At 35.4% G+C, this 72,089-nt stretch overlaps 1 protein-coding gene and 1 pseudogene across 2 annotated transcripts; both read right to left on the reverse strand.

The window, feature by feature from the left end:
- Positions 1-2,147: 2,147 nt before the first annotated feature.
- LOC149571104 (protein ALTERED PHOSPHATE STARVATION RESPONSE 1-like) lies at positions 2,148-48,719 on the reverse strand. Of its 2 annotated transcripts, none has more exons than XM_089812662.1 (5): positions 48,578-48,719; positions 46,881-48,467; positions 46,177-46,394; positions 38,466-38,689; positions 2,148-3,593 (listed from the first exon to the last, which is right to left on the reverse strand). In XM_089812662.1, exons 2-5 carry the CDS (start codon positions 48,043-48,045, stop codon positions 2,831-2,833), a joined length of 2,370 nt encoding a protein of 789 aa, XP_089668788.1. In that variant the 5' UTR covers positions 48,046-48,467; positions 48,578-48,719; the 3' UTR covers positions 2,148-2,830. The 2 variants fall into 2 exon arrangements, with proteins under 2 accessions (XP_089668788.1, XP_089668789.1); XM_089812663.1 differs by having other exon boundaries at positions 46,881-48,455; positions 48,578-48,702.
- A 13,499-nt stretch (positions 48,720-62,218) lies between these two features.
- On the reverse strand, positions 62,219-71,967 carry LOC149571105 (DNA replication licensing factor MCM7-like; annotated as a pseudogene).
- Positions 71,968-72,089: the final 122 nt, after the last annotated feature.

The following is a 72,089-nucleotide window of genomic DNA, read 5'->3' on the forward strand; positions in this document are numbered from 1 at the left end:
GCTCTCTTATTGTAGCCTTCCCTAGGCCCAACCAAATTATGTTTTTGATTTCACTAATAAATGTCAATTACCGAGCCAAAAAAATGTAAAGATTAGCAATTAAATTGTTGTAGGTTGTTATGATTGTATGAAGTCATTCCATGTAAAAATGAAATATTGACGATAAATCATTAATTTAAGAATGAGTTGTCGAAGATAAATCATTGATTTGCAAGTTTCAATGTTTGGTTCTCCTTTGTTCATTTCCAATAGGCATTGACCTTCCACCTTATTGCATTATATTGCCTACATGGAACCTTTTATTCATATTGGCATAATCTCTAGAGCCATTTTAGTTGTGTGGAATTAAGTTGCAAGGCCTCGCCCCTTATCATGGTAGTGTGCCTTCTACTTCGAGCCCCTCACCCATAGTATCAATTATGCATCACTTTGAATTGAATGCCTTACCTATATTAGGGGCACATACCTATCCTAGTACTTTGTGTGCTAACATAGTTTACTTAGCCTTTTATTACCCTATCACGCCGCCATTTTATTAGGCATGCTAGAGGCCACATTTTTATTCGCTAATATCATCTCATACAATGTATTATTTGGTCATTATTCTTAGCTTACAATACTATATGATTTCATACTATTACAATCATGTGATTAGATCTTTTATTAGTTATAAGTGATCTTTTATTAGTCATTGTTATAAGCTTACACTACTATATGAATGCATATTTATACGATGATGTGATTAGAATTTGTGTACCCATAACACTTCCTAATATAAAGCAAATGGTTTTATATATAGAAATATTCATAACTAGGAAATATTTTCCATGACAAGTCAAATAATGATATCACTATCTAGATTCAATGGTATAGTTCTTGAGTCAAACTCATTGACCCATGTTTCATTAGTACTCATTTGCAAGAACTCTTAATGCAATGAGTGCTAAGTGTTTCATTCATCCTCATGAGAGTAAGTATGTTAAGTGTTTCATTCATTCTCATGAAGATGAGTTCTTGTGAGACACGACTCATGCAACATGGGTCAATTAGTTTGACTCAAACATTATAAATTAAAACCTAATAGCAATATCACAATATAAGCATGTTAACAAATGTCATAATCTTATAGAATAAGGCCCTTCCCTTCCCTATATTATCCGCCTACCATTTACAAATGTTCCTATAAATTTATCATTTATCCTCTTTTCTTTGTTCACACCTAATATACATTCACCCTATCAACTCATTTGTTTTTTCACTTACGCTTATTTGTGCCCATGGTATTCATTTTGATCTAACCCCTTCTCCATCCCAAGATCAGTTTACAATCACAAGGTTGTCCTCTCAATTACAAGCTTATGCCATCAGAAGTTCTTAACTCAAATTCCACTGAATTGCCATATTTACACAGGAGATCCTTAAATTTACACATTTCAATTGTGCTATACAAGAGTGCTAAACCCATAAATCTGCAGAGTTGTTTATACATTCAGTTTCGAGGGGTCAATATAAGCACAGTATCCTTATAGCTCAATCATAGAACCACCTAACTTACTAGTACTACTAGCCCTTGCATACAACATCAAGAATTGCATTGAAGAAATCAAGATACATCTAGGGAATTGAACAACAATGGTGAAAATTACACAGGACAGGTTCGCATGTGTGGGAAAAGTAACATACGCCGATCCGTCTCGAACCGTTGGGATCCTCCACGCAGAATCAACAAAGAATTCAGATTTCAAAACAATTACCAATTGAAAATCAGCTGTTGTGGATCTAAAACATGCCAGATCCAAATGTTGTTAATTCTTAGCGCTATTTTTTATCATCAAACTGAACATATTATTTTATTGATATTTCCCGCATTCCACTATTTTGAATCGATCAACTCATCTATTTTTACCTAGTCCAATTTGTGCTTATTGGATTGGCCAGGGTTGCACATCAAAGAAAGTTTATTATTCTTCAAACATACAGAGGAAAGAGAGACAGCGTATTATTATAAAGAGAGAAAAGGTAGCCTACACACCATATACCAACACAGAAAAAATCAGGAAACCAAAGAGTCGGTTCATATCTGAAATTTCTTTGCAGCCAGACATTAAAATCACATATCTAGGAAAAACTGTAGAAAAACTAGAATCTGATAGCAAAAAGGGGGACCTTTATTTGTATACAATAAAATTTTTAAATTGGTAATACTTCATTGCCTAGCATTTTCCATTGGATTTCATGATATTCTCAGAGTAACAAAGATATTGAATGCACATGTTTTAATGCTATAAAAAGTTAACCCTGCCAATTTTGGTCACTAGTCAATCAGAGTAGACATGCTTGAACAGTGATACCTGTAAGAATCAATCTTACATTGTACAAATTCCACCCTGCAGTCTCTTTTTCAAGCTTGTTTCAGATGTTGGTTTAAAGTATATACACTTGGATAATAACTAGAGATGCACCAAGTAAAGTGACACGTACATTGTCTTAAAAACTGAACCTTAGGTTGCACCTTGTAGACCGAGTTGCGACCCGCTTTGATTGCTTAGACCATCGAAGATATCACTATAAACTTACCAGAACCTTAAGTAATTTATATTCGTCGTTATGCCATACAAAGGAATAAGACCAAGCATACATTCCTGCATCTTCCTTCCTGACTACTGTACAATTTAGTGCATTAGTGTTCTTTTCTTTACACTTCAACAGGAACACCTATGCACTGAGGAACAAAAATCTTACGTTACACAATCAAATTCTTATCCTAAAATATCCTAAATGAAAAACCAGGGCTTTCCTCCTTTAACACAACTCTTCACCTTCAAACATCCTAGACATCTGATATTGTACTATTCTGAATCTTTTGATGGAGCTGTTCGTACTCTTCAACAGAAGCTGAAGCAAACTGTGTCAAAGCCTTTAATGTAAATCCCAATCCAGTTTGCAATGTTGTCAAGGTTGCATCTTGAGTTTGGTGAATAATATTTTGATGCCTTTCCTTTTCCTCCTCAACACGCTTTCTAAATGATTCTATTGATAATTTTTGCTCTGACATGGCAGTATCAATAGGTCCTGCCCCATCATGCCTTCTGCTCTCCACTCTCTGTAGATGGGTAACCTTTCTATCAAGGTCTTTTGAAAGATATTCAGTCCTCCTCTTTTGACGATGCTCTTCATCCTGTTGTACCCAAAGTGCGTGGACATCTACTGAAAATTTTTGGATGCTGTCAATAACTGGCTCTGCTGGCATTTGGCCAAATGCATAATACCAATCACGGCAGATAATGAAAATAAGAGGACTTGTTGTATGTGAGGAAGATTGCGACTTTGACTTGGAGGAGCTATTGGAATCTAGAATAATGCACTTAGAGAGCCATCCATAGAGGGCTTGGAGATAAGACTTTTGGGAGTAGATCCACTTACTGAAGCTTCTACGCCAATCATGAAGTGCGTTTTCTAGTTGACCAGTTGCCTCTTGGTGTGATTCAGTCAACATCCCACCATCAGCAGAACAACTCAGAGACTTTGCCACTGTTATGAATTGATATTGAATCTGATGGCATTCCAGCATTCCTTTCCACATTTGCAACAACCTGTAAATGAAGAGCGTGGGTAGCAATTCAATATTAGAGAATACCAGCAAAAGTGAACTCCAAAAAAAAATTATGTATCCTAACAGGAAAAGACCAATCACTTTTTACTACAGAAAACCACAAATTAGATAAGGCAACTACATAAATGAAAAAGATCACAATTTTTTTTTTTTTTAAATAGCCAACACAAAAAAAAATGTGAAGCAACAATTCAAGGGAATATTGATCAAGCACACGGTTTTGTGCCCAAATGTAACAATATGCATAGATGATTAAAAGAGCGCAAAGCGATTACACCTGTCTTCCAATGGTGTTAACAGTGTAAAAGTTATACATTTTACAAACACCAAAACCCACTAGACATGGCATTATTTCTAAGACTGTAATGAATATTATACACAACTGATACCTCCTCTTAGAATCATAAAGATGTGGAATTGAACATAAGGAAAGCGAAGACAACAATGCTTATCATCTTATGTTGAGACTGGCATTATCAGTCAACAAAATTCGGACATCAGTAGGTGATCTGAAAAGTTAAAATTAAAATGATTGATAAAATAATTGTTTTCACCTTTCAATGTGCTAGAAGACTGATGCAATTATATCAACAAAGCTTTAGTAGATCACTTCCAATATCATTCAACCTTTCCATTTTTGGAAACAATGAAGTTTATATCAAAACATGAAATATATAAAGGTGGTAGAACAAGCGTTCACACCTGGACCTCTATTACTTCTTATGCATCTTGAGAGTTTCTAGCTATGGTGAAGCTCTTTGAACCAACTCCAGGAAACTGTTTTCGCAGTTTTGACCTTTAGTTGGCATTCTCGGTTTATATAAAGTTGTTACAAATATATTTATCTATCATTGGGGTAATCCAATGCCTCTGGTTTTCAGGCCCAGTTGAATGTCTTGCAATGTTTGAGGACTTGAACCAACTTCTTCTTTGGCCAAAAGAAAATTGAGAGTTTGACTTTTGGTAGTTGGCAATCCATCTTCACTCCACAGAGCTAATATCATCTTTGATTCTGGAACTCCTATGATTCTTGTTTTCAATCCTAATCAAGCCTTTCTAAGCTGTGGCTGAGAACTTGAACTTGAGAGTTGAGAACTTGAACATTTTTTGTGATGCAGGACCTTTGGTTGGCATTCCCTCTTACCTCCTTATCATCTTTGATTCTGGAACTCTAGTTGCTCTTTATTTTTAAAGTTGGAAACTCAGTGGCCTTTTCAAATTCTTGTTCTAAGGTCAACTTTTTAGACAGTGCTACACTTTTCTTAGTTTTCTAGAATCCACAGTACTTTACATTTCATTTTTTGGCATTTTCCCACTGCATTTCAGCATCACTAAACGGTGTTTGATTGCCTTCTTTGATCTTCTTTGCATTTGCAACCTGCACCACACTTCTCCTGGCATAAGGTGCGTACCCTGCATCATTAAATTTTCGCTAGCTGCATTATGAGTGCTAGATCTAATTTCAGAGGCTTTTTGCATCAATATGGTAGCATGGAGTGCAATTCTATTTAAGCTAGGTTGATCATTTGACAGGGAATTTGGCATCATCCTTTTTGTTTTGTTTTAAATCAGTTTCTCATATAATTTAGCTTGTAAAAATGGTATCATCCAAATTGTTGGGTTTAATGCTTTCACATATATTATCATTTCATCATGCACAGTCCTGTAGACAAATTTGACTGCTCCAGACCATTATGCAAAGTCTCACATACATGTAGCTATCAGCAAATTCTTGCATATTTTACTGTAAATTTGTCGTGTCTATGTAATTACTAGTAATTATCACTGGTTTGTCAAACATATCAAGAAAAAGCTAAGAAAAATCATAACCAGTTTAAGACTGTCATGAATATCCAGATAATGTGTAAAATCTCCTATCTTAATAACAGTTTGATAAATAAATAATTATTAATTAAATATATTGATCAAATTAATCAATGTTATTATGAAATAGATAATTAACTAATATATATTATTAATGAACTAGGTAGCATAGGTACACATACCCACTTACCCAAGTATAGGGTATTCAACGGAGAGCATCATAGCTAAAGAACTTGATTAAGATTTCTGATTTTTGTTTCAGTTTTTTTTTTTGCATATCAGATTCTTGTTTATCAAGCTTAATTCAACACATAATCAATTTGAAGCTTTGATACAAGACTGATTAACAGTAATTTTATCACTGTTCAATCAGAAGTTTATCATTTGCAGTATGTCATTGTTATATGACACATGATCTTATTCATGTTTAAGGTCTACCTTGTATATTATGCATCTAAACATTTAGCATGTATTATTATCACAAACATAGGCAAATCTGAAACTGAAAACAATACATCACATCTGCAAGCTTTATCACTGTACTTTGTCTTGAAAAACCATTGTTATGACTCGTATTTTCAGATTCTCTTAAATATTAAATTATATGACAGAAAGATTGACGTACCCCCATCCCCTATTTCGAAATAAAGTTGCACACGTACCATAAGTACCTGTACAACCTTGTTAATGAATATATCAACTTTTCATATACATATGGATATACACTAAGTCATAAGATTCGCCAAATTTCATCCATGAAGTTCGAATTTCAGCAAATTTTTACCCTTTCCAAACTTCATCCGAATTTTATGATATTCAACATAATTTCGTTATTTATAATAAGATTATATTAGCTATTTAGTTTAATTATTTAGCAATGTTAAAACTATTTTGACAATTTTGTGGATATATTTATTATATTTTAAAGTATATATATAAGTTCAATTTAATGTTGATTTTTTTCCGAATTTTTACCCATTGTCGAATATCATCCGAATTATATGATTGACGAACTCGAATTTGAATTCGAATCTTGTAACTTAGCGCACACACCCACACACACACAGACATCTAATATTAGTTAAATAAAAAATTAATGAATAAAGTTATAAACAATATTCTTAAATGAGTAATTACATAAATATGTTAATTATTAAATTTTAAACCAACAATATTCATAAATGAGTTATTACATAAATATATTAACTATTAAAGTTTAAACCAACAAAAATCATAAATAAATAACTAATAAGTATAATGATGTTATAAGGGACAAAATATTAACACCCAATATAAGTCCATAACAATGAATAATATGGGAATACATTTAATAAACTATACAGGTGATGGTGATATTATGCAGGCAATTATTAATAACTAATCATACGACTTGACCTAGAAGATGATGTGAATAAACAGACAAGTTCTGAGTCAACCGCCATGTAAGGAGATGTGTAAGGAGTTGTCTGCCAATACACCAGCAGACACCATTCAATGCCAACGGTCCATTACAATACGAGCTAAAACATTATTAATTGATGAGGAGAGGCATCTAAGAAAATCGGAGAAGTCATCGCACCTCATCACTCCCCCAAACGTGAGATATAAAAGTAACATTCATGAACACTCCAAAGGGACCAAGAAGAAGGTGTTAAAAAATCATCAATAATAAGAAAACGGAAATCATCGAGACTCAGAGCAGCCAAGGCACTCACACTGTATGAGACATCGAGAGTCAGCAGTTGATCAGTCTATATATATTTAACAAGTATCAATCAGATATAAGTACCATTCATAGGCAAATTATCTCTATAACAATCATACTTCTGTTCCAGGCATGTACACAGACTCGAAACTTTTAATTAATAGTTAACTCTCTTAACAAATACAATAGAATATGAATGCGAAGACTTGTTATAATTTTTATTTAGGGAGGAATGTCAAAGATGCCTTCAAGGAGAGGCCATTGTTAATTCCAGCCAATTGGTTATTCCCAAAATAGGGTGGGGATCAGCGACCCGAGCGCCTTGCAGGTATCGTCCCAAGAAAGGCTTAAGGGATTAAGGGTTTAAAGTTCATAAAAGTTGGTGGACAAATTCACCCACCCACACTAGTCAACCCCCCCCCCCATCCTCCCAAGTTGTCTTGAATATTCAACATCTAGAAGATGGACCTATCACATTGAAAAAAGAGGCTTCATCACACTTAAGGAAGATGTTACAGGGAGTTATACTTCTTGACCAATTCATAAAGGCTTAAAGCATTATATGAAAATAAAGGACGAGAATGGAGCACCCAAGTTGATGAGTTGATTATGATGAGCTTACGACAGTTACAAAGTATATGTTATCTATGGACTCATCTTGAGATTTCATGGTTAGGTTTTGATTAAGGCTTTAAGCCTCAAGTTTTGGGTAGGCTTAACTTGTGATTTCATAATTAGCATTTGATGGTTTCATGTAATGCTTCTCCTATTCATTGGGTGCTTGACATGGAGATTTTATAGTGAATTTTGTATGCTATTATGCTGCGAAAATTCCTCTGATCTCTTGTTGGTGTAAAGTTTCTGCAAATTCTGCTATAAATCAGACTCAGATAATACCTTCTTCTTGCTTGCTGAAGATGATCTTCTTTAGTTCAGACTTGAAGTGTCTATCAATAGTATAAATCCTATTCTGGAAACGTTCTTACTCTGCAATAATTCGAATAAGGCAGTAATGTAGAGAAGTGGACTTTATTTCATATTGTGTGCTCTCTATCCTCATACTTACCCTATATTTATATTGAACACAAGAGGCATGTCCTCACAAAGGACATGACTCTTCTAGGTCGGCCCTTATAATAAACACATAATTATCCTCCAAGATCGGCGTCTATTAGAAGATCAAATTAGATAGCAAACAAAGTTTAACAACTATGCAAACTAAACATTATTTAATGCTCCTAAATGAGACAACAATAAGGTAATTCATAAAGGGTTATAAATAGGCAAATCCTACATGAGGATGTCCATGCTTTATCTGATCATGTACAATCTGCTGTTCAGGTCAGTATGTTATCAAAGTTACATAGAATTAATAGTTGGTAACACTACTATAAAGGTTTAGACTCTGCAAGTGTATTGTAACCATTTGATAATTGAATGATACATATGTTGCTTTCAAATGTGGGATTTCTTTGCTTTGGATGGTTTCACTCACAAAAAATTGTGTTTTTACATTTATTTGCTTGCTTTTAAGATTGAATTAGGATTTTGCATGTCGATCTTCTCATAGATTAGTCTAAGATGCATATCCAGTCCTTTTCTTTCTTTCATATGTTATTAGAGCTTGGACACATCAAATCTTAGGTGTTTGGGACAAGGTTTGAGTAGAAAGCCGTTCCAAAGGACATTTTGTTTAAAGAAACTGGAAAGAACACCAAGGATAGAGACGGAGTTCACTAACACTTTCAGTTGTGAAAGCTTAAAATGGATGATGCACTTGTGAACAAAGATTTAAGGGCTATATATCTAGATCTTGTACAATCTAAAAAAGTGTACACTTGATTTGCAAGATCTTGCAGCCCTCCTTTAAGTGATCTCCTAGAACATGGATGCATTTATGCTTGAATTGCTGTCATTTTTTTAGTGTTTGCCCATTTTCAACAATTTTTTCTCCACCCCCGAGATCTTAGAAGGAATCCCAATGTGGAGAACCTCTAGGTAAGGGTCGACATCATCCCTTACCCAAGGTATTTTTCTTCGGATCTCGGGTTTACTTCACGGTTTTCAATCTTTTCCCGCCCAAGCTCAGTCCGCTCCTTTTGGATTTGATTTCAAAATTGGTATAAAAGGGTGCTTACTCACTTCATTTGATCATCCACTACACACGTAAGCTATCTATTCTATGTGCAAGCCAATCAACCACACACATTCAAGATCCATTCTACTATCTATTTCAAGAGCTACAAGTTATCATTTTCAAGCAAGCTTTCAAGGTGCATTCAAGGAGCTCAAGTCTAGCAAACAAGGATTAATTGGAGGCCCAAGTTTCATGTCTACAATCATACATTTCCTTCTCAACATCTAGATTCTTTCTTCATAGGAGATGGAGTTGGCCATCAAGGGAGGAGATCTACATTCATGAACATTGCACAAGCATTCAAGCACTCATACTTGAAGCATTCAAGAGTATGCTTACATCCATGGATCTATGATTTGGCACTTGTAAATCTATTGCATTTGTGAGACATCCTACATTATCTTTCTACATACAAGCATCTATACATCTTTGTGGATAGCATATCCAAATTCATCCATAGAGCTTTGGCAAGTGAGGTGAATATTCACATCGTTCTTACTTTAACATGCTTTTTCATTTCACGGTTAATTCTTAAACAAGGGCTTGGCAACAAATTTCCATTCTTCTTGTGTGCACGAGCAAGTTTACAAGTTTTTGGAGTAACAAATTCAGATTTTGGATCTAGGGTTTTTGGCTTTTGTAGAATTCCAAATTTGCATATCCTTAATACAGACAAGGTCAAGGACAATCTTGGCACTTACTAGTGTTAGCATGAATGTTGATGGTATGATTGATTGTGAAGATTGTAAGGATTGTTGGAGAGATGATTGAGTGCTTATGTGTTGCATTCATGACTTGGTTTGTCATTGATGTCAACATATCAACTTCTTGAACAATTCGAGCAGAGTAGCAGAGACAATTTTTGAGTATTGCAAAGGACCGGTTGCATGATACTGTATAGGAAATTATATGTTGTTGTTCATGTTGTCTCTTTTTGGCAAGGTTGAAGCTTTTTCAACGGGCTTGAATTTAGGTTCAAGACATGTTCAAGATAGCAGAATCTAGTTTCCATTCTACGAAGATTGGCAAAGGATATTCAGCTTGAGGCCAACTTTTGTTAATATCTTTATGGGAAGAGTCAAGTGTAATGTAACATGTATTGTAATGTTGTAATGTGGTCCTATATTATTCATTGTACATTGGGAAAGCCTCAAAGCTAACTCAATTAATTACTTTAGGACTTGGTATAAAGGAATGAAGTTTTCTTGGTTGGAAATCATCATATACAGCCATAGGTATGTTATATAATGTTATGCGAGCTTGGATGCAAATTTTGCTAAGGTCAGAGCAATGGATGGTTTGTTGATGTGCTGGAACTTCAAAGGAGTTGTATTTGCAAAGAAGTTATTGTATTAGTTAGTACACACCTTGGTTATGTTAACCTGAGATTTGTTTGATGAAAACAGATTTGAAGCAATTTGAACAATGGGTTCAGTTGACTTCCTATCAACTCCTAACAAGGTTGGAATCTCCTAATAGGGATTCAAGGTCTCCTAACTGGGACTTAATGTACTGATTATATTGAATTGGCTCCTAACAAAGTCCATCCTTTCACAAGGAACTTTTATATTAGTACATTATCTTATGGGCATCATTCCCACCAGGGTTTTTCCTCTGATCAAGGGTTTCCCTAGTTGACATATCTGGTATTATTGTGTATGTTGTTCATTCTATGGTTGTTGCATCTTTTGGTTACATGTTCCAGTTTTGATAGTGTTTATTTAAAGTTATTTAAGCGCACAATTGATTCAACCCCACCCCCCCACCCCACCCCCCCCCCCCACAACTCAATTGTGACGGTGGACTTTACTTTCTAACAATTGGTATCAAAGCATCAGGTCCTTGAAGGGAAAGCTTAACAACATAAGGAGATCTATGGCTTCTTTCAGGAAGGAAAGTTCGAAGTTTGATGGAGTGAACTATGAGAATTGAAAGGAAAGAATGAAGACTCATTTGATATGTGTGGGATGTGACTATTGGTTGATTACAAGCGAAAGCAAGGTAGTAGTAGAAAGGAAAGATTTGGCTTCATGCACAAAAGAACAGAAAGACCTATTCATGAGCAACATGTTTGCCAGAGAAGCATTGCTATCAACTCTTCCAAAGTCGGAATATGGTTAGTTAAAATCTTTACAACTTGCACATGATATTTGGGTTAAATTGCAAAATATATTTGAAGGAGATCAATATGCAAAGAAATCTAGATTGCAGAATTGGATATGTATGTTTGAGGGCACTAGAATGCAAGAAGATGAAACTGTAAGAGAATACTTTAGTAGGATATCTAAGATTATAACAGGAATCAGAAGTTGTGATGGAACAAAGACAAAAGATGAGATTGTGTGGAAGATTTTGAAATCTTTGACACCTACTTATGATCACAAAGCACAAATCATTGAAGAAATAATTCCTATTACACCTAACTTTATCAGAGAGACTCTTCTGGGAAAGTTGCAGGCATTTGAACAGTGGATGACACAGAAAGAAGGATTACCTAGAACAGAGACAGCTTTTAGTGTGCAGAAGGACAGACCTACATTAACAAGGAGTGCGAGCACAAGTGGAGACTACGCTAGCGATTGAGCTGCTAAGAGAGAAGATAAAAGGATTGATTAAGGTATGGCATTGGTTATGAGAAGAGAACCTGAAGGTAAGAAAGCTTTTGTTTGTTTGACTTGCAAAAAACTTGGTCATTTTTTATTTTAGTGGCCTAAGAGAGAAAAGAAGATAAAGCCTAGAAAGCCTTATAAATCTAAGATTACAAAGGATTGTTTCTTTGTTGATGAGGATGATGAATTTGGTTTTAAAAATATTAATTTCTTAGAAAGTGATGATTAGGATGAAGAGATAGGATTTGTTGCTATTAAAGAATAAAGTCCTGAGAAGAAAAAAAATGAAGTTAAAGAAGAAAAAGTCTTAGTTTCACATTTAGAGAAGAAAAAGTCTTAGTTTCACATTAAAAGTTTGATTGGATTATAGATAGTGATTACTCTCATCATATGACTGGAGATATGAATAAATTTGTTGAACTTAACAATTATGATGGAGGGATGGTAAGAGTTGGAAATAATGCACCATGTTAGATTAAAGGAAAAGGATCTATTACTCTTGATGGGAAAACTAACACTGAAAAGTCTATTTTGTTGATAGATTGGAACATAGTCTTTGGAGTGTTGGACAGCATCTACACAAGGGATATTAGTTGCAATTCATAGAGAAGACTTGTGTAACAAGGATAGAGAAGGTAAACTGATTGAAATAGGTACAAGGAAAAGAGGTTATGTTTTTCAATTGAACCCTATTGAGATGACTTGTTTGGTTGCTAAGATGGATGATAGTTGGTTATGGTATAATAAATTTTGTGAAATTAACTTTGAGACATTGTGAAGATTAGAACAACACATGCAGTAAGAGACCTACTTATGATTGTGAAACCTTCTAACATGGTTTGCAAGTAGTGTATAATGGCAAAATAGAGAAAGAATTCATTTCCAAGTAAGGCATTTACTACATCAATAAAGTTGGAGTCTGTACATATAGATTTGTGTGGTCCTACAAGAACAAGGGCATTCTATGGTGAAAGGTACTTTATGATTTTCATTGATTATTTTACTAGGATGATGTGGGTAGCATTTCTTAAAGAGAAATATGATTCTAGTGAGAAACTTTCAGAAGAAACGAAGAATGAATTTGAGATGAGCATGATTGGTAGATGAAACGCTTCTTGGGATTACAAATAGCACAAAACAAGGATGGCATTTTCATATCACAAACTAAATATCTTAAGGACTTGTTGACAAGATTTGGTTTGGATTATTATAAACCAATTGGAACACCTATGGTTATTGGATGTAAATTGTCAAGAAAGGATGACTCTCCTAGTGCATTACAACCAAGATATAGATCTCTGATAGGATTGCAGTAGTTAACACATACAAGACTTGATATAAATAATGTAGTTGGAATTGTGGCAAGATTTCAAGCAGATCCTAAAGAGACTCATGTTGCAACAATGACAAGGATATTCAAATGCTTGAAAAGAACCTCAAATTATGGTTTATGTTAAGACAGATCAAATGACTTTACCTTATGTGCATATAATGATGCAAATTGGGCAGGAAATGTAGATGACAGAAAGAGCACAAGTGATGAAGCATTCTTCTTAGGCGAAAGATTGGATTCTTGACTAAGCAAGAAACAAGATTGTATCTCACAGTATGGCAGAAGCAAAATATGTTGCAGCAGCAAATAATTGTAAACAAATCATTTGGATGAAGCAAATATTGTAGGATATTGAGATTGAATTTACTGAGCCTATTATCATACATTGTAATAGCACAAGTACAATTAGTATGTCAAAGAATTCAATATTACATTCGAAGACAAAGCAGATTGCAATAAAGTATCATTTCTTGAGAGAAAAGGTAGGAGAGAAGGAAATAAGATTGGAATATGTTAACAAAAATGAACAAATAGTAGGTATATTTACAAAACCTTTGGCTTAGGACACCATTGAGTACTTGAGAGGTTGGGGTTTTGCCCCAACCTTTTTCAGAGTAGTTGATGCAGGATTGCATCAATCCAATATATTCAAAGCTTATTCTTACATTTGAACTGTACGTTAGAGATACTTCCCATGGGGGAGTAGTCACTCTTTTGAGCGTAGTTATTAAGAACTCTTGAGCATTGTTTAAATAGTGTCTTTTGACACTGGGCGAGTCTTTTTTTTCAGATCAATTTTAGAGATGATTGATTGGCATAATGACACCTTTGTCATTGATGTCAATGGGGGAGAGATATACATAAAAAACATTGTTGATCAATGGGGGATATTAGAACATGAAAAACTCTTTACAACCTGTCTATATCTATGGGGGAGATGCTTATGAGGACAGATCTACATTCATGGGGGGGCAGAATGAATGGGGGAGTAATGGCAAATGGGAAAGAAATTTGGCATTCTTGACAACACCTTGATGTTTTTCCTCAATGTTGTCATCAATGCCAAAGAGGGAGATTGTTAGCATTAATGTTGATGAATGTTGATGGTATCATTGATTGGGGAGATTGTAACGACTATCAGATAGATGATTGAGTGCTTATGTGTTGCATACATGACTTGGTTTTTCATTGATGTCAACATATCAGCTTTAAGGACAATTCATGCAGAGTAGCAGAGACCGTTTTGTTCGGCAAGGCCAAAGGTTGATGAGTTGCTTTCAGCGGGATTAGTAATATGTTCTTGGATGTTTATAGATGCTATGTCTATGTTCGCGGAAAGAGTTATGCAGTTTTGCATGAGTTACAGAAGTATTGCAGAGGACTAGTTGCAAGACAATTTACAAGAAATTGTATATTGTTGTTTGTGTTGTATCGTTTTGACAAGGTTGAAGCTTGTTCAACAGACTTGGATTTAGGTTGAAGACATGTTCCAGATGGTAGAATCTAGTTTTCATTCTGTGAAGATTGGCAAAGGATATTCAGTGTGAGGCCGACTTTTGTTAATATCTTTAAAGGAAGTGTAAAGAATAATGATCTAATGTGGTCCTATATTATTCATTCCAAATTGGGAAAGCCTCAGGGCTGACTCAATTAATTACTTCAAGACTTGGTATAAAGGAAAGATGTCTTCTTGGTTGGAAATCATCATATGCGGTCATATGTATGTGATATAATGTTATGCGAGCTTGGATGCAAATTTGCTAAGGTCAAAGCAATAGATGGTACTATTGATGTACTAGAACTTCAAAGGAACTGTATTGGCAAAGAAGTTGTTGTATTAGTCAATTCACACCTTGGTTTTGTTAACCCGATATTTGTTTGGTGGAGACTGATATGAAGCAATTTGGACAATGGGTTCAATTGACTTCCTATCAACTCCAAACACAGTTGGAATCTCCTAACAAGGATTCAAAGTCTCCCAATAGGGATTTCACGTACTGATTGTATTGAATTGGCTCCTAATAGAGTCTATTCTTTCATTAGGAACTTTTATATTAGTATATCATCTTATGGGCATCATTCCCACCAGGGTTTTCCCTCTGATAAAGGGTTTCCCTAGTTAACATATTTGGTGTTATTGTGTATGGTGTTCATTCTATGGTTGTTGCATCGTTTGATTACATGTTTCAATTTTGATAAAGTTCATTTAAAGTTATTTAAGCACAAAACTAATTCACACCCCCCCCCCAACAATTATGTTGGACTTTACTTTCTAACAACTAGATCGTTCCTTACTTCCTCTAGGTCATCCCTTACCTAGAGCCTCTAGATTCACAAAATCAGCAATAATCAAATAAACAACAATAATGAATAACCAAAAAAGATGCAAGAGACACAGAAATATCTTGGGAAACCCTTCGAGAATGAAGTGAAAAACCTAGCCACACACAACAAAATATAATTTTATTGCTAATGAAATTCAGCCTTTCGCTAGATGTGATATATATAACACAAGAGAGACTTTTCACTTTACAACAAAAGGTCCCTTGAAATTCCCAACAATATAACTCTTTATTACAAACACAACTCTTCATATTTCCATGCCTTAACGCATGATGAATGACAAATGTCATTATATTTAATTATCATAAACTTCCTTTTTAATTGAAGGTGACTATAAGATTTCATGGAATCACTCAACATGAAACCCTTGCAAGAAACACAAACAGATTTCTTTTTCTTTTTTTTTAAATTTTAATCATGATGTTATCATGGAATCTCTCAACATGACACTAAGAGAACAATATACCCTTTGTTAATAATCATGGAATCACTCAACAAGATAGTCCTGTAACAATTGCTCATAATCATGGAATAACTCAATCATGACAGACTTGCAAGGATCACAGCTAAGTCTTTAATCATGCACTCTCTCAATGTGAATTGTCATGGAATCTCTCAACATGACATCCAACTCCATCGAGAAATCTCTCAATGTGATGTCATCATGAACTCTCTCAACAATATGTTCGCTTCTCAAAGTGAAAGAGTTATCATAGCTGATTCTTACAATCTTATTTATTCACATAGAAATAGGCATAACAAAAACAAGACTCAGTTCCATTTAAGTCTCAAATTTTACAAATACCACAAGTATTACAAGCATATATGAGAATGATGGAGATTTCGTAAGCAATCCCTCTTAATTATGAAGCCTCCCTCTGAAGCTAAAACATCTCCCTCTTAATATATTGCTTTTCTTGTTGCATCCTGCAACTAAGGGAGATAAACTTATCATCAATATTAATACTGAAAGCATACTATTTACAGTCAAATTCAAAACTTATCTCTATGTTGGTGACAGTCAACATCTGTTGTAGATATCTCTAATACAATCATTGGCGTCTCATGATATATTCATATATACACATCTCACCATGCATATAGATACATACACAAAAGAGATTCTGATCCGTGCTTCTATAACCAATTTAATGACTCAAAAAATTGATACTAAAACATGAATAATAAAAGCACAACAATACTGATCTTCCAATTTTGGCGATAAGTAGACGAAATGTGCAAATTCGTGCATACACAACTCAAGCCCTCTTGAAATTCAGTCACTAACATACACTCCTGTAATCAAAATAACCTCACGATAATCATGAAGAGAAATACAATTGTCATTTATCACATAATCTTCCACCAAATTTCTTCAAACATTACATAATAGATTCTCTCGATTCCAAAATACCATCTGATGCTACTTCCTTTATCCACAGCAGTTACACACTTCAAATACTATTCTCCATGCAATCACCTTAAATTGAGCAGTTACTCATATTGATTTGTATTCCTCATGTGAGTAAGCAATAGCTCGGCAGATACAGTGACAACTTGCCTTTCCTGCCAACAAGCCTACAATCATTAATGAAATGTCATTACTCATCACCCATCACGCACGATCTGAGATGAGGTATCCTTTATTATGGAAGTAATTGGTAAAATACTTGCATGATATTAACAGAGACCGAAAGGTCAACTTATACAAAAGAATGAGACGATGTTTCCTTAGGAAACCATCGTAAAGAATAGAAACATTCTATTCTAGAGAAAGCAAACTAAAGCTTATTAGATATTTACAATAGATAACTATTAACTAATACTTAACGACTTATCTATTATTGTAATAACCTCCCTTAAATGGTTAATCTATCTAACACACCAAGCTGTCCTCTGAATTTGACAAACTTATTAAGACCAAGAGGCTTGGTGAGAATGTCGGTCGTCTGATCTGTGGTAAGAACATACTGCAAATCTATAATCTCGTCTTCAACCAGCTACCGTATGTAATGACAGTGAACATCCATATGCTTGATTCATTCATGGAAGATTGGATTTCGTGCTAACTTGATAACACCTTCGTTATCAACAAACAGAGTAGTCGGTGCCGCTGGTGACTAATGCATATCCCCAAGCATTCGACGAAGCCAAACAACTTCATATCCTACCTTAACAATCCCTTTGTATTCGGCCTCTGTAGAAGAGAGAGAAACTGCCTATTGCTTCTTACTAGTCCATGTGACTGCAGCAGATCCCAAACTGAACACATATCCAGATGTTGACTTTTTATCATCAACAGAGCCTGTCCAATCTGAATTTGTGAACCCACTGAGTGTAGGATTAGAACTTTGAAAGTACAGAAGTCCATAATCTAAAGTGCCTTTCACATAACAAAGCATATGCTTTGCTGCCATCCAATGTTCAGCCTTAGGAGCTATTAGAAAGCGTGAAATATAGCTGACTACGAAGCTGATATCAGGCCTAGTACCAGAGAGGTAGATGAGGCTGCCTACTAGTTGTCTGTATGTAGTATCATCAACAGAAGGAGAATCAGACTTTGCTGATAACTTGAGACCTTTCTCCATAAGTGTAGATGCAGGTTTGTAATCCTACATATGGAATTTGTCTAATAGGGCCCTGGCATATTTGGACAGAGAGATGAATATACCATAACACTGTTGCCAAATTTCAACACCTAGGCAATAATGCATGAGCCCAAGGTCAGTCATATCAAAAGACTGGCATAAATTCTGTTTGATTCCCTGAATCAAAGATGTTAAATTGCCAATAATGATCAGATCATCCACATAAATAACCAAAAGGATGATGTCACTGTCAGTAGTCTTGATGTACAGATTTGAGTCTGAAGAACTTATCTTAAAGCCTTGATCATTGAGGTACTTATCAATTTTTATGTACCATTGTTACATCCCAAATTTTGACCTAGCTTGAAATATAGCCGTTGAGGTTCACATGAGGTCAATTGGCAGTTAATTTGATATTTAGTCGTTATGATTTCAAGTGAAGATGACATGTTAGTTGATCATTAATCGCGAATTCATGGAATTAAGATGAAAGGTAGATTTGATTATTTATAATTTATAATTTAATTACAGAGAAATTCCTTGCAGGGAGCATGTCGAAGGAGTGGAAACATTGTCAAAAAAGAATTAGGTAGGGCATCACCATCACTGGCAAACAGATAAAGGACCTAGCGATTTGAAACAGGATACACTCGTGGAATTGCACGAGTTATTTAAATAAATAATTTAAATAAAATAATTGAATTAAAATATAAAACATATCTTAAAGGGTTTTAATTTATCTTTTGTCATAGTATTTTTAATAATTGTTTATAAATGTTCATTTAAATATAATCAAATGATTTGGCTCCGTTATTATTTAATAATTTAATAGTTGTACATTATAATGATCGAATTATAATAATTGTATTATTATAATCTTTGAATTTTTTTTAATCTTCCAACTTATGTTCTTGCTTTTAACGGATTAATGTTGGCATGTTTAATAGAATTTATTTATTCTTTAAACTCATAAAAACTTCTTGGGAATTCGAATAGATCTTGTAACTGGAGGTAGCCGAATAGCCAAGCCGACCTTTAGATAAGAGTTTCGATGATTATTTTGGGGATAACCTTTTCCTCTTTGTATTTTCGTGACCCTTCTAATCTCATGTTATTGCTTTCAATCAATGTCACGAGTTGAAAAGAGGGCGTGGGCGAGATGAAATAACATCAGGGAATAGTGATATGGCATACGTTTTCCTCTCTTCATTATTCTTTCCGTTTATGGTTTTCATATAATGTGATGTTGTTTGAGTTCCGACTGCTTGTGTGTTCGAGCTGTAGCAATACTTGAAGACAATTTGGCTCATCTCTTCTAAATGTACGGATGTTTATTTCTGTTATCCTTTGTGTCTTGGAAGCATTTTCTTGTGACTCAACTGCTGAGTCATCTTCAACTGCTTGTTTTTCTTTTAGCCATTGGTTCCTACATTAATCACACCGGTTCATGTTGCCAATTCATTTTGTGGTTACCTTCAACAATCTGAACAGTTCATAGGCAATGGTTTTGACTTGTAACGGCTTCTAAATTATGATTGGTTTGATGAACAGACAACAAATATTTGAAAAGAAAGTTTTCTTTCTTCGGTAAGACTTCTTGTTTTTGTATCGTGTTCTAGAAAATACAGAAAACTATTACTATCAGTTTGTGACTTTCACACTTTCGGTTTTGTGAATAATTCAATGAGGTTGTGTTAGGTATCAAGTATTGTTTTCTAGAGTATATATGTGAATGAAGATTATATTGAGATTGTGTTATTTGTTGAAATCGATCAGCGTGTATGGTTGTATTTTTTATATAAGCGTGCATAATGATTGTATGGTTGTATTTTGATAAAAGGAAGAATAACCATTTGCGGATGAGATTGTAATTTGTTTTGAGTTTATATTGCATGTGAGTCTAAGAGTCTATGATACTGATTCTCAATATCATATAATAAGTGTAATGTTCCGTGCATATGCTGACTTGGCATTGTGCAAGAGCCAATGGTTGTTGAACTGGCCGCTTATTTTGGAGTTTTCAAAGATGCTCGTAGTAGTTGTCAATTCTCTTTTTCTTTTGGTTGCCTCATGGTTGAATAACGCTCTTATTTGCTCTTCTTGGTTCATTCTCTGTGTTATTTGAGGTGTGTATCTAGAAGTGTTACCAGATGGCTACAATGACTATGTCAAAGATTGAATTTATGTCTGCATTTAGTTTAGCAAGTTCTATGATCATCGGTTAAGAGCTAGAATAAGATGAAATAGGTACAAGGTATAACAATAAAGATATTTTATGGCACCAAGGATTCACTGGCTAGATGGCCTGATAATGGTGAGGAAATGTGAGTAAACCGTAAAGAAACCATGCAATAACGATGTTCAGCTACAAACAAAAATATACATATATCCATAATAAATGAAATAGCTCATGCATATTCCGATTAAGGTGATCTCCTGCTACAAAGTCGTATGACGTGCTATATATATCATGATGCCCAGTGGATGGAATGATGTTCCTTATCAATTCCGGGTAGGGAGGGCCTTTCTCAATAGAGATCGTGTGGGGATATATATTGAGGTCCGAGGTTGGGTGGTAAAGCCCCTGACAATGTTTCACCTCTCTCAAGATGTCAGATATGCGTCAAACAGAGATAAGCCATGAAATCAATTGTTTATCGGAAACAGGTATTATCATTTTTGTTTATGAGAAGGTAAGATTAAATTGAGGTATTTCATTGTTATCATCATTTTGCTTCATATAAATGAATATTGAATATAAGTAATTATCTAATCTTGAGAAATTGTCACAGCTAAGCAATCGGAAAGAAAAGAAATCTGAAGCCCTAATTGAATCTGTGGTATCAAAAACCTTAGTTGAATCTATGGTTGCGGAAGCCCTAAATTGAATCCGTGGTCGCGGAAGCCCTAAGTGGTAAAGCGATATCAGAAGCCCTAAATAAACTGATGGTAATTGGAGCCCTAATTGGTAAGATGATATGTGATGCCCTAATTTAAGTTATATTGGTATTTAGTGGTATTCATCAAATGATTTTTGAGATAACAGTCGATTTGAGAAATTGTTATAGTGTATTGGTGGACTAACTTGGGTGGTTGCAGAAGCATACTTAGATGATTTTTTAGTCTCAATTTTCCGAGGTATGTGATTTCAATTTCTGAAGTTATTTCATTTAATGGTATTTCAAGTAATTAGATAAGAAATTTTGTTTAACTGATTTTAACGGTAAATCTTCTTCACATGAACATGAATGATGTAACTGCCTTCCTATGAAATCAAAGTTATAATTGAATTCTACGCTTATGTTAAATGTTAAATTAGACCTGGGAAAACTGGTTGTTCCAACCATGCCCGAGGGGTCTGCTTCAAGCCATAGAGAACTTTTACTAATCTGAGAACCTAATGGTCTTTACCAGCAACCTTGAAACCAGGAGGCTATGTCATATAGACCTCTTCATGGAGATACCAGTCAGGAAAACACTTTTGACGTCCATCTGATGGACCTTCTAGCCAAATTGTGTTGCCATGGCTAGGACTAATTTGATGGTGTTCATCTTTGCAGTAGGAGCAAAGGTCTCCTCATAATCAATGCCCTGACGCTGAGAAAAACCCTTCGCCACTAAACGAGCTTTGTACTTATCCAAAGTACGATCCGATTTGTATTTGATTTTGCAGACCCATTTGCAGCTAATGGGCTTCTTCCCTAGTGCAAGATTAGAAAGGACCTAGGTGTTGTTCTTCAACAGGCTCTGGTGTATAGATGTCATGGCCTATTCCCACTCTAGAATTCCTTTAGCCTCGGAATATGTTTGAGGTTCAAACACACTTATGAATGTTGGCCATGAGAGCAAAGTTAACAGAATTTGTAATTTTGCTGTTTTTCTGAGCAGTTCTCCCATCAATGAGCTCATCATCATGAAGATCAGAAAGTGTCTTAGCCTACCACTTAGGCCGGATAGGAGAATGACCAACATTAGTGCTAGGAGATGCTTGATCAGCAGGATCCTCATTAGAAGAAGCTGGATCAAACTCAACTGAAGCATCTACAAAGCGAGGTGACCCTGCAGGAGAAGCTGGAGGTGTCTACACAGGTATCACTAGTATTACTAGAGCTGCAAGATCTACTGGAGCCCTCCCATCAGGTGCACCTAATGGAAGCCGAACTCCCAAATCATGAGCCATCATAGGCTTGTCTGTTGGATCAGGAACAGGAGAAACAGGCATGAATGGTCCTCGCTGCTCATCAAAGACTACATCTCAACTATAGATGAGATGAGAGGTCTCAACATTGATCAAGCGGTAGGCTTTGTGAAGACTGCTATATCCAGGAAGCATCAGTTTCTGACTCTTAGCATCCAACTTGGTGTGTGACACATCAGGGATCCAAACAAAAGCAAGGGAGCCAAAAAACCTTCAGGTGACTAATTCTAGGCTTGCAAACCTAACCAGGCCTCTTCTGGAGTTTTGCCTTTCACCGCCACTGCAGGTGACTGGTTCAATAGATAAACTGCAGTATTAAGTACTTCTGACCAAAACTGTTTTAGAACATGTTTGTATTCAAGCATGGTCTACCCAAAACTGCTTCGAAACATGTCTGTGTTCAGGCATGGAATGAGCCATCTCAGTGATGGTCCTGTTCCGACGTTCAACTACATTGTTTTGTTGTGTCATATGGGGTGTGGTTAACTAGCGTTTGATGCCATGTGTATCAAAGAAGCTAGAGAAAGCATTAGAACAAAATTCCCCCCCCCCCCCATTGTCTGATTTAAGAGTAATAATAGATTTCACAGACGATTTTTCAACTAAAGGTTTAAACTTCTGAAATATAGGAAATGCATCTAATTTCTTTTTAAGGAAATACACCCACATTTTTCTACTGAAATCGTCAACAAACAACAGAAAATACCTGGACCCAAGAACAGGAGTGGTCATAAGGCTGCAGATATCGGCATGAACAAGCTTAAGTACCTAAGAAGCTCACCATGAATTGCCACTGGTGAAAGGTGTACGATGTTGCTTCCCAGCATGGCATGCGTCACAAACTCCAAGGTGTTGAGTTTGAATCTCTGGTAATCCAAGAACAAGCTCATCTTGAGCAAGCTATGAGAGATAATGCACATTTAAGTGTCCATATTGTTGATGCCAAAGGGTGCTCACAGAAGATTGCCGAACAGCCATACCTAAGTCTTGAGAATCACTAGAATCAGTAAGTCTGAAAAGACCATGATCCTCAAGACCCACTGCAACAACAAACTTAGTAGCTCAATCAGTGATGGTGTACTGATGTGAACTGAAGGTGACTGCCAAGTGTGGAGAGTGTTGCAGCAACTGACTGACTGATAGTAGATTTAGTTCCATCCCTAGAACGTAGTACACATCAAGGAATATGAGATTCCTCCCAACAGACTGAATCTGAATGTTGCCTTTATCGACAACCTAAACTCTTCTCTGCCACCAAAAATAACAAAGTTTGACTAAGTTCAGTAGTAAGTAAACCAATCTCTATGGTGAGTGAAATGACGAGAGGCACCTAAACTAATGTACCAAGCAGACAACTTCACATGATCTGCAAATCTTTTAGCCATGAAGGCGTAAAAGACAGATTTCGCCTACTCAGTGTGCTTTGCACTGTTCACTTTGGTTTGCGAACCTGATTGCTTAGACTGTGCAACTAAGCATTTCAGACATTCAACCTTCATATGTCCAAACTTGTGGCAGTAGTTGCATTGAATGTTCTTCTTTCTGGAACCATCTGATGCTAGAGCAAAAAACTTCTACTGAGATGGTTGTTGAAACTTGCCTTTATCCTTCTGAAAAGATTTCGCAGCAAAGGCTTGCTCGGTGGAGGTGGAACTAGAGCTGCTATTGAACTGTTGTTTCCACCAATCTTGCTGAAGCGGCAGTGTGCAGAGATCAATGAACTTCAAATCAACACCAGTAGATGTGATGTTGAGAGTCTCGATAAAATGCTCATAGGATTTTGGTAAACTCCGAAGAGTGATAACCACAATACCCCTCTTCCACCATCTTGCGACCGATGGGAAGTAATTGATCATGGATTTCCTAACTCCGATTTAGGTGTGCCTGGAGCAAGAGGTGCTCATCCATGACAATAGAAAATAGAGTGTTTTTCAGAAAGAAGGCTCTGCTTTTGTCAAAAGTCTCATGAAGACCTTTAAGATGTATCCAAATCTCGACAGTTGTCTTGTTGGATGGAATCTAAGAAAGTTGATCATCAGCCACGGATAATTTGAGAAGCAACAATGCCTCTCGATTATTTAGATCCCATGTATCTTGATCAAGACCCGAAAAAGTTGGACGCTTCATAACACCCAAAACAAGTTGGATTGGTGTTCCAATATTCAAAAATTACGATGATCTGCTACTTCCAAGTGCCATAATTTCGACCATTGAATTTGGAGTTATGCTTGAGCAGAATTGTTTATCAGAGATGCCATTGCACGCTTTTCAATGAAAAACTGTGAAAATATGTGAAGGCACATTCTTCAAAGCATCGGAGAGTGACTTAGAAGAGAGCTCGGAAAACCTAAAAGGAATATGTTGTCAATTTCTTGATCAGCTAGCTTGAAAATTGAGGCACAAAAATCGAGGCACCCAGAAAAAACGAACCCAGTTGAGCTTTCGAAAAACCCACCAAAAATCTACAATCAAAAAGAAAATTCGAACCCAAAAATTAGGGTTTCAAGCAAAAAATAGTCGGCGGCCAATGAAGGTTTTGAGTGCAGAAAAATGGTGATTTCGTGGAGAATAATGGTCAATTTTTGCACAGATCCTTATTTGCAAGTAGAGATGAGCCTGGAGAGTTGAGTTTGGCCTCTGAATAATGGCAGATTTGACCCAAGAATTCTTCAAAACGAATGCGCAAATTTGAGCCATAACACAGACCTGATTTGCAAACGCGATTTGTAGAGATCCAGATGCGAACTGCAAACAATGTTAAACACGAGTTGCAGAGTTAAATTTGGACTAGTCACGAGCAAGTAAACTGACCACGATTTGCCATGGGTTGCAGAGTGACAGTTCGACCAGTCGCGAGCACAGAACCTGCATTTTTTTAGATTAAAAAACGACCACGATTTTTAGACGTGAGTTGCAAAATCGTGATTTGGAGAGGACAAAACCCTAGCTCGAGATTTGGAATTTCTCCAGGCAGAAAACCCTAGGCGGGTTTTAGAGAAAATCGACTAAAATAATTTTGAAAAAATTTAAACAAATAATTTCAAGAAGAAATTATTAATTTTTCCGAAAAAATTTAAGTATTAGCTCTAATACCATATTACGGCAGTAATTGGTAAAATACTTGCATGATATTAACAAAGACCGAAAGGTCAATTTATACAAAAGAATGAGAGGATGTTTCCTTAGGAAACGATCGTAAAGAATAGAAACATTCTATTCTAGAGAAAGCAAAAAAACGAACACAAACTAAAGCTTATTAGATATTTACAATAGATAACCATTAACTAATAATAGACGACTTATCTATTATTGTAATATCCTCACCATGCACTGTCTTGAGATCACATTCCAATTAGATCACCACAACCCATTTTGATCGATATTAATGATCATAACTTTTATGTCCAGGAGATAAGCACATGACTATGTCGTTTCAGTGATATATGCATGAAAATGCCATTTAGAAGATTTACGCATAAACCCAACACTTGCCAAATGTCTTGTTTTGTCTTGTGATACTAACACTGCACCTATTCAACTCTCGCAAAGAACGCTTACAAGCACGGCAATGCTTAATTTGAATGCACATGAGTCTCTAGATTCACAAAATAAGTAGTTTTCAACCTTCTAGTTTTGGATATCGCATGGTTTCTATTTTTGTTACAGTTCGACAGTTTGTTTCCATATTTGAAAGGGCACTCCTCTACTAGGCCTCAAGGTGAGTATAATTCCTTGTTTGTCATTTCACAGCACTTACTTTGATATATCAGATCTAATCTTTTCATGTGCTTAGCTATCAAATGTGCTTTTACATTTCTTGCATTTTAATTAATCAACTTGCATTATTCCGACTCATTAAACACATAACTGGAGGGAACCAAAACACAACAATCAAAGGGAAAAGAAAGAGGCCCTTTATTATACATGTTTGAAAGGACTTGGATTTATTATTAGGACCCTTTGTATCCATTTCAGGAGTTGCTAATCTGATTTGGGCCATTTTGAACGTAATGCTTGAAGCCCTTTTCTCTTTCCCTAATGTATGCCTAAAATTGGAGGTTTAATATACACCTTATTATACATTATCATTGTGCCCCCGATTTTTATGTTACAGATCCAAACCGAACACAGTGTCACAAGCTCACTAGAATCTATATAATAGAAATCTGAAGAACCTCATTAGGCTTTGCTAGGTGGATTCATTTAATTGAATATTCATGAAAAAACCACCACACAAACTCTTTGGGTAAAACTTGTAACAAGCTAAATCCATATTTAACAAACTTTTCTAACAAAGAAATTTAACACAGTAAAAATAGATGATTAACGTTATGTGGTATAGTTTTTTAATGCTTTCAATATAATTGTGACCTAGTTGCACTTTGTTCGAGTAAAAATGAAAAAATTGTTACATAACACTAATATGTTCTTAGCTAAACTCATGTGACCATTTCCTGGTGGCAATTCAGATTAGTGTCTCAAAACTCAAAATGGATTAGGTAATGGTTGCTTTACTCTACGAGAAGATGTGACAAAAATCTTTTGAAATTCGTAAGGAGAACCTAGTTATTCTTGTACGACCAAAGGAGAAAGGCAAGTAGAAAAAAATTCTAGAGACATCTGTGGGAAATCCTAATCCACTAGAAAGTCCAAAGCTAAGCATGAAACTACAGCAAGAATGGGCACTTCTACAAAGACTGTAAAGGGGAGAAAAAAAAATGATTAAGATTACAAGTCTGAAAAGTCTTCTCGAGAATATGACCTCCCATTGGGAGTGACTTTCAAGGTATGAAGCATAGTTTAAAAACTCGGTATCGACAATATCTCAACTGACCCAAAAATTTTGAAAAACTCAGAATCGACAAAAGCTCAACGAAAAATTCAGCAATAAATCGGCACTTTTATCAAACATTTGAAAATATAAAATTTCTTAAAATATGCTTAAAAACACATACATGCACCAAATTTGTAGAATATATAATAATTTGAAAATTGAGATATCCACCATATATCATTCAAAGTTTTAAGTTAAATAGTAATTTATACTTATAGCAAGAGGAACTTAGTAGATTAATCATTAACATACTACTAGAATCGTATACCAAAAAACAAGTAGAACATCTGAATATAAATAAGTGTGATACATAGAAGTCAAACTTTACAAAACTACTACTTTTGAATACATATTAAGTTCAAGTCTCGGTATCAAAAGAGATCCTTGCTGCTACGTGGGTGGTGTTGAAGTAGTTGTTGTGGAAACATTCTCAACAGGTGCCCTAATAGGTCCCTCACGCTCGATAGAAGCCTCTGATGGATGACCAAGCTCATGTTCCTCCTCACGTGCTGCCACATCTGCATCCCACTCATCTGCTTCTCTCTCAAACTCAGCTAGCTGCTCATCTATCAGTAAAGGTTCACCAACATCCGCATCCTCACCATCAAAAGGAGCAATCCAATCAGCTGAGTATGGATCAATGTCATCCAAGTCTAGTGCTTCATATGAAGCTTGCCCTTTCACCTTCTTCTCATGCAAGAGAAAGTTGTACTTCACATAAACCAAGTCATTCAGGTGCTTTTGAGTCAACCCATTATGTTTCTTTGTGTGTATGTTTTGACAAGTACTCCAATTTCTCTCGCAGCCAGAAGCACTACAAGGCTGCGATAAAATTCGGATGGCAAGCTTTTGAAGATTAGGCGTTGTAGCACCATAATCTTCCTACTACAGATCTGCGAGGATTAAAAAAACCATTTATGATGTAGTACAACTTCCAATAAACTTCATAAGTGAAATCAACGGTATGATAAAACTAAACACGTTCTTTTTTACCTAGCTACAAGGTGTATCTCCTACATTTGCAATCAAGAGAAGAAAACAATGGCCAATCTTCCCTCTTGTAGCTCTACAATTCATCAAGTATGAGGTCTCGGAGGTCTGTATCAACAACCAATCTTCAAATACATGTGTCCAAGCCAATTTGAACCTCTGCATCTGCTTTAAAAGTGTTGGAAAAATAGTACTTGGGGTTCAAGAAGTAGGCAGCTGCATGAATGTGTTGGTGGAGTTGTGGGTTCCACCTACAATCAATGATGTTCCATATGGGTCTATATTGGTCTCATTTGACCTATAGAAGTGTTGAATGGCCTCTTTTGCACTATCCATGGCCTCATATAGAAACCCCATGGGGTTTTTTATCCCCATCCAGAATTTGTAAAACCTTCACCAACAGTTCTAATACCTAGACATAATAAAACATAAAAAAATCAGCCAACGAAAATATTTCAAAATTGAATATTAAATCATCAATGAATACTTGAAAACTTACTTTGAGGGTCTCTTCCATCAGCTTTTGAAAGCTACCATCAAACACAATCCTCACAATTTTCTTTGCTTCAGGCTTCCTGGCATAAGGACTCTATAACCATTGAAACATGCGCCTGAGGTCTAGCAATGTCTCAAATATGCTTTGCATGTTTAGAAAATTAGTAGCAAAGCGTCTGACCCCTGCCCGTACAAGATCCTTACCACTAGTGTGCTCTCTCATAAGACTCAAGACCCATGTATGATTGTAGATGTACTTAGCAATATTCCTTCCATCTTCAACCACCTTCTCCACCCAGCTCAATTTCCCTAGATCCTCAAGAAGCAAGTCAAGACAATGGGCAGCACAAGGGCTCCAAAATAATGTGGGATGTCTCTCCATGAGAAGTCTACTGGCAGCCACATATTCAGCTGCATTATCAGTCACACTCTAGATAACATTAGCCACTCCCACTTCTACTACCACCTCATCCAACATGTTACACAAATTTTCTGCATTTTTTACTTGATCAGAGGCATCAACTGATTTTAAAAATACCAACTGCCCCCCTGAAGCAACTAAAAAGTTGATGAGTGTCCTATTCCTGCCATCTGTCCACCCATCAGATATACTAGTGCAACGTTTCTGTTCCCAAACTTTTCTTTGTTCTTCTACAAGCTAATGAATATTTCTTATCTCGTCCTGTAACAATGTCCCACTCACCTCATAGGGAGTTGGGGGCTTGAACCCCTTACCAGACAAAGAAATGGAAGTTACCACTTGATCCCAATACAGACTGCATAAAGAATTGAAGGGAATATCATTGCGGATCCAAAATCTTGTAATTGCCACCTTTGTCTTCTCATGCATCTCTTTGTTCCATGCAGTGCCTAGCAAGCCAGGTTGAGCACTAGGAGTGTTACGTGGAACCCAAAAGTCTACTAGAGACCCACTCGTACTTCCCAATCCTCGTATCCGAGGCCCAATAGAAGAAGAACCCTCTCCACTTGTTTCTGATTCTGTAGAATTAAAAGTCCCCATTGGGGCTGCCATGGCCTCAAATGTCCTCTTTTTTTCTGCCTTACTTTATGCATTTTTTTTAGGCTTGTCAAAGCCTCTCTTGTAGCCTCTTCCAGAAATTCTTCACACGATGTAATATCATTGCATGGAATCTTCGCAAGATGGTATTTCAATCGGCTTATCCCTGAAGTCATTTTCTTATGGCAATGGATGCATTTGACATGTCCACTGATTACCCCCGGGATCCCATGTTTCCATAAAGGATCCTTAGCTCTGCCACCACCAGTCATCTTGTAGACTTCGAGAACCTAATAAAAAATAGACGATGTATAGCTCGAAAGCATACATTATCTATTAAATATTCAAAAACCAAATTATAAATCTTTTAAGTTTAAACAATACACTTAACGTTAAAACTTAATACTATTATTATGTTATATACAAAATTATAAATTTCAATAAAACAATAAATTTAATTACAATAATTCTATTTTATTTAACTATTATAATTTTGAAGTCATATATAACGGCAAGTCAATAGCAAGTCTATTTTTTAAAAGATTTCTAATTTAGTATTTAGTATTTTAAAATTTAAATATATTATAATTTATTTATAAATTATAAATACTGTTACTAGTAAATATTGTTAATTTGTTAAAAACTGTTAATTTACTATCCAATGTAAGTGTACTTTAAACCTTAAATTTTTTGTCAAAACCAAAATATTAAAATTATAAATCATTTAATATATTTTAATTTGTAGTATTTAGATTTAAAATATAAGTAAGTTTTAATGATTTTTTAACTAAATTACAAATAAATTAAAATATACTCCAATATTTAAAAAAGAAAAATTATCCATACCTGGCCTGTGATGAATGCGAGAAAGACCCAGTTTTGAACAGTGAAGACGCAGTCGAACTGAACACCAGTCAATTTTGAAGGTGGATTTGACGATGCCGTCCGCAGCAAATCTGACTCCTCGCAAGTTTGTTGTGACTCCTCAGCAAGATCCGTGGCAGCATGAAAAATTCAGCACACGAAATCGCATCACGAAGACACAAACGAAATCACAGCGGCAGCACGACCTAAAATGCGAAAAACACGACTCTATTGGCCAGTGAAAACCTAATTTATTTTTTTGGCGTTTTGTGTTGACCTGGTCCACGATTTTAACTCGCGCTTTCAGCAGTATTTCACAATTTTTACTGGATTTTAATGCCACAATCTTTTAATAATACCGGTGCCGATTTAATGGGCGTTTTTATCCTTTTCCTGGGCATCTCGAGAGATATCGCAGTTTTTTCAATTTACTGCAGGTATTTTGAACTATGGTATGAAGAATATGATGGTGAAAGGGTGTACCTTAATGAAGACTCTCATTTGAGCATCATTTACTCATAATAGAGTCTTCAATCAATTTCCTGAAGCATGAGTGAAAGTCCTCGATAGTGTGCAGCACATACCTGGTTTGACACTATAAAAGTTATAGTCTGTGATAAGGGATACCATTCCCTGATTAAAGTCTCCTATGCAATTTTTATCACCCATGTTTCTTCACCAATTGGAAGATAGACAGTCAAATAAAGATTGACCAGAAAATTAATTAGCTATAGCTCCGATCCATGTAATAGCCCAAGGCTGTGATGTGTGATACAGTTCCTTGACTACAGTCTGTGATGCAATTTTTATTGTCCAAGTTTTTTGGCCAAATAGAAGATTGATAGTCAAATAAAGATTAAACAACAAATTTATTAACTACAGCTCTGATCCTAAAGTAAGTGATTGGACTTTAATTACCAACACTGTTATAGCTTAATTTATGAATATCAGTCCCTAATAAAAAACTCAGGTCTGAGATTACAGTTATCTAGTAGCATTAACTAGCGTAAATGACTAAATGTTCATCTGGGGTTTATAATATCATACTATCTAATAACAACTGTAACAATCACTTACAGATTGGATATCCCTATGTGTCATCCGAGTGATTGTCTTGTCAATGCAGGTCACATGAGTGTGATCTGCTTCCTTTTAATATAAGATATAGGTGTGGGGTCTTCCCTCTTCCTTGCTCAACACCTGAACGTTGTAGGATGTTACTACACAAGACATCAAAGAATCTTTCAATTGATGTCAACTTTGCCTTGTGCCCACCTAGAGATCGTTGTTCAACTTGGACTTTGCGTAGCCAAGCAATGAGCACATAGCACTTGATGAGTCTGTTGAAACATGAACTAATCTGTTTGTTGGAGTAAATAGAATTTGCATTTAGCTGGAAGCCTGGATCTACCCTGAGTCGTAGTTTGTGTGCCTTACTTATTGTCCCCTTCCACTGATTTGAACCGCTGTCTTTAATTGCAATACCAATATAGATGATTGTATTAAAGTAATATCTTGATTATTTATTATTAATGGTCAATATCGTAACTTAATGTAAATATTAGTTAGTTTCTATTTTACAATTGTTCGTTATAGAAAATACACCTTTGTGATTCTTTACATGATCATTTGATCATTTCATTTATTCGTTCAATATTTTACCAAAATCTATATCAGTCAAAGAAAACAAAAAATTTAGTTTTTCAAAAAACAAGCAAATGAAATTTCAGTTTTTTTTAAAAATGAATTTTTTTCTTATCATTTTTTTGCAGAGCTTCTGGCTTGCAATTTGCTACTTGGTTTCTCTTTGGCCTGCACGTCCATTTTCTTTTGGTGTCAGTTTAAAGTGTCACAACAAGGGTTTTCAGATTTTTATTCTTCTGTAACCTTTGTTTTGGGATTTTCGGCCCTCACAAAGTCATGTTATCAGCTCTCACAATCATTTCATTAGTTGTTTTTGCAGATGCTGTGCATTAGACGTCCGTGTGTTTTTCTCAGTTTGCATTGGGGGCTGTTTTTTCCTAGGACGCCAGTCTTTTAATGTGATTTCATTTCACATTTTTCTTTGTTTACTGATTGGATTTCTTCTCCAAACTTGAATGGCAGCTCTGTAACCAGCGATTTTTACTTTCAGAAATTCTTAACCCACAATCCTCCATATGGGTTTCAAATTCAACTTTCAACCAGCTAGGGTTTTTGAAAATCATCTGAATTTTTAGTCAAAATAAATTCTAACCTGTAAATTCTGTGGGTTTTTTACAAAGATTTTTAAATCTTTGTCTAAATTTCTAGGTCTATGGAAAATCCCTATCTTGGGATTTGCATCAGTCGTATTTCATACTTCTTGAAGTTTGTTCGTACATCTGCCTATGTTTTTGCCTTGGGATTTGTGTTTTTGCCTTGGGATTTGTGCCTTGAATTTTGTAATCAGTTTTTTGCCTCTTCAGAATCTTTGCATGTCGAAAAGCATGCATGATGGACCAGTCTTTGACCAACATAATGTTAGAAAGCAGACAGCGATTCAATGGCAAAAATCACAACACATAAAAGCCATGGATGATGACTGTCTTCGAATATAGTTGTCCCAGTGAGCTCATTTTGGGTAAAGAGACTCATCCTACCAGACCTAGTCAAAATCGGGAAAAGTTTGATGAGTGCAACCAAGAAACAGTCAGCCTTATCAAACTTTCAGTTACTGATGATTGGCTGCTACAAGTGGCCATCTGACAAGACAGTTGTAGAGATCTGGACTATTTTGAAGGATCTCCATGATACATCATATAAGAGTCATGCATTCTTCATGATGGATGAGTGTATGTCCTTACAAGAGCATCTGACAAAGATTACAGACATTCAAATTTAGCTAGAGGCAATTGGTTTAAAAATGCAGGAAGAGGACATGGTAGTAATAACCCTAAAGAGTATAACTAATCCTATGAGCACTTCATCAAAATGCTCAACATCACTACAATGAATGTTGACTTAAAATTTTCAAACTTGCACACCAAACTTTTGCAGTAGGGCTGTTGGAAACAGAGATTTGATAGTTGTGCTACTTGGTCCTCAGAACAAGCCTTTGCAGCTAAATCCTTTCATAAAGATAAATGCTAATCTCAATCATCTTAGCAAAAAGGCCCCAGACAGTCTCAAGATAGCTTGAAGAAGAAGGAAGTTCAATTTAACTACTGCCACGAATTGGGTCACTTGATGAGGGACTGTAGGAATCAGATTGATTTTAAACATCGGAAGCAGGGAGGGTCTCAGCCTAAGGCCAATGTCACAGAGCACTCAAAGCATAAAGAATTTGCATTTTATGCTTTCATGGAGAAATGCCCTGCATATCATGTGAAATCATTTGCTTGGTACATAGACTCTGGTGCTTCTCATGACTACATGTGTCGATGTGATTGGTTCACAGACTTCTCACCTTTCACTAATTCATTCATTTTTGTAAGAGAAGAGTATACTACTGTCGGCAAAGGCAATGTATAGATACAATATGGTGGGAGGAATCTCATATTCCTTAACGTATGCTACATTCTTGGTATGGAACTAAACCTTCTCTCAATAAGCCAGATTATGCAGCATTTCCTCAACTTGATGTGGTATTCAACTCGCGCAAGTGTTAAATTGATGATCGTGCGACTTGCACTATTGTGGTTGTTGGCATAGAGGATCATGGTCTGTACAAACTTGTGGATACAAGTGATTCTCTTAAGCATGTGTTTGTAGCTAAATCATCTTCCATCAGTAGTATGGCCACCTAAACATTTGCTATCTTGCTCAACTTGTTTGAGAGGATCTAGTTTTTGGCTTGCAGGAGATTCAAACTTAGAATCAACGAGTTTGTGGAGCTTGTCAGGCTAGGAAGTAGCATAAGACACCATTCAAAGATGGTGACTCATGGCGAGCCTCAAAGTTATTGTAGTTGGTTCATGTTGATGCCTATGGTCCAATGAATACATCTTTTGTTACTGGTTCCAAGTATTTCTTTCTTTTTGTTGATGATTTCAATCCTAAAATGTGTGTGTACTTTCTTAGATAGAAATCAAATGTGTTTGATGTATTTCAAAAGTTAAAGGCCTTAATAAAAAAGAGTCAACAAAACGATGTTGTTGAATGTCAAAATGCACTATGACTGAAATGGCTAGATCAATGTTGGAACACTAGTATGTTCCTAAAGTATTTGGGTAGAAGCATTATTCATTGCAACCTCTCTTTAATTGGTCTCCCACCCAGACTGATAAGGGGAAGACTCCTGAGGAAGCTTGGACTAGATGCAAACCTAGGATTAGTCATTTGAAAGTCTTTGGCTCTTTGGCATATATTTGGATTCTAGATGCCAAGCGCTTCAATCGCGATTGCAAGAGTCAATAACTTATGTTCATAGGGTATACTAACAACCACAAGGCTTACCGGTTGATTAATATTGACACTAATTGTCTTATCTTCAATTGTGATGTTGTCTTTGATGAAGAATGAGGACCTTTTCAACTTTCCTCGTTTGCACAGAATTATGGAGATCAGCCTTTGAAGGCAACTGATTTGGGTATTTATCTTCCATTTGGTTCACTTGATGGGAGGGATGATGCAAACATTGAATTTGATGATGTCCTACCAAAATTTCCTCTAAATGATGTTCCTCTTGTTGCAGTTATCATGTTCCAATTATTCATTCTACTTCTAATGTTCGCTCTTCTACTCTCTGGCCTAAATGTTGGTCTAAGACCATCAATGATCTCATTCATTTGTCAAATTGAAATGGGTTCTCCTTTGTTAGATGAATCTAGGATCCTAGGTAGCAGCAAATCTGCACTTTTACATCTAGATGTCCTCTAGAAAGTCTTGGCAATGGAGTAAAATCATAACCCTTCAAATTGATAGAATGCCCTAAAGACAAAAGAGTTGCAATATTGAGGACTTCTCTCTAATTTGCTGAGTTTTTCCATTACATCAGCGATATTCAGACTATTGAATAGGATTCCATGACACTAGAATGGTAAGATAAGCAACATGATATCATGTCTTAAACCATGTAAAGTGAAGTTTACAAGACGTAAAGGGAGATGTCTCACTAATTTAAGTCATCACGCTTTCTTTCCTTGTCATCCAATATAAGTTAATGATTTCCATTTACGATCTATTGTCTATAATGCACATATTAACTTGTGTAACATTGTCAAGCCCCCTTCTTGAAATAGGGTTTAATAATTAAATCAGATATATAAAAGAATTTTAAACATAGTTAAATTTAATTGAGTAAAATGAATGGTCAAAATGCATGAACTGCAAAATAAAAAGGGAGAGAAGAGAACTTCATTTGAGGGGAAATAAACTAAAGAGAAGAGAACTTCATTTGAGGGGAAATAAACTAAGTAAAAAAGAATGGAGCATGGGAATCCAGGAAGGATTAAAAAAGGAATGAAAAGTAAATAAGGAAGTGACTGTTTCAAATGGCAGAAATTATTAAGGGTTGTGCACTTCCAAAGGGTGCTAATTGTGAAAGGTTGTGTCTCTTGCCAAAAGGCAGACATGATCTAAAGATGTGACCTCTCCTTTAAATTGGACGATATAAAGGGAAGGAGGTTTTATTTGAGGAGGACAAAACGGAGATATTAGGAGTATAGCAGCAGACGTGTGTGAGAAGAAAAACAATAATAAAAGCATATCTTTGTAAATGTTTAAGGAAGATTTAAGAGCAATCTATGATCAGATCTTTGAGCAGAATTTGAGCAGAAAACAGGACAGATACATGGAAGAAGTAGGGCAGGCCTTCAAGCTGATTTAGGGCAGACCTCTAAGCATATCCTAAAGGTTGCCTGGAAGAGAGACGAATAATTCCATTCCCATGATTCAAGCCTGTAAAGGAATTATTTGTGATGAATAATAGTTATGAAGACACTTCACTCAGTTATATCCAAAGGACATGATCCCTAATGGGAGGGAGGGGGATCCCTCCAAAGTTCACATCTCTTGAGGGAAACAAGAGGCTATAAAGCCACATAGGAAGAAGTCAACTAGGCATTGAAGAGGGAATACACATGCAACTGAGAAAGAGATCTGCAGCCTCACAGTTAATTAATTAGACAGCAGTTTATATACTGTGAAAGGCATTGGTATGGTGCATAGTAAATTCTGATCTGACTAACTGATAATCTGGTCTTCCATTTGATAGGAAGTAGGAATGTACACATAATTAATAATGATAAAGATTCCCTTAAGACCTACAACCATTAAGTCATCCATTATGAAGTGGGGATGTGATGCATGCAACTGCAAGGAATGCAAGTAGCATTAGGTCCATTCAAGTAGGGTGACCCAAGACGAACTAGGCAGCCAAATGGTGGGTGTTGTTTCATGCTCCTGAGCTTCAAGGACAGGCTCAAGGCACCTTGTATGATCCCCCATGATACTTCATGATGTGCATGAGTTATTCGAGAAGATCCTAAGAGAATCCTACTTATTTATTAACAATGATGAAGATTCCTTTGAAACTTACAACCAATATGCTATCCTATTATGGAGGGGAGATATGCTACGTACAAGGAATGCAAGTAGCAAAAAGGGTCAATTGAAGTAGTGGTAACCCCGAGTGGGGCTGGAAGGCCGAATGGAAGGTCTCATTCTGTGCTCCTAGACTTGAAGGACGGGCTCAAGGTACCTTGCATGATCTTCCATGGTACTTCTTAATGTGGATGGATTGTTGGGAAAAACCTTAAGGGAACTCCTCGTGCACATTATCATGGAATATTTATAAGGGATTCAATTAACACCTAAGGTTCATTCGAGTAGTGGTAACCTCGATAGGGGTTGGGGTTGGGTAACCTCGAGAGGGGTTGGGAAGCTGAATGACAGGTGTCATTTCATGCTTCTGGGCTTGATGGAAGGGTATGAGCTCAAGGCACCCTATGTCCTTTTCCAAGGAGCTCCATCAATGAAATTAGTTATACCATATGGTTGAGCTAATGTTCCTTATCCTACTAGGAAAGATATGTTTTATGGATTATGTTTCAATGATTACCTAACATAATAGCAGAGTCTCAACCATGATCTATCTTATTCCACAAAAGGTGAATAATATAGCTAATTCTATTTCATTTCCTTCTCTACTTGGAATTGCAATTTTAGGGTAAAAACTAGGGCATTGAAAGGAGACATTATAAACATATGTATAGTTAAAACTAGGGCATTGAAAGGAGACATTACAAACATATGTATAGTTAGTGTCTTTGGTAAGGTGTACAATTGTTTAAAAACCTTTGGTTTGTACTATATGATATATGTGCCTTTTGTAACCTATGCAAGTTAGTCAAAGAAGTTGAACTTAATTGGTTGAAATGTTAGATTCTAATTGTGGAGACACAAGCTCAAATCCCCATAGAAACATCTAACGCAGAATTCTAATTTGTGACTCTTGGTCTTCCATAATTGTCTTCTAAAGTGGATGTGGTTTCTAAATAAAGCAAATTTCTAGTAATGACTCTTGGTCTTCCATCGTTGATTTCTAATGTTAGCTCATAAAGGGCTTGTATTAGTCTCTAATAAGTGTGGCAAGAACTTGTATTAGTCTCATTTTGGTGCTTGTACTAGCAGAATATTTGTAAACAATTGCAATACAACAAAAAACATATGTATTTCCAGTGCCCTTGGTCAAAGTGTGAGATTGTTGAACGATGGCTCTCTGGTATATGCATATTAATAGCTTTTCCATATATAATGTTCAAATTTATTATAGCCATTTCCAATGGTCAGCTCTATTATGTAAAAACTATACTGAAGTACAGTATTTGTATATGCAAAACTTGAGTTCTTATTTTACTGTATATCACATAGTATCATCAGCTTAAAAGTGGCAAATAAGTGAACAGGCATGTATGTTGTAATATGATAGACTACTCAGAAGAAAAGGCATACCCTTGTATTAGCTCCACAAGTTGTGGTTGTAATTCCTCAGTACTCAGCTTCTGAATTCTCCTTGATATAGAATCTACTGCATGGATGGAAACCTTAATTCTTGTATGTAAGCTTTTTGTTGTGACCCTTGTTTTTTCAACCACTTGAAAATCTTCTCCTTTAGATTCCTGATTTCTTAGTTGCATGCACTTCTTATCATATGCTATTCTTAAACGCTCCCCATCCTGCAAAAATATTTGTTACACAGAAAATAATTTACGATCATACATTCAAAAAGGTAAAGCGGAATGAATATTTCATCTGTGTTTGTCACAAACGGAGCATGTTATGTTCAATCAAGAAAGCATGCAATCTAGCATCCTGGTTGTTAAATCTTATGCAAAAAGCTGTAAAATCCTACTAGATAATTGAAAACAAGCATTTGCAATGCACATAATCAAATTGAATTACCAGTGTTGACAATGCTTATTGACTCATAATCTAGTCACAACAAACACATTGAGAACCTTTGATCCTTGGTCAAGGCTAATAAATTTTTTTCCTATATTCTAAAAAGGCATACAAAACGCTATAGTAACTTAAGGAAAGCTTCTATGCATAAATTTTTTTCCTATATTCTAAAAAGGCATACAAAACGCTATAGTAACTTAAGGAAAGCTTCTATGCAATAATCACAAACAGCAAGGACTCGAGACATAAAATAGTTTTAATGAATCTGAACTGTAATAAATTAAAACACAAGATACATATGTGTGTGTGTCTATATATAGCTACACACACACAGATGCAATACACACATACATACATATAATAAGTAATAATAAGCCTAATATCCTTGTAGGCATTTGTTAAAAGCTTCAAAAGCATCTACAGGGAAGCAATATAACATTCCAAAATTGCTCCATGCTTACTAATTTGGAAAAGAGCTACAACTTGATAAAGTGTTCAAATTTCTGTCTTAAGTGAAAGTAAATACATGGCATGGAAATCACCATAAACCATACAAATCCTGGACCAAAGAATCACTAAATTGTGTTTCTCTGAAGATTAGGCAATCTCCATTTCTCTTCTCTGTATAACCAAGAGTTCAATACATAAGGTAAGTTCTTCACAACCATTTGCCATCTCCAGTCAATCCACAGATCAAATAATAGAAAGAAAATAAAAAATTCAGTGCTTTACTAAACAATAAGGCAATGATATTCCACAGAAATGTTTGGAAGAATGTGCAGGCACCAAACACATAACAAACAAGCACATAATGATGCAACCTGGATCTGACTCAGATAGATCATGTTAGATAGGGATCAAAGGATGCACTCTTTGAAAGGATTGCACAGTTTCCTGGTAGCCAATGCAGAAACACGCATTCAGGTAATCGGCATATATGGCATCAGGTAATAATCATTCATACAACTTGATGAAGTTGATATCGATCATTGTCTGCATCAAGTATCTCCCTAATGCATCTACAGCTAAGTTGTGTTAAAATTGTTGCTAAGTTCACCGACAAATTGGCAAAAAATTGGTAAGAGTTGGTAGATTTGTACAATTCATAAGATCATTAAAGTAGCTTCTGGATTCAATTGTGTAGATGTTTTCTGCATCAACATTTCGGATCACACTCTGCAATTCATCATCGGGATGAACATGAAAGAAAGCATAAGGATTAAATGCTAAGTTGCTGATTCAGATGCAGGTACAAGAATCAGGTTTGCAGATGTGTGATAATTATTTTTGGGGGATTTGGATGTTGATTTTGGAGGAGGCTGCAAATGTACTTGCACTGCCATTATACTTGGTATGTGTGTTCCTAATGGCAGCAACCTCTAATTTATAATGAGCAAAGACTATGACGAGGCATGTCCCTTCATGGTACATGTCTATTCAATAATTAGATATTAACAAATAATATCTCACATTATAACATATTATTTAACTACACACATACACGCACACGCGCACACGCACACACGCACACACACATATATAACTTCAGTTTAGTCTCTTGAGTTTATCCAACAGTCTGAAGCTATCAAACATTCACTCCCTCTTAGCTAGGGAGGATATACACAAGACAGATATTACACCATTGGTAATATAAGGAATGTTAAAATTTTAAGGATATATTTGATTAGAAGATATCCACCATTTTGATATCACATTTGATATCATGAGTATTGGTCTACTACTAGAATATCGACATTTGATATTCACGAAGCACTCAAAAGGTTTTGATATCACATCTCATATCATGAGTATTGGTCTCCCTAAATATCAATGATATTCACCAAATACTCATTGAGTAATGGCCTTCCAAAATGTCGAGATGCAAGATATTCAGCAAGTACTGTGAGTAATGGCCCTCCAAAACAACAAGTCGCATGATATTCACCAAGTACTCTGTGTAATGGTCTTCCATAACATCAATTTGCAGAACATTCACCATGTACTCAAAAAATGTTCATAAGGTATGTGCTCGCGCATTCTCATAATGGTTACCATATAAACACCCACCATGCAAAGTAAAATCTATCATGATCTACATAGACATCGTAAGACATCCAAGATAATATAGAATTAAGTTATTGCAAGATTGTCACCTTTCAATAACTTTTGCAAATAGAAGTGATAATCATTTGGAAGTCGTCACTTCCTCATGATGTACACAAGAGGTAAGCCTATTAAATCATACAATCACACACATGATACAAAAAGTTTACATGAAGTCAAAAACTCCCTCTGTTTCTGATACAATCAAGATCTTCAAGGATCAACCGAAATATATCCTCTATCCGCTCCTTCAGACAGATGTGCCAGACTCCCTCTGAGCATCAATCTTCTAAGCTCTTTTACCTTTGAAGAAGTGTCATACTCCCTCAGAATCTGATATCAAGCCTCTTTTTCCTGCACGAGCATCCTCGGAAAAGATCAAGGCACATAGCTTGTATAGAAATAAATAAGGTAAAATAAAACTTAATCTTTTACCTTTCATATTCTCGTAATGGATCTCACAATATTATATCAAATTCTTCAATATCATTTTGAATGAATGTTCATATGCAATTTTATATATATAATTTATTGCCACATATATTCTCAATTATAATTATCTCATATGATATTTATTACCATAAGAAATAATATAAAATGGACATTATCCATAAAGCATACCTTATTACTTGGCTCGATACCCATACCTCTACCTTCCTAAAGCCTTTGTTCGCATCTTGCATGAAATTACATATTCAACCCTTGATTGAATATGCCCCTTTCTTTGTGTTTGGTCCACACCAATTGCTATCGGTCATACCTTTTAATAATGTATAGGGCAAGGCCCACAATTCTTTTGTTAGATATTATCTTTTTAATCCGATCTATGCAAGTTTGCTACAAACGTAATGCTCTTCCTTTGATACCCCCTTGAAAGAGTGACAATTAGGGCCTCTCGGCTCTTTCACTTAGTTTAAACATCGAATCACCTCCAAGTAGACCGACCTCCCTACTTAATATGTTGTCTTTCCTTATTATGGGATCGGTGCCCAAAGTCCTTAATAAACCTCGATATGTATTAAACGCTTGAGATGACTAAGCATTTTATGTCTCCGTCTTCGTCAGCCCGATGATTGACATTCTTTTTGTTAATGTATTAGCCCAGAAATCTAGAGATAAACAACAATAAAAGAGCATAAACAAAACACACAACACTCAAAGAATTTATCCTAGGAAAACCCTTCTAGATTGAAGGGGAAAATCTAGCCACACCAGCAAAAATATCTTTTATTGACCATAAAGTATTCAAGTACAAGGCTTTCCACTTCATTGATTTACAATATACCAAGAAATCATACAAATAGATTGCATAAGACTCTTCACCTATCACACGAAGGTCTCTTTGAGTCCCAAAAATAAGGCCCTTCATATTTCCACATATTGAACACTCCATATTTCCATATACATGCCTCTTTGCATGACGTATGACACATGTCCTTTTACATAAAATAATAACTTAAATATGATCGCAAATATATCTTTCAGCTGGAGATTACCATAACGGTCATAAGAAACAAATTTCTCTCTCATAAATTTAGAGATAAAGATCTTTGTCGCAGCTACAATCTTCAACACTATTCACGTGTTTGTACTTTTTACCTATCGTGCGTTCCTTGGGAGCGGGGCTTGAATAGGTATTCTCCTCCATGCCACTCCTTGCAAATCAGGTATATTTGTTTGGCCTTAAATTGATGCTGATCAATCCACATCACCCCTATCACGGGTTTGCGTTCCTTCTTGTCACTGTAATCCACAACACCATCGATTTATCTCCATCTATAATCTCATTTCCAATCTTCAAAATTTCAACATTCAATTTTTGTTCAAATTGCAAGAGCCTACATGTAGACCCTACCCTTTAGCCTCCACGCAAGGATACTCATCACAATAGACTTCAAACCCCCCCATACAGGTTCATCAGCTCATCACACGGTGAAAGAAAGCCAACAATCTCAAGAACTTGACCAAATCATTTGCCAAAATCGAAAATCAAGGAAGAGGTTTGATTGGTAATATTTTCCATGAAGTTTTGTAGATTGTTGCAAGCGGCCACATTGCCAAGCTCTTCGTGTGCAAGCTAAATTAATACAGGTCTTCCTGCATTGAGTGTAAGTCTTTAAGTGTGATTGTACATGATCCTTCATGCCAAATTAGATGGCGATTGGACAACATTCAATGTTATCACCGTGGGATTTAATGTGCCCTATTATCTACATGTTGCGTGTAATGGTTATGAATATGCTACACGTGATATAAAAAAATGAATGTTTGATGCTTGAACATATAGCTCGTTGTCCATCCTTGCTCACATCCGAGATTTTGTGTTTGCAACAAAGCAGATAGAGATCCCAAGGCTTTGATACGTAAAATCTGCACTTCCATGAAGCCTCACTGGTTAGTATGGGATAACTCTTATTATCACAAAAAAATCCCTAAGATAGAGCAACTTTGATACCATGTTGATTTTGGAGGATGTTGCAAATGTACTTGCACTGCCATGATATTTGGTATGTGTGTTCCAAATGGCAGGAACTTCTAATTTATAATGAGCAAAGGCTGTGAAGAGACATGTCCCTTCATTGGACATGTCTATTCAATAATTAGATATTAACGAATAATATCTCACATTATAATATATTATTTAACTACACACACACACACATATATAAATCACATATATATAACTTCAGTTTAGTCTCACAAGTTTATCCAACTGAAGCTATCAAACATTAACATTGTACGCTTTTGGGTGTGTGTATATATATAATGCAAGAAATATAGAGAAATAAACCATTTGATAGCATAATACTTCAACATTGATCAAGATAAATATTAAATGTCAACTAATACTATAATAGACTAAACAAATAATAATATCTAATATAATATTAACGTTATAATATATAATAGGCAAGAGCCTACAACACAATGGTTAATTTTGAGCCTCTAATCTGGGAGGTCTTCGGTTCAAGTCTACTCAAGCTTAACAAATAATAATCAATTTCATCAAATTAATAATCAATTTCATTAAATAATAATAAATCATCAATAAATATTAAATAATCAAGGCAATCATCAATAAATAATCAAGGCTTCTGCCCATTACCTATCCACAAAAAACTTGATAATATATAATATTAATATTGATATTATGATATATATATATATATATATATATATATATATATATATATATATATATAAGCTTCATATTAGTATTTTATTAATATTGATATTGTAATATTTATATATCTTGATATATATAATATGTAATATAATATTTATATTAATATTCCAATAAATGACAAAATATTGTAACAAATCCGCATATTGTATCATCCGCCTATTCACAGCCACATATGGTTATTGTAACACCTTCCATTCAACCCAACCAGGGAACATGGCGAGAAAGCATAGCTTGGGCCTGCTATTAAGGTAAGGTAAGGTTGTTAGTAGCACAATTGAGGACGGGATCTCATCACCTCAGGTGCAAGATTGGTAGATGGAAGAGGCCCAAAGAGGATTGGGAGGAGAACTTGCATGTTTTGTAGGGCAGGAGCAATTGAAACAGAATGGTATTTTATCTCAGAATGCACAGCATACAACAACATCTGAACATACTATGATACCATCATGAAAGCGGACAACATGCAAAGTTTATTCAAAGCTGACAAGATCAAGCAAACTGTCGGATTTTTGGTTAAGATCCATATCAGAAGATTAAACATCAAAAGGAATATGAAAATTGCTTACTGCTGCAGTCCTTTGGTCTCATAGACTGCTTTGGTCTCGTGGACGTCATTAAAATCATTCATATCATTTCATTCAATATTCACAATCTGCTTCCGGATTTTTGGTTAAGATCCACATCAGAAGATTGGAAGTGGAAAGGAATATGAAAATTGCTTACTGCTGCGGTCATTTGGTCCCTTAGACTGCTTTGGTCTCGTGGACATCATTAAAATCATTCATTTCATTTCATTCAATATTCACAATCTGGTCAGAGCTCACAAACAAGTCAGTATCAAGGACACAGTCAGCCGTTGATACAATCCTCCAATAATTAAAAACAATCCTCCAATGATTAAAAACAATCCAGCAATTAACAAAATTCCTCCAGCGACAGTCAGCCATCAATACAAACTCATCCTTCTCCACCCATCAGGCAATGCTTCTGCCTCCGCATCCAGAATCGGCAGTCAACAAGTGCATCCAATAATGTAGATTAAATGAATCAAGTTCATCCTGATGATGGATGAGGAGTACGATCGAAACATTGATGCAAAAAACATCTACACAATTAAATCAAGAAGCTACTTCAATGAAATTATTAGTGAATATAAGATTCCAAAGACAATTGGCAAAATCAATGTGTTAACAACTGGTAATCTTTTGTTTGACAACATCAAGGAACTACAAATGGAAGTTGTGACTCAACTACCTTCATGGATCAATCTAATAAGCAAGTTCTTGTAGGAAGAGAGCACCCAAAGCACATCAATATAAATGATGTAGGTCGTCTACAAATGGATATCAATTATGCTTCGCAAAGTAAGGAGATGAAAGAAATAGGCATCCCTAAGGGTGGAATACATAAACCTAGGGAAGAGAAGGAATAGGTTTCTTGATTACAAAGCATGCCCATCTAGAGGAATAGTTGAATTTGTAATTGAACTCTGAAAAATTTTACGAGATCCTTCTTGAAGTAACAAAGACCCATCAGCATTTTCACATGCCTCTGATCCCTGAAATATATATAGCCACTTCCAAATGTTAAATTTCAGTATTGTGCAAGGACTCAAGAATATATTGCAACCGGGAATGGTTTTGCCTTTAGGTAGCATCACACTACATAACAATCAACATCATACACAATGGTGGGAAATTCAGTTTGAAATTAGATGATGAAGATGGTTGACATTTAGCCATCAATGACACCATAAAGTTTTACAGTTATTTTCAAAGATCAACTATTTAGTACTAAGAATTCCAATGTTTTTGAGGTAGGCATATACAGAAAGTTATAAAGCAAACATATCAAGTTAAAAAGCATATGCACTCTGAAACTATAGAATCCTGATGCCAAATTAGATCTGAAATGAAAAAATAGAGGATATTATCAGAAGCCCACACATAGAAAACGTGTGATATACAATACCTTGACTTCATCATATAGTTTTTTTTCCCAGGCAAATATTTTGTCCAAAGTTGATGCATGGCTCCCAGCAATCATGACACAGTCATCAGCAAACTCACTGCAACTATCTTCTGTATCTTCTTTTGAACTTGACGAAACAACATAACTTCTGGATGATGATGATCTTGATAAAGAACGAAGCAGACTGAATGAACTACTCAGAACCCTTGCAGAATTCTCTGCATTTGACATTGAAGCGTCAGATGACTAAAAATTACTATTTCACATTTACAATTACTGAGCCAATCTATCAAATCTTGATTGTTAAGGGCTACAAAGCGTCTAAGCACCACTGTTTTGTCCAAAACGGCATTTTTTATGTTTTCAAATTAAAAGCCATGAAAAAGTGAAACCCCACATTAAGTACACGAATGCGTAGAACTCGAAATTTTAGAACATAGAAAATGCCTTTATCATTGATCATAAATGTTTAGATAATTGAGTCGTTTGTATAAGAATGCAGCGTTATGTATCTTATAAATTTTGTCTGAAGCATTGTCAATACAATCTGAAATTAATAAGTTAGCGATTCCCGTGATGATCCTTCGTGACAAAAATATTTGGCCAAGAAAGGCCTCAAAGGAGTCATGCAAAATCATGCAATGGAGATAAAATTGGGAGATGTGCTATAGCAGCAATCCAAAAGCCAGAACAGATCGTCATACCTCTGATATCAGTAAGGCCTGAAGAGTAGTGCACTTTGTTTGCCTCAAGCAATGCAGAGATGTTGTTTCCATATTGATAAGCTCTTAGAAACTGGTCCTCAATTTCCTTCATAACCTGCAACATAGTCATTGGCCTGTGGGTGACAATGATAGGTATATCTACATTCTCTGAATTTACTTGTTCATCCTTAACCTCCTCTTCACCAGGTTTCTCCTCCACTTGCTCTCCTACATCTCCACTCCCTTCTGCACTTTTCGAAGGGATTTCCTCTACTACAGATTTATCTTTGGTATCAACCACTGTTTCAATAGCTGGCTGAGATGGGACTTGAGTTAGTGGATCAGCATTCGACTCCGCGGCAGGCTCATTAATACCAGGTTGTTCTTTTGGAGGATCCACAGGATCCGAGGGTGCCTCTATTTCCTTTTTCTCTTCTTCCTTCTTGCTTTCTCGGCGATTCTCTTCTTCCAAGTCAGGAATCCCTTCATCTTCCCTCACTTTTTTCATGATTCTGATCTCCTCTTCCTCATAAACTTGGCTCAATCTCCTCTGGTCATGATATGGGTATGTATTATCAAGTGAAAGAAACGGGTTGAAGAAGTCCCAAGTCGAAGCTCGAGGAGGAGAGGAAGCTGAGGGAAGATAATCTGAGTTATTGTTGTTGTATAATGGGGCCATTGAGGATTGGGAAGGTGGCAAGTGGGTGCTGAAAAAGCCATCCATCTCATATTGGTTAACGGTAGAGTACGAATATGGATATGACTCCAAACTCACCCTCTGCGGAGAAGGTGGTCTTTCCTCGAAAAAAAGGGGAGGCGCGCCTCCCGATCTCAAATGATTCACCACAGTTGTGGACGAAGAACCAGTTCCAGCAGGACTCTCGGCCTGCGGTGGAGATGATTTTTCAGGCAGAGAGTCAGAACTGGTCTCAGTGGCCGTGGATGTGAACATGGGTGTTGTGGGTATGGAAGAACCCAACGACATTTCATCCCCTTCAATTAGGAGTCTAAGAGAACTGCCAACATTTTTTAGGGCACGTACATAAGCTACATGTGCTTCTGCAAATGCATACCTGTGTTCTACTGCTTGTTTTATAAGTAGCCTCCGCTCCTTGCAGATTAAGACGGCATCCTCATTGTCAAGCTTTGACGTTGAGCAACCCATTTCAGATAGAAACCTCTCCTAATAAAAACCAATGTGCAGAAATTTACAGGCCAAATTGCAAAGAAACCTTCCTTTAAATGGGCGGTCGTAAAGCATCGAAGATGGAAACAAGCACAGCCTACAAAACAACCATTAATCCATAGCAACGGTACAAAACTCTTCCATATTTGCCGTAAATTTACTTATTCAAATCCTATACAGACCAGGATTGTCCTACTGGCTCAATGCACCATTAAGAAACTTATAAAACCAGCAGACAAATGCCTACAATCCCTCCAAATGTCCAGATTATTCGCTATTTCTCAACCGCCTCAAATTTTTCCTGGGTGTTTCTCTACAGCATTTTTTTCTTGCATCTTAAGGTATTCCTTAATGGACCCACTTCATTTTCTGCTCTCTCTCCATGGTTCCTGTCAAAAACACTTCAAAAATCTCTATAAAAATCACACGGCCAGAAAAGAAGTCACGAGGTTTTTTCCTCGTAAAATTTGACTAAAACAAACATTTAAGAAAGTTTGAGTTAGTTAGGTACTTGCTATGACTGTGTATTCCGCGAATAAGAGGGAAAGAACATAGGTAGCAGGCATGCATGGGACTTTTGCCGAAATGCTGAGTCAAGAGCTAAACAGCGCAAAAGAAGAAGAACATGACGCCAGAGAACAGACTGCTTGAATGAATGGAATATGCCACCAACGAATTGATGGATTGCCAGGTGAAAAGATATGACACATGGCATTGGTCAAAGAGCATAAGAACAGATGAGATTTGGAAGGATGAAAGAGAACAAGTACGATGATGAATCATATGATGTTGACCCCATTTCCTACAAGGCAAGAAACCAAGATTCGTACGCACCACCCCCACGGTAAGGAATTTATCTTCCAACCTTCTGCTTATTATTGTTGCATTATTGTGTTTGTCTTCGCTAAATGTTAGGTGGGTTCGGGTGTAAACTTTTTTTTTTGTTGTCAGTGGGAAATGAATCCAGGTTTAGTTCTGTTAATCTCCGTGGGCTATAGGGTAAATTCTTTGGTCAAAACTCGGCCTTAATTATATTCCCTTGCAGAGCGTAAACATCATTTTCAATATTAAGAGGCCTCGGAAAATCATTCTTTTGGGGCTAATTTTTTTTTTTTAATTTAAATGTAGCCTTACGGAACTATTATTTAATGTAACCGTACGGTACGGTCAAGTATATCCCATGCTAGTTTTTAAAATGGTGGAAGAATAACTTACCAATACATTGTGCATGCATTGTATAAGTCTTCCTCTCATCATTAGTCATAACCTTTTTGGACATATGCATACCATTTATGAACTCTTCTTCTTTGTTTCATGTTCCTCATCTCAAGTCATCAATCAAGTATGACACTATTCTAATTCAACAACAAACTTTTAAAATTTAAATTATTAATTTATATTCTATTTTTTTAAAACTTTTGGGAGCTATTTTGATGCATATAGATGGGATGATTTTAGTTATATTAATGCATCTATCAGTAAGTAAAGAAATAATTTCCAATAAAGACGTCTTGTGAAACATTTGTCTTGAAAGAATATTTGAGATTGATTGTGCTTGTCACAACACATAAAAATAAGAATCATTGCAAAATAGAAACCTCTAAGTGAAACAATACAAGTGAAACAATACAAGTGCTACTTGCACGTTTACAAATAAAAGAGATGTCACTATTCTGGACAAGAGTATCAAACGCACTCTTTGCATTGAAATTTGGAGTTTTGGGAATGGTCTATTGTGGTCTTTAGCGATTGGTGCAGAGCACCTCCCCCTTTTTATGCTTTTGTGTGTTTTAGAGTTGGATTAGGAGTTTATGTGTGTGTTGGAATAAGATCCAATGGATTGGATTTAATGTTAGTCCACTTCATGTTTGTAAGAACCATAGTGCTCACTAGGTGAAAAGTTGTTATTTTGGCTTCAAATAGAGGAAAATTGCTATTTTAGTGTAGTATGGGTTTGAGGGGTGTTTTAGGACCCTACATATCCTATGGAAGTCAAACTCACCCATCAAGTTGACAAAATGAGCCAAAATGCTCATAATGCAAAAAGTTGCTAGTAAAGTTGAAAAGTTGCTTGAGCAACTTTTACAACTTTTGCAAGAATGGAGCAAAATGTAGTTAGACCAGTTGTAACTGCCCATGCTTGGGAATATAAGCATGGATTCGATGATTTGAGGAGGTTAATGAAGTTTTGGATTGCAACTAATGTTTCCGGTACTCCTATATGAATGACTATGATAGCATTTGTGTAAAATGTGTTGTTTTCTTGTTCCTATACGGCCTTGTATGGATTGGCACAAGTGATCAAGTCCCATGGGGATGTAGGGTGTCCAAATAGCTTTCATTTGCATTAGGTAGTTTGCTCTCAAGTTATTAGTGTACAAAGTTAGAAGGTTTTGAAGGTCACTGGTTTGTAAGTGATAGTCTTAGTGTTGTTTGGCTAGAAATGACTCTAACCTAAGAACCCATCGGTAGTGTAGACGCTCAAAAATGGTTCGCATCTACGACCTCATCACTTCTTCATACTAATTTGTCCCATTTTCTCATTCTACTAACTTCGATCTTTTGGCCAGAGTGACCATATTTTGTCATTTGTATCCCCTTTCACATCAATTTCATATCAACTCAGAATCATATCAAATCAACTCGAAATCATATCAAATCAACTCAGAATCACCCCAAATCAACTCAGAATCACTCGAAATCGGTCCTAATCAACCCAAAACATATCAAACATCTCAAATCAATCATCATTTATCCTCTCCTAGGCATTGTTGTGGCTTTCAGTGCCTTGGAAACCTATCAACTTATCAATCTTATCAATCTGACCTTAGTACTGTCATGGCTCTTAGTGCTAGGTCAAAATATCATTCATGTCATTCAATCTTTGACATTGTTGAGGCTTTCAATGTCAGATCATGGCATCATCAACCATTTTAATAATATTGACAATGTCCGTCAGTGTTATTATGATCAAACCTTATCAATCAATTTCAATGCTGTAGCATTTACAATGTCGGTTAAATGTTATATATCAATTTATTCATGTAATGTGTCCTTGGCATGTTATCAATTTCAATCTATCAATTAATTTGACCATGGTTTTGGTCTACCTTTTCATCATCTTATTCGATACCATCATCGTCACATTTTCATCAAAGGATACGATCGCATTCATTTAATCAATTTGGCCAATCATCTGCTAATTTTCTCTATAGGATTAACTAACCCATAATTTAATCCTATTCCTTCTAATTATTCTTCCCAATTATCATCCTCAATTAATTAATTTTATTAATTGATTGATTCATTATCTGCAAACCATGGAAATTTACAATTTCCTAAGTTCTATTTTCCATCATTAATTCCATTTTCTACTAATTCTTATTTTGTGGAATAAAAGGATTTTTAATTCAAATATTTCATCATCATGACACTTGGATGTGACACCTCATGGATTCTCCTTTGACACTTGGCTGAGATTTGTCATAATCAAATATTCTTATCTCCTACGCATGTCCCTATTTGGCTTATTCGTAATAGATTCTTGGCTTTAAGTGGGTTGAGGAATCTTATGACGTGTCATAGATTCTCTTCCAAATTTGACTCTCGTGTGTCATAGAATCTTACTTTTGCCATATTCTGTCATATGCGTCATAGGAATTATTATTACCTCTTACACATGTCTCTATTTGGCTTCTTTGTCATAGATTCTTGGCTTTAAGTGGGTTGAGGTGTCTTATGACGCGTCATAGATTCTCTTCCACATTTAGCCAAGTTTGACTTGCATGTGTCATAGAATCTCACAATTGGCATATTTTGTCATATGCGTCATAGGAATCTCTTGCCACATCGCACATCTATGGGTGACAAATCCAATGCCCTCACTTTGAGTGTTGATTATAAAATGAACACTCTTTCTCTCATTTTGAGTCTCTTGAATCTAGAATGCTTAACTCTTGGCTCTTGGATCCGGATGCTTAAGTTTTGAAAATCCAAATTGTTGAATCTTTGAGTCTCTACTTCTTTGCATGTTGCATTCTCTCTCTCACATAAAATCACACTTCAAGTATTCTCACGGCATTATCCACATCATAGGCTTTGGCTTCAACTTTGTGTCCACTATAGGCAAATTGGAGCTACAATCATTTGGAGAAGAAAGAAGGACATGAGAGCTACAAACGAAAAAGGGGGTTTCTATTGCTTTCTTAATTAGTTTGGCTTTCATGGTAGACTAGTGGGTGCTAACGTATGATTATTGAGTTTTGTGATTTGCTCATAGTGTGTTATGCTTCTAACCCGTTTTCCTGGTCCTACAGGTAGAATTGGTTGAAACCATGGGGGGAGTAGGGTTAGAGTCTGTAAATAATGTTTCTATTTTTTATTTTGTTGTTGCAATCGATTTCCTAGATCAAGTTGGAAGCCCTATGGTTGACTATTGAATACAGGTGAGCCAGGACTAGGGTTCACTATAATGGCAAATATTCACAAAATGGCAATTGTTGCCCAATGACCAACATCGATTTGGAAAATTTTTTACACATATGTGGGTTAGCATGTTGCCCCAAGTTTACCAAATATAAGTCAAACCCCTAGGCCTATCGCCAGAGGATTTATGTCATCAGATCATGTTTCAAAATGAAATAGCCAATCAGATTTGGCACACAACAAATTAAACACATTTGCCTATGATTTCCCAGGTGGATATTTTTGGATGGCCTCAATTAACCCTTGGTTTTAAAAAATATTTTAGGAGAGGGACAACATTCGCCCCCCAAATATATAGACCCGTGTCCACACAAATTCAATTTCACCATCTATATTATGCATGTTCGTGTAATGAATGAACCATATTAGCCTTGGAAATTCCTGAATACAGGTTTTTCTTATACAGGATTCACCAAATATTTGGTATGCGCAATGATATTCTTGCGGATTTAGCCACAAAAGATTGGTATAAATACATTCATACATCAATAGGTTGTCTCAATTTCAATCAGTATTCAGTAGCGAAGTCTCAATTTCTCATACTATTGAGATCATTGTCAAGCAAGCTACGAGTGCGACGATTGCATTTTAGCCAAAGGTAAGTAACTCAGATCCCTATCTATTTGTTCTTTGTAATTTTAGTTCGTTCTTATGTGTAGTAGATACAAGTTAGACTGTTAGTGGTCAGTTATCAACTAGGACCACTACAATAACCAGGGATATGTAGGACATCTATATTTTAAAGTGTAGGTTGTACAACCAATGAATACTATTTAGATAAATATATGTAATAGACTATAGTTGATTGTCAATTTTTGAATAACTTGAATTTTATGGCAGCCTATATTTCTTCGAAGATGTTGAACATGAACAAGGGTAAGAGTCCTACATGTGGTGGAAGTCAAGAAAGGCCAGCCAAGCGCACCTACATCTTAACATCATATTTTGGTGGGAAAAATTAAGAAGCAACATCATCACAAGTGTATTTACAAGATTCCCAAACACTGCCACTACCAATTCCACTAGCACATATTGAAGAAGTTGGTGAACCTGATATATCTGATCACGATGAATTTAAAGAAGATATTCAAGTAAATTGCTAGAGTATCCAAGATTTGTAGGTCAATACCCAGAGTAACTAGAAAAATATGGTAGACTTGGATGATAATTCCAAAGATGGTGATGATGCATGACCAGGGAAGGGAAAAAGGAAATACAATGCAAAAAATGGTGCAAAATCCAACAAAAATCAGTATTGGGATATATCAATCAGGAATTTTCAAATAGAATGGGCCTCAAAGTATCCATTCATTGAACTTGTATGCAATCCAAAAGAAGGTGAGCCTCAGGTAGAATGCAGATGTATGATATGTTCAAGGATAAATAAAAAAGAAAAGAGGTTGCAGCTAAAAATTGACACCATAGAAAAGCATATGGGTAAAATTTATGAGAAGCAAATCATAGATGGAGTGGAAAAATTAGTTACAATGTGGAAAACCAAGGAGGAATGTCAACATATTAAGAATACAAAAATCTTAGGATTTCAAGAGAAAATATAGCTGAAGCCTACTGAAGTAAAGGGCTCTATGGAATTTCCTATTAAAAAAGAAATGGCTAAAGTTTTTTAGTTAAGTGTTGTCTTATATGTTTTAAGCAAAGGTTGTGCCATGACAAACTACCCATTGAGTAATTTATTACACTTTGCAAAAGTTTGTTATTATTCAAGGAGTTACTGGTCAGTAAACAACAGATGGGAATGGGCAAGTTGTCTTGCTGGGGCTGAAAAGGAAGATATCAAAGCAAAAATTAAAGATTCAAATTTCATTGCATTATATTTTCATGAGGTGACAACAATAGACAATACTTCCTGGGTATGCATGCATGTCTATATTGTACACAATTTTGTTTGCCAACCGAATCTACTAATTGTTGTTAAAATGAAGGATAATTCAATGATGGAAAATATATTTGAACTAGTAAAGAGTTCCCTAATTGAATATGGAGGTATAGATGAAATGATGATTGCCCAAAAGTTGGTGTGTGTTCGAGCAAATGGAACTTCAATAATGCAAAGCCACAAGAATGGGCTTGTCACAAAGTTAAGAGAATTTGTTGCATCTTACGTTGTTGGCATTCACTACATAGTCCAAAGAATGAATCTAGTTTTTGGAATTGTCGGCAACTCTACACAAATATACAGAGTTGAAGTTTTAATCAAAGAGATATATAGGTACTTTTGTGGAAGTCCTAAACGATTTAGGGAATTTCAACAGTTTGTTGAGGACCTAATTAATAGGAGAAATTTTCTTAAGGATAATGATACTGGATGAATCTCTTTGGATGAACCAGCTCATCAAGTTTTTTTTGAATATCCATCGTTGCTTGGTACAATGGAATCATCTTGCAATGACTAGGGTGGTCAACAAAAATATGGTGATATACTTGAAAGGTTAAGTAATGTAGACACTCTTAATATTAGCATTCATTCTCCCCATGCTAGAGGAAATGAGAAATACAGTGAAGAAGATCCAACAAAGATATATGTATATTGTAGAATATAGTATGTTGCATAAAATGACATGCATGACCCTCAATAATCTCTATAGAAATTCATATTCATTTTCTATGGATGAAAAACTTTCAGGGTGGATGAGAATCATAGATTTGGATAATCTTGATAACTTTTTAAGGATTGATGCAAAGGGGGAATTATGTGCCAATATACGAGGTGTTGAGCTATCAATGCACTACTATCGAAGGCTCGTGTCGATGAGAAAAGGAAAGAAACTCACGCAACAAAAATTAACTGTTACAAGGGAAGTATTTAAACAGATTGTTGAGTCTATAATGAATTTTGTGAAGGATATTTATTATAATCTTTCCTCAAAAATTAGAGAAATATTGTCTCAACACGAATTGCTTGAATCAATGTGTGTTGTGTTTCCCCATTACTGGAGTTTAAGAAGTGCTAAAGATTTTTGAGATATGTTAATGGTTTTGATAGATCAATTTTGCAAAAGCAAAGAAATCAATGGGGTGACTGTAAATGGAGTTTTTGGTGAATTTCATTTGAGAGAGCAGTTGCATCATTTTGCCTATACAATGATGGAACAATATGATCTTATGTAGAACCCCAGAGAAGAATGATTAGTAACCAAACTTTGGACAAATCTAGCTCAGAGCGAAGTGTTGCGAGATTCAATATCAAAAAATTTCAAGCTTGTTGAATTATGTTTGACCATGATATTGGGGTTTGTGGAGGATGAGAGAGTTTTTAGTGCTTTGGGGTTCCTAAAATCAAAGGTAAGAAATAAACTAGACAAGAATTTGGAAAATTGTTTGAGGCTGTATACATCCAAATATGAAATCAATACTTTTCCTTATGAAAGGGCATTGAAATTGTGGATGAAGAAATGTCAAAGAAAAGGTTTGGGCAATGTTTCAAACAATGAGATCAATAACTTAGGTAGTGGTAGCATTGATGTTGAAGCTAAGGATTACTATCAGGATGACAAAGGTATGTCTATTGGAGAAAACATGAAGCATGACGTGTTAGAGAAAAAGGTTAATTTAATTTCATTAATTAAATTATCTTTTCTCCCTTCATAAGATTTTTCTTTATGCACTTTTTGCATTCACATTTAATAATTAATTAGTAATTATTAAATGGCTTTTACCTTTTAGGTTACCCTTTCAGGTTTCGATCTCCTTTTATAAGGATTGATCTTTTTAATAATCTACATCTTTTCTTTATCTGAGAATACAATTTGCATATTTTCAGAGCAAACCCTTGCCTCTTATTGTCTTTTTCTTCTCTGTGATAGGTTTTATATAGGTATTCGAGGGCTTCATGGATTTGTATTGCATATAGTTTGCTCAATTCCTTCATGATATCAGAGCTAGATATTTTGTAGCTTGTTCAATATGTGGAGAAAAAGGGAGAATGAGGGTTTGACAAATCAAATCTGGAGTTTTTTGGGTATTTCATAAGGGGGCGCTGATTTTTGAAGCAATTTGAGGCCAAACAGACCTCATGGATGGATTCAAAAGGCATCAAAACCCCTATTTCCATATAAAGTTCATCTTTTTTGCACAATGTTGATCTAGGAGGTAAAAAAATTGCCTAGTAGGGTCGTACGACCTCTGCACGCACTCCAAGGCATGTTTTTCATCAAAAATTGCAATTTTTTTAAAAGTGGTTTTTGAGCCAATGTAGTCACCACTTAGCAGCTCCCACCCTCCACCTCCCACCACCTCTTTGAGTGGTGGTTTTTTTAAAATTTAAATTTATCTTAAAAAAATCTTTTTCTTGCTCATACAGAGGCCCTGTCGATTTTTTCGTTGTATCTTGAACATATAGGGGTCTTTTTTTAATCTAAAAGAAACATAGGAAAGCTGGTTCAAAGATGGAGACAATGGGTTTTGCTGTAGTTTGGTTGCCTATTTGGGCAGTCAAAGTTGGGTGTTCAATTTTTCACTCTAGAGGGCATATCTTGAGCATCTCATCTCCATTTTTAAAAAACATTATATTTTTGGAAAGTCGATTCAGTTCTCTTTCCAAAAATGTCAGTTAGTCTTCCAGATTCTGCTCCAAGCTCTTTCTATTATGTTTTTTTCTTTATTGCACTATGGTGGATATCTTGGGTGTTTCAGGTCCAGGGATCATTTTCGTGGCAAGGGATCTCTTCTTTTGGGTTGTACTATCTATTGTAACAGCTCTTTGTCCTTTCTAATAATTGTTGATATCATTTGTAAGCATGTTTATGCAAACACACTAAGATAAAATGTCACTCCTTGCATTTTTGGGATCTTTCTCATCATTGTGACTTATTGTACTCACACTACATTATAAAGTGCCATGGGGGGATAATTGTTTGTCTTTTAGTGACCTCTTCCTTTGTCAAGTGAGTGTCCCTTCCATGACATTAGCTCCATGATGTGTTGATGACATGTGCCTCTATAGGTTTTTGTACCTCTTCCTCACTCTCAATGTTCTTGGTTCTTTTTTTTTTTGTAGGAGTTATTGGCCCACTTTCTCAGTTGCCTGTCACCTCACCCTTGTCTACATTAGGGGGTTCTTCTATTTTTTCTCATGCTTCCTTGGTTCAATTGATTAGCTCTTCAGACTTTGGTGTTTCATGCCATCTGTATCTTCGAGTTCAGTTGGTTGCCTTTGTTTGCCTCCTGATTTGATGTAGATTATATTCTTCTCTACCTGGTTAGGTTCTATTTCAAAGGAGGTTTTACAAATCAACAGTATCTTTTCAATAGATTTTGCAGCTTCTACATGCTTCAGTGGTTTTCTTCATGATTTCTCTTTATTCCTATTTTCTGGAACAATCCTCTAGTTGGAAGCTTCTATAGTCCTTCACTAGGTTTTTAGCTATCTCTTTTTGGAGTAGAGTTTTTCCCGCTAGGTTTTCTCTATTTCTCCATTTCATGGAGATTTGGTTGTGATTGGGTAACTCATCAGGCCTTATTGCTAGGAGCCAAGTTTTCTTTTAGCATTGCATTATAGTTTCCTTGCTTTTTTTGCATTATTTGTAATTGCATTTTTTCTCATCTTAAGGGGGGGTGTTAGAGAAAAAGGTTAATTTAATTTTATTAATTAAATTACCTTTTCTTCCTTCTTAAGATTTCACTTTATGCACTACTATTTAATAATTAATTAGTAATTATTAAATGGCTTTTACCTTTTAGGTTACCCTTTGTAACTTTTTAGGTTACCATTTCAAGTTTTGATCTCTTTTTATAAGAATTGATCTTTTGTGATAATCTACATCTTTTCTTTAGCTAAGAATACAATTTGCATATTTTTAGAGCAAATCCTTGCCTCTTCTTATCTTTTTCTTCTCTGCGACAGGTTTTCTACATGCAGGTATTCGAGGGCTTCGTGGATTTTTTGTGTGTATTTGCTCAAATCCTTCATGATAGATTGTTTGAACTTGATGCTAAGGAATCAAAAGATTCAGATGATGTGGCAAGTTTATTAGTTATGCTATGATGTGTCAATTCTAAATCTAATCATGATTCATCTATCATGCATAATATCATGTTTTAAATGTCTAATGTCAAACAAACAAGTATATTTTAAGTTAGATGATGCCATGATTCATTAATCAAGATTCATTCAAATTTTACCATTACTATTATTTTTTATTTGTATTATTATGCTCATATGATATGTTGTTATGGTACAATGACAATCCTTGATGATTTTGGTGAAAATATAGCAATTCAAATGATAAAATTCAATTTGAAAAAGTTAAATTTGAATGCCCAATTTCATAATCATGAGTTAAAAGTACTAAATTTACAAATATAACATTTAGCAAATGAGCTTGAATTCCTTTCTATACAAAGATAGAAATAAGGGAGCAACAACAACTTCAGGTCATTTTGCCTCATGGGAAGAGTCTTAGACTAGCATCAAATTCAGTAGAAGAAACATTTTTTGCCTTTGCATTTGATAGGCCTAGTAAGCAAAATAACATTTTAATTCTACTACATTTATCTTGTTCAAGAAATAAAGTTCAAACTTTAAAATCATATCAAACAATTACAAATAGAAACAAAGTAAACACTAGAAAGATGATTAAAATCACTTTCCAAGTGTCACATACTCTGATGCTTGATGGATGTCTTATGATATGACTGAAGATTGGGTCAACTTTTTTAGGATGTTGAAGTTTTCTTCATTTGGTGTTTTAACATTTGTTATGTTATAATAGATGACCTTTAACTTTGTCAGACTTCCATATTTGGAAGATTTACTTGAAAGCAATGCTATAGCCAATAGTGCATTCAAATTTGCTAATGGTTTGATGCAATTCAAAATGCCTTCAGGAGTTGAATCCTAAGGAAACTTGACTACTTCAGACATCATTTTTGCCTCCAACTCTTTTTGGTAAGCTTCCTTGCCAATGAATGTCATTGATGAATTACTAGAGCAAGGAGTAGGAAAACTAAGACTTATCATTAATTTTTCTTTGTCATCCATGTTGGTGAGTTTTCTCCCAATTGAGTTCAAATATTCCTCTCCTTTACTTATATTATGACATTTTTGAATGATAGCTGACAACTTTACTGATGCATTAATGCAATCATGAACTCCTTGTGGTCAAATACCTATCACTATGTGTGTTGATTATGTGTATAATCTATCTTGCAATCTTCTTGAGCTTAAAAGGTCATTGTTCTTCTCAATTTTCTCTTTGATACTCCCATAAATAGCTCAAAAACTTTGATGCAATTCAAACCAATCACACAACCTATTGGTATTTGCCATAATTTCCCCCACATTTTTTCTTTAATTAGCTTGACTAAATTTTTAATTTTTTCATTTGAGTCAAACAAGTTGTTCTCAAAGTTTTTGATTGTTTTATTAGCCTTCTATACCTCTTGCACCATTTGTGACAACTGATTTTCACTATGTTTCTTTATTTCCTCTGCTTTCTCTTCCCATTGTTTTGATTTTTCCTTCTCATTGTTGAATTTCTTATTTATGTTACTAATTGTATGTCCACTAGACTCCAACTTTTTGAAAATATCTACTACATATGCTCTTTCATTCTCAAGTTTTTAATTTGTTTCTTGCAATTTGTTTTCGAGCTCTTTGAATTTTTCATCCGCTTCCATATTAACATGGTTCAGAGTATCAATGAGTTTCTTATTGCTCTGTTCCAATTGTTCCTTCAACATCTCAAGTTCTGTTTCTCTCTCTACATTTACATCAGATAGCTTTTTATTGTTTTCTTCCAATTGTTCCATCAAAATTTTCATTTATGCCTCCATATTTTCTGGTTGAGGCTGTGCACTTGGTCCATGAGAGGAAGCACTTGTAATCCTTTTCTCTATTTCTTTACACCTGCTATCTGATGCTTTCTCCTTTGCCTTCACATTTTCCAAGTCTGCTTTTAACTTTTCAATTGCCTTCTCCAACCCTTTTTTCTCTCTCTTCACCTTCAACAATGAACTATAAACCACAAAGTTGGTCTTTTTTTGCCACGTTGACTTTGTCCACATTTTGTAGTTCAGATAAATCCATAGATAGTGTGCTAACATGAAAATCAGATGGATTTTTCTCACTCTCTGGTGGATTATTATCTAGCCATGGGGGACAAACAATCATAAACTCCATTATTTCTTTATTCATGTTATATGTTGGAAATATCCTACTCGATGCAGGTTCTTGAGAATATACCACCTCAAGTACATCCTTCTTGAATGCCTTATTATTTTTTCTATTCATCTTTGTGGTTTCTTAAAAATTTGATACAAAATTATTGAATTCAAAATTTGGGTCTGTTGATACAATACAATGCTTGAAAGGAGAAAGAGCACTTGCAATATTGTACTTGTCTCCACCAATGCTTGAGTTTGTAATAATTGCACTTTGAGGATTACTAATACTAATGGCATCACCCCTTCCTAATCCTACTACCACTAACCAGTGGAGTTTTTGGAATATTCTCAAGGTTTTGTGTTGAGGGAGTTAAGCCTGGCATCAGTATTAGTATCTAAAACCTTTTGCTTCTTTGCACAGTGACCTTCAACTCCAGGGGTAAGGATCTTTTCAAATTTTAGTCGCATTGTACCTTTTCTAGAGGAACATCTTGGGAGGTTATATATCCACCTCAGATGAAAAACTGCCTAGGTTCACCTTTTTTTGAACTTGATGGGTCATCTGACTCATCTCCAATGTTTGGTTTATGACCACGTTTTGGTACATCTAGTACTGGGAGTGGATACCAATTTCCTTGACCTATTATGCCCAACCAACTATCACCTAGATAACCCTTTTTTCTATCAAATTTTCCCCTATGCCATATTTTCCCCTTGTCTATTAATTAAGTACAACATATTATCTAGTTGAATCAAATGTACTACTACTTGGAGCAGTGGATTCAATGGAATTGGTGGCACTGCCTATGGCTATGAATGAAGGATCCTTACAAACCTCATACTAATTACCTTCATCAACTACATCACGTTGTGTTTTTGTTGCATCTGGATACTCATTATCCCATAATTTGCTAAATGTTTCATCCTCAGGCAAGTCTTCAAAAACTGCAGAGGTGTTTGGCTCGCCAAGATTCTTCCTCATCTCCCAAAACACATTAATTTCTTATCGACACCACTTTGTAGCTGCATAGTTATGATTTATGGCATCTGGAAGATGTTTTTTACTTGGATGATCTTCTTTCTAGTCAAAATTGTAGGATGTCACGAGTTGCACTTTTTCTTTGTATTTGTGCAATTATTTAATTTGTGCTGACAATTCTTATATTGAAATATTATATTCACTAGAGCATTCTTCCATCTCGATTTTGACCTCTTCCCATGAGTCCATATTTTTAAATCTTTCAATCAATGACACACTCTCATGTTGACATTTGCTTGCGAAGTTCTCATTTTGTACAAGCTTTATACCAATTATGTTTAGTGAGTCATATTGTCAGTGCCTGGCAACATCAAATTTAAAAACTACAAAAAATACTTGTACCACATTAAATGCTCTTCTCTCAAATGTGAACCCTCTACATTCGAAAGGCAAGGAAGGAAAAATGGTTTTCTTTTGCTAACCATGAAACAATACATCTGTACTTTCCATCTGTCGTACATATTCCAATGCAAATACCCTCTCTGTCACATGTATAGGAAGTTTTTAGGGTTCTGCAACTGAATCATAAAATCTTAATACAGTGTACTCTTCCATAAAATACCAATCAACCAACTGAATTTGACTTCCCAGTTGAATTAATCATTTACAAGACATAGGCAATCTAGGCATTGAAGTGCCTGCAATTTTATGATAAAGTGGTGCCAAAAAGAAGTCTACAAAGTGGTTTTAGTTCCCTTGGGGATCACCAATCCTAATCACATATGTCCATTCAAATATTGGTTCACCAAAATTAAGTTAAAGCTTGTTTGTTTCAAAAATGTGACGATGCTTTGATAATAGAAGATAACACAAGTAGGTCTTGTACCTAAATGTCTTCTTTGATAGCGGGTTTTCCCCTCTTTTAACCATTAACAATTGTTTGCTCATGTGATGTACAATGTACCCAATATAATTATATCTTACGAGTTGTTTTAGATAATGAATATTGAAAATTATTTCCAAAATGTTGGCACCCACTTTCTTGTTGCTTTTGAAACCTAAACACATTGATAGCAGAGATACAATATCCTGAACCCACTGCAAAAAAAAAAATCTAATTTGTAGGGAGTTTTATGATCATGAGGCAGATTGAATGTGTCTACTAACCCTCTAATATAACAATTTTTTTTATCCGAACTTAACTTATCATATGTTTTTGCCAGCTTTTCCAAGTCAATGTGGGTTGGGTTTTGTTCTTCAAACCCTGGGTCTAATAGTCTACCAAATTCACTCTACATGATAGACAAAATTACCTCCTGTGTATTTTGATTCACAATTGCTTTTTTTTTTTTATCATAGTTTTCCGCAAAAACTATTACAAATTTTGGACAAGGGAATACTTAAGGGAATGCCAAGTGGTCAATTTGACCAGTCCACATTGCAACTTTGTTTACAATGCACCCTATCATGATGTTCAATTTAATATATTTTGATTCTTTTTGTGCATCATTTCACTTATCTTCAATTGCATATTTGATTGCCTTAATACTCCTTCCATAGATAACAAAATCCAAAATATCATGGAATTCATCAGTAAAATCTGATGTTTTAACAAGTTTGTGCATGTGAAAAACTAGTTTCTGGGACCCCTGTATTTTCTTTTGGGTTGTAATTCCACTATCAGTGCCACTCCTTTTGTATGTTTTTGTCATAGTTAAAAAATTTATAGAACTATACACAAACACAAATTATAATTTACAGACATGAATAACATTTAAACCCTAAATTGTATTTGTAATTTTTAACTTTTCAAGTTACCCAACCACTAAAAAGTAAACAATTAAGGCTTACAATGCACGATATATTGGAAATTAAACCCTAAATTTTACAACCAATACTAGTTACTAAACTATCAGTAAAAAATGTGTTCACGAATCAAGATCTTACCTGGAAAGTTGAAACTCTAATTGATAACTATTCTATGTGATGTTATGAGTTATCTAAGAATACTAGGTTTTTGATGCTCACAACTCCATTGCTTTTATTTTATCTTGGTCCTTGGATTGGTAATTTGTGTACACTATAGAAATCCAAGTTTGAATAATGAAAACTAAACCTTACGATATGCACAAAAGCAAATTACTCAAGCATGTGTTTGATATTAATTCTAAAATACATTATACAATTGACAATTGGTATTATAATTATTTGTGAAACCATAAACATACGATGTTATTGCTGATCTCAGATTGGTTTTGACTAATGAGTGTCTACACACTTAATTCATTTACTTAATTCATGCCAAACAAGTAGTACATGCCGAGCACAACACGAATATAATCGTGCATGCCGAGTCCACAATGAGTGTCAAGCCACTCATGCACTGAGTCACTCAAGTACCAAGCAAACAATGTATGTTGAGTGATTTAGGAGCCGAGTAAGCAGAGCATGCCAAGTGATACAGATGTTGAGTCACAATATAGAAGAGAATATATGTATAGCATCAGAGACTTTAGATGCCAAGTAAGACAGTTTTGTCAAAGTTGTTTGTATTGGCACAAACAACTATGTAAATCATTTTTGAGCCGACTTAAAGATTGAAATACAATATTTTGGAGATAAGGATGAATCTTAATTTGGAATCCCTATGAATTGCATCTAGCCAATTAGGAAAAGGGAAGGATTAAGTAGCAAAATGGATGAATCACAGTTGTTGATTCATACCTAACCTTAAGTCACCTAAGTCTTTTTAAGGAGGAAAAACCCTAAACTTTCCAAGGTGTATGAAGGAGCAAAGAGAGAAGTTTGCATGCACAAACAAAGCATTCACAGTGACTAAGGAATTGTGAATTGAAAGATCATTGCAAAATTAGTTAAAGGAGAACAAAGGAAAGGAAAAACATATAACAATGAGACATTTTATCAAGAAGGATCAAGAGTACATTAGTTTAGAGGTGATCTATCATCAAGCAATCAAATGCTAACTACAAGATCAATGCTGAGTCATTTTAGTAGGTGAATTAGTTGAATCTCTTAACAAAGTAGTCCTAAGAGGCTACATTGAAATCCTTTAACAGGGTGAGACCTAACAGTCTTTGTAAGCCTTTAACAGGGCAAACCTTTCACAAGGTAGATCATGTCTCATGATCAAACATTTTAACTTTCATTGGATACACTTTATTACTGTAGTAGTGAAGATTTGTGGATATCATCCTCACCCCAACTTTACCTTCTCATTGGAGGGTTTATGGGTAATCATATTTGGTGTCATATATGTGTGAATGTTTACTTGTTTAGATGTTTTAGATTTACACGTTTTACACAGTATTTTAGTTTACTTATTAAATGTATGAGATGGATGTGTGGTGAATGTTTTAAGGGTCAAAGCTTGAACTATTGATTCACCCCCCTCCCCCCCCCAGAAGTTTACCTTTTTATTGTAATTCCAAGAATTGGTATCAGAGCCTAGTTCTCTAAAAATGAAGCTTCATAGCTTTGAGGAAAGATCTTGAAAATGGAAGTCTACAAGTTTGGAAAGATCATTGAGAATAAAGAAATTGAAATACAACTCATTCTACATCAACTAGATGAAGCAAGAGAAAAAGTAAAGAAATCTTTGAAGAGAAGGAAGGAAATTGCTATTGAGGAGAATGACACACAATACAAAGAAATGGGCATTGCTAAGCTATTTGCTAATGGAGACACAAATAAATTTGATATAGCAATTGCAAATCTAATGGAAAAGAATAGAGTCCAAGCTGAAGAAATTAGGAACTTCAAGTTGGAGCAAGAATCACAAGCCATACTGATATGTGAAGTGATTGAACAGAAGAAGAAAGCTATGGAAGATAAAGCCATGATTGAAGAAGACAAAATAATTTTGACTAGCATACTAGAAGAAAAATCATCGAAGCTAACTAAGATTTCCAACATGCAATTGGATACTTTGAGTCAAATGATGAATGCCAACTATGAATTGAATATCAAGGACATTGAGATAACAACATTGAAACTACAAAATGAGTAATTGAAGAGTGACCTAAAAAGTGAAAAGGAATTTTATGAAATTTTTAATAAACTTAATGAAGCCATCAAATACTTTGAGCAATTATTGAGATCCTTGAGATCCAACAATGATACATCTAGACCGGGATACACAAGTACTAAAGAAGGAGAATCATCCAAAAATGCTGAAGAAAGGAACAACAAAGGTAAGAACTCTAAACATACTTTTCATAATTGTGGTAAGAAAGGGCATACTGCTAATATATGTAAGAGCAGGACTAAAAATCAGAATGTCAAGCATAAAAGCATGGTTCAATGTCATAAGTGCAACAAACAAGGTCATCAAGAACATGAATGCAGAACTATGACCATGCACACACAAAGATTTCAAGGATATTGTTACAACTATCAGAAGTATGGACATAGAGCTTTTGAGTGCAAATCCAAACCCATGTGGTCATCAAACAGGAAAACAAAGGTAAGGAATAATGGAAACTCTTATAACTAGGATTATAATACAAGGTATAGTTGTCATTATTGTCAAGAATATGGACATGTTCCTGAAAATTGTATTAGAACACACTTCAGAGGTGACTACAAAGGTGGTTGAGTCAAACCACGTGTTTTAGCTGTTTAAAGATTGGTCACATCAGTCGATATTGTCCAACGAGGTCAAAGGCACCAATTTGTGAGTTTGATAAAGGCAAAGGCAAGGTAGATGTTGAAAATGTCAAAAATGAAATGAGAAAGACATGAAAGAAAAAGGATGATTGTAGCACATCAAATGGAAAACGGATCACTTCACCCAATGGGTCAGGTGATCACACCTCATCAAACTAAGCAATCAAGAGGCATGTGGCACTGATATTCATAAGTTATATCATATATTACTTCCAAAAGAACTTAGTATTGAAAAGTCTACATAAGCATGAATAAATATGCAAGATGTTATTAGGAATCAAAGAAAAATCTTTAAGTTTTTCATGTTACTTCCGAGCATGAAAAGTTTCCTATGAATGTCGAGTGAAATATTGGAGGATGTCTAGCTAACAGACTAGCTAGTTGATGTTGAGCTTGTAATGGTTTCTGAATGAATAAAATGCTAATGGATGCCGAGAGAGCCTAAAATTGGTTGATGTCGAGCTTACAATCGTGTAAGAACTCAACATTAATTATAGTAGTCCAAAAGGGTATTTGATCAAGAAAGAGCAAGGAGAGATAGAGGTTATCAAGAAATTCATCAAAAAGTGATTGCAGAAAGATTTGAGTAGCAATTCAAAACCATTTCATCAGATCTTGCAAGGTATTTATCAAGTGTTGAGTTATGTTGTGTCTATTTTCGTAAACCCTCACTAATACATTAGACCTCAATTTGCGACGTTAATTTGTGACGACAAGAAAAGGTAATGTGTTTTTGGCTTTTTTTTTTCAATTTTAGCCCGATTTTGTCGCAATTGCGATTATAGGCGTTGCAATTGCGACGCCAGCGGGATATAAGAGAAAAAAAAAGGTGAAAAACCCTCATTTTCATGAAATCGCGCGACACAGGGTTCTTGTGAAAGGAAAGGCGCGTGCTCGGGAGATCACTTCGGCAGCATTGAGAGGGCCAGGGCATTGAAAATTCATGTATATACATGGAAAATGTAAGTAGCAAAGGTAAAGCTCCTCAATACATTGAAAATTCATGCATATACACATTCTTTCTATTTGTTCCGATTTCCTGCAACCAATATAGACCTTTATGAAAACTATCACTTATTTTTAGTGACTCGTCTTTTTCTATGACAAATGCATTTATCCTCCTTCGTATGCATAGAGCTTACCTTCATACAGCTGGATTCAATATGATGTTATAATAATGGTACAGTCAAAGATCTTAGATGCGTAATAATCATCAAGGATATTTGACCTATTAATATATTTTATGGAATTGTTGAAATCTTTCAAAAATCAATATAATTTAGTAACATACACAATGAAAGTTAGAATATGAAGATAATGGTAGAAAATTGCAAGAATGAGCTAGAGATGAATAGATACGGGAAGACCGAAAATTCTAGACAGGTAGACAACTTGTATAAGCTCACTCTTTCAATTTTCTTTCATAATCTTCTTGTCTTGGAAAAAGGTCATGATGTACAAACCCAAACATCAACTTATTTAAGTATATGAACATAAATTAAAAAACAATGTCATCTTAGAGACTATAAATGGTTACACAAATGTACTATTTATTAGAATCTTAGTACCATTGAGATTCGAAGAATGCTTAAAAGTGATATGGTTACACAAATGTACTATTTATTAGAATCTTAGTACCATTGAGATTTGAAGAATGCTTAAAAGTGTTCTTGTTGTGGTGTAAGAATGTGGCGCATCACTCTGTGCTTCCTCTTGCCTCATGGCAGCATATGCACTGGCAATGTACTCTGTTAAATCTTTGGGTACAAAAGGCACCGTTCTTCTTGCAGCTGCTATATATGCCCTAGTGAAAATAACTCGTGAGAATGTAATTAATGCAGTCAAAATTATAGTATGTAAGTTGAAGAATTAGAATCTAAGGATCAGTCAATTACTCACCTTAGTATGGATGAATCAAGAGGAGCAAAACCCAAAGGAGGTGGCTTGCACTTTTGGTGCACATATAAGACGTGTCTAGCCATTTCCAAATCACTATCCATGTCAGCTTTGTCAAGTATCAGTCACATTAAGTCAAAACGGGAAAGCAATGCCGAAGGAAGATTGATATTTTCTGCAGGAGTTCTTCGGAGATCATACCAACCCCTGTCGCAGTTACAAGTGTCAGATCACAAGAAAGAAAATTGAAGCAATCAAAAGGGGAAAAACTGTAACAAATTTGTCACTCAATATGCTGCTAATTTGGAAATGGTATGAAATGTATTCAGCAGTTCAAATTAATAATCCCTCGTTCTTATAGAATTTGAGCATAAATACCCTTCACACTGGCCTGAAGGTTTCAAGAATCTAAGATTTAACAATTCATTTTGACATTAAACCAGATTAGAGATCAATGATTCAATTCATACCAGGCAGGATTAGCAACAGCTAGAACTGCAGTTCTTGCATTTAAAGAGGTTGTTATGCCTGCCTTTGCAATACTCACAGTCTGTTGCTCCATCACTTCATGAATAGCAGTACGGTCTGTCTCATCCATTTTGTCAAATTCATCAATAGCACATATACCCATATCTGCAAGAACCTGATTCATCCCACAAAAAATTGAAATGTTACTTCAGTAGCTCTATATGTACCAAATACAGATATTAGCTATGCCTTCCATGATCAGCCTTACAGAACATTTGACTAACATCCCAACCCACAATTACAATGCCATTAACAGGTCAATACATTGAATTACTCATACTAGGGCACCACCCTCAAGAACCATCTCATTTGTAACTGGGTCCCTTTGAACAGCAGCTGTGAGACCTACATCGCTGCTTCCTCGCCCAGTGGTATAAACTCCAAGAGGTGCCACACTGACCATGTGTTTCAACAGCTGACTTTTTGCTACTCCAGGATCTCCCATCAAGAAGACATGCAAATCGCCCCTAATCTGTGAATTCAATGAAAATTAGCTATACAGTTCCTTGAGTAGAAACAATTGGAATTGATGTGAGTCGGTAGATATTTGGCTCTAGCTACAACCAGTTGTACTATTAAGGTCACACCTACTGCATCAAAAACAAGGGTAACTTATCCAACCAAGAATACATGAAATATAATAGAAATCCATCAGTTGTAATAATGAACAGTTCATAATCTTAACTTATAGGGATGCTACCATTTGAAATTCATCAATCATACCTTCATACCATCCTTCAGTTTCTTAGTGGGAGCACCCACAAGTAGAAGCAATAGAGCTTTCTTAACATCCTCATGAACAAATATTTCTGGAGCCAAAGAACGTGCAAGCTTGTTGTAAATGTCCCCATCCTCAGCTAGCCTTTCGATTTGTTCTTGTTCATCACCTTGCAGAACATACCTAGAGTGCAAAGGAATAAACACTATTTAAAAAAAAAAAGGTAAATCGGTAAGATATAACACAAGATTACAGTTACATAAATCACAGAAGCTTATTACCAATTAATATCTACCAAAATGTTCCAATGAAAGGCCACGTGACTATTGACTTGTGTGCTCGGCAGCAATTCACAGGCTCCATCTTATGAAAAAAAGTACAATTATAGTTCTTGGAATCATAGACCTAGTCCAAATACAGATTGATTGCTTATGCAAGTACTAAATCTCAATGGTTTGGCAAATGTGTTTGGTTAAATTGCAAAAAGATTTTTATAGAGATGGAATTGATAGTGAGATTCAAAGGTTTTTGGCCAGGCCTTGGTGAACTGAACAAATAGATATTGGAGTTGGAGCTCCTTTCTGGAAGGAGATATGCAACTTTACCCTTGGACATGAGAGATTTTTGAGGTGGATATGTGAGATGGGAAGAAATTTGTGTGTGAGAATCAATGGAGCTAAGAGGATAAGCATCTATTATTGTTGAATCCTTGGTACCCACCTTTTAACCTTCTCACTGAATCCTTCAACAAGATATCTGGTTAGACTTCTAACTCACTCCCTGCAATACTAGTTTATCTTCCTCTTTTGAGGCTTTTTGGCATCTAACACCCTGGCTAGATTTTTAGACATGGACAAAGACTCTTTAGGCATCCTTCATACCATTTATGCTTGCATTCTGGTTGAGATGGATATGGCAAAAGCTCATCTAGCAGATCCATATTTGAAAATTGCAAAAGGCATTTAGGTGCAACTGCTGGATTATGACGAAATAGCAGAAAATGTTTTCAAACAGAGCACGTGGCTATAGATTGTGCCAGGAAGAGAAAAAAAAAACAAGAAACTTCACAGAGGAAGGCTTTCCCTCATCTTTATTTGGTGGGAAAAAAAAACAGTTACTGAAATGCCCAAGAAGCTTGAGTGCAAGGAAGTAGTTGAAGAGCAGTAGGACATGGATCACAAACCCACAATGGTCTCGGTAGGGGCAGAGACATTTTTAAAAGTGTCAAACCTGATTGTTCTTCAATAGTAGAGCGTAAAGATAAATAGAGCTTATAACAGAGCATGGATGAGGAGAGGTTTTACATGGGCAAACCTAAGAAGTGGTTGCAGGGTGCAGAAGGGCAAGAGGAAGAAAAGTGGGGACAAGAAAGGATGGGAGAATTGAGGAAGAAGGAACTTTTAATATGCTTCCATTTACAAGATAGGGAAGGAGTTAATCAAACTGATTTGTTGACCTGTTACAATATGATGATGTTGGTTCTTGTTAATTTACTCCAATTATTTAAGGCTATTTAGATAACTTGTGTGGCAAATTTAACTGGAGACATGTCCCTCCATAACATACTGATTGTACCCAATTTGTGATTTTTGATATTTTCTTCACTGATAATACAGAGTTACTCTAGAATCATGCTGGCTACTCATACTGGATAACGATGTTTGGTCATTTTGTCAAATTGCAGCAATGGGCAAAACTAGTCCCTGATTGAGATTTATCAAAATAACAAGCTCATTATGAAAAGTTGAGATCTGTCAGAACTAGTCTCATATCAAGTTTGAGACTTTTCAATGTCACGAGCTTATTATCAAAATTTGCAACATGCGAAAACAATAAGATCAATATCTAAGTTTGAACCCTATCAAGACAATTGAATTAGTCCATGCAAGTTTAAGCTGCCATACTAATAGACCTATTAGCCTTCAAATCAACAAGCAAATGTTTCCACCAAAATACTAGGCCACCAAAATACCAGGCCAAGAGAAGTTTAAGTAATTCAAAAATACTGCTTAATGTCATTATAGCTGATGTTAATGTGTCAATAACCAAGGTTAGCTCATATACAAGCCTTGTAAACAATTTTTCAGTTATTAATGAATATAGTAGTTAAACCATCCTGCTGCCTAAAAATGTAATCACTTTTTCTATTAGGAATGATTTTGACATTTGATCAAATCTATTTTTACTATTCCCCTATTGGTCTTAGCATAAAGTGTGATATAGCTTCACTGATGGTATTTCTTATATGAAATGAGGATCATGTCTGGAAAAATAGAAGTCCTTACAAAACAAGAAAGAGAAAATTTAATGACATACGAAAAGCTAAAACTCACTCCTCGTATCTTTTCTTGAAATGAGTAATTGACATCGTTTCCAGGTATGTATCAGCCACCAAACCTGCTTGCATGGCTCGAAAGCTTGTGTAAGGCATAGGAAGAAATATTCCAGAGATCTCCACAAGATCATCTGGCCCAACCTGGTCAAAATAAAATCTAGTTATGGAAAAATTATATATATGTTATCAACTTGAATTTTCTATTAAAGGCTCTCATGCTGAATTGAAAGCCAGGTAAAGAAAAAGATATTATACACTATTTTGTTGGTACC

This window comes from Cupressus sempervirens, chromosome 2, assembly GCF_028749045.1.
Source record: "Cupressus sempervirens isolate cs-2001-9-10 chromosome 2, ASM2874904v1, whole genome shotgun sequence".
NCBI lineage: Eukaryota > Viridiplantae > Streptophyta > Pinopsida > Cupressales > Cupressaceae > Cupressus > Cupressus sempervirens.

Coding starts and splice junctions, on each gene's coding strand:
- LOC149571104 (XM_089812662.1), bottom strand. CDS start 48,045: ATGGGTTGCTCAACGTCAAAGCTTGACAATGAGGATGCCGTCTTAATC. Junction 46,395..46,880: donor AGGCCTTACTGATATCAGAG/GTATGACGATCT, acceptor TGTCAAATGCAG/AGAATTCTGCAAGGGTTCTG. Junction 3,594..38,465: donor CTTGTGGAGCTAATACAAGG/GTATGCCTTTTC, acceptor CTTCATTTACAG/GTTGTTGCAAATGTGGAAAG.